The following is a 54,189-nucleotide window of genomic DNA, read 5'->3' on the forward strand; positions in this document are numbered from 1 at the left end:
CAATTTACCTTGGTTTTTCTTCGACTTTTTCTCTCCTCTCTCTAATTGTACACCAACGTTCCACCACCCATTCTCTACTCTCTTATACCATTAGTTTCAAGATTCATAAGAAGAATCAAAATAAGAGTAAACTAAATGTATAGACTAAATTTTGTAAACAAAATGACATAGAAGTTGATGATTAGATTATTACTTGGGTGTTGATTAACGTGTTTATTTCTTATTAGAGATATATCATTCAGTTTGCACATTTAGTCTACAAATTTAGGCCATCCCTTATGACCAATTTGAAGTCTCCCTTCCAATTCGTCAAATTATGGATCACAAAGTTGTAGAGGCTGTAGAAGATGCGATCACAGAGTCAATGCTCGCTCAAGAACAGAATCTGAAGCACGCCATTTGAATTTGATCCACTGCTCGATTTCGTTCTCGAGTTCTTTCCATGGCGTCTTCTAAACCTCTTCTAGGCCTTGTAACATTCAGTTTACTATGCATTAACATTTTATTTTGGGAAATACCCAAAAATATGACATTTTCTTAATCTTGGGACATAAATAGGACAAATCGGTCATGCACAAGTCATGCACACCATGCACGAAACTAAAATTACTAAAATACTCATATATAAATACTAAAAATCATCAGCCCATTGCATCACTTTTCTCATTTGGAAAAGATGGATGTGGAGAGAGCTCTATGAGCTCTAGGTTTCTAGGTTGAGCTTAGATTTCGAAGAGATGGAAGTCCAAAGAGAGGTGAGAATAGTGGTTGGGTTTTGGGTTGACCTCATACCTTTGATTTCGAACGAAGGGATGCAAGAGAGAGAGAGAGAGAGAGAGAGAGATGAGATGAGTGAACTGGGTTTTGTACCATATTTTTTGTTTTGGCCGAAAAATTCCATTTTTTTTCGACGATTGAAGCTTTGGTAGGTATAGTAAGGTAGGGTGTTTAGTTCCAAATTTCTACATCCATGATTTATGGAATAAATGGGTTGTTTGTAAGATGAATTAATACTTAGAAGTTAAATTAGGGTTTGTATTTCACGTTGGGGCCTATGAGTTGTGGAATAAACTTTACTTTTTGACGTGCCACAAAACTAGGATGGAACAATTTTTGGTTCAAGTGTACAATTACAGAAATTTGTGAAATTTTTCCCGTAATGTGCATGGGGTGTGCAACTATTCATGCTACAACTTAATATGAGAAGCGTGAATGTCCATTATGTATAATGCACGTATATTAGGCCTTGGAATTTAGGGAGTATGACCACAACCTAGTTGGCCTTGGCAAAAAACAAAATTAAGACAAAGCTTAGAGGACGTTAAGGGTCATATGTGTCCATGAAATAACAACAACGAGTATCATATTTTCCACGTGCATGTTTAAGCAGTGGTTGATAAACATAACAAGACTTTTCAAATTGTTGTTGTAACCTTATATACGTACCAATTATGTTTTAATTGTATCCAATGTACCATTAGATTGCCTTTAAAGTTTCTTATTAATGCGAAAAAGCAGCTCGTTGCTCGATCTCCAGTTATGTACATATCATGTGTATGTACTGTACATGTGATGTGCATGTGGTGTGCATATAGTGTATATGGTGGTGACGTCATTTTTCTGTTTTCAAAGAGAGAGCTATGAGCTCTGAGTTTTTGGGTTGGCTCATATTTGTGAGCATATCATGTGAATGTCATCATGTGCATGTCGTGTGCATGTCACTGGAAATAGATGATTTTTAATGGGATTTCCAGAATCTAAGTTTAGCTCAAAGATTTGTAAACTACAGACCTTTAAGGAATTTCCAAAATCTAGGCCCCGTATATCCCCTAACGTTGTCAATTGCATGATGCACGTCCACAACAAAATCGAAGTCGTTGCACGTATTGTTACAGATAACAAATTTGAAATTTTCTTTGAACTTAGAGGGAGAAAGCATTCATCGGCGGATGAGAGAGAGAGAGAGAGAGAGAGAGAGAGAGAGAGATTGCAGCAAAAAATGGTGTCTTTACTTTTTCATAATGGATTTTCTTCGACATCTAAAAATTTTTTGGACTGCAGATTGTTTTGACTCATATGGGTTTTGAATGGGATTTAAAATTTGGGGAAGAAGATGATGATTTGAGGAAAAAATCCCCAACCTGCAATTGCAAGCACATAAATGTGTTCATTTCCCAAAAGGGTAAATCAACAAACACAAACAATCTCCAAATAAATCAAATCTTCCAACTGGGTTTTCGAATTTGGCGAAAAAGATGATGATTTGAGGAAAAAATCTCCAATCTGCAACTGGAAACATAGAAATGTGTTCATTTCCTAAAAGGGCCAATCAGCAAACACAAACAATCTCCAAATAAATCAAATCTTCCAACTTGGTTTTTCATTATCTTTCACTAATCTAAGAACGTCCAATAAATATCAATTTTAGAGAGAGGGTGGGAGGGAAGGAGAGAGTAGAGAGAGAGAAATAAGAAAATGGGAGGAAATAACTCATTTATATACGAGGGCAATTTGGTCATTTCAAGGTGTAAGAAAAATCTTGGTGTGCATGCCGTGTGCATATTCAAAAAATTCTATTTCTGTTCCAAGATTACGAAATGTCTTATTTTCGGGTATTTCCTTTTTATTTTTGGTAGCAAGGTTCGCAACTTCATTAAACCAACCAAACAAATTTACACGAAAGAGGTCCAAAAACAACAAACATAAAATATAGATATGGACCACAATATACAACCCAACAGAAAGTTGTGAGCCCAAAGAAAAAGAAAAAAGCAAAGAAACATGAACGACTTGCATCCACCGCCGCCTTCTTTGGAAAGATCCCATCCAACCAACGTAAACCAGCCACTAGAAATTAAGCCATCCAACGCTTCAGAAGCGGAGAAAAAGAAAATTTCAACATCTTCTAAGGAGCACCCTGCAGATCTGCACCACAAACCGAAGGAAGCTTGTAGGGAAAAAAACTACAAGCAACAGTGCCAATGCGGGGCAACTGAGGAACAGAGGTGGTGAAAGCACACGAGAAACTCCGAAGCTCTACACACCTTCCCGTGAATTGCAGTCAGTTATTGATAAAACTAGTAATCATAAGCTAACGAGGCTCTTGAGATAGAGGTTTCGGGGACTGCCTTTAGTGGTCAGAAGATTAGAGGTCAGTTTAATCATAAATGGGTCGGGGTGGAAAGAATACATTCGAGCAATGCTCTATTTTGAGTTTGGTATTATGCTTGGGTTGCGGATTTGTATATTCATGATAAGTTATAGGATTGATTAGTTTAAGTTGTTAATTTGTTCAGTTTATATATATTTTGTTTATTGGTCTGTATATTCTTTTAGGTGATTGCTTATGACCACCTTCTTACGCTTTCAACTGAAGTTTTTGTGTAGAATCTCGATCACCCCATCAATGGGAATTCCTTGGGTCTAAGAGCCTTTTTCAAATTTCCACCAAAAACCTCAGTTGTAAGCGTGCTCATAAGCAAACACCTAAAAGAACAAATAAATAAAACAATCAACAGACAGATATATAAATTAAACAAATTAACAACTTAAACCAACTAATAATATAACTTACCCATGAGATGAATTCAGTAAAAATGGGCCACTCCTCAAGCATAACTACCAATCTCTGAAATTTTTATCGAAATGGACAAGTTTGATTTCTAGGTAGGATAGTATGCTTAAATTGGAACACCTCATAACCACACCTTGCCTCAATAAAATCCTCTAACACACTGCACTGCACCTCAAATATACAGTAGAATATCCATAATTTAGTACTCGGTAAATTAATAACCTTTGTTAAATAATATTTTTGGCCGGTTCCGATTTGTGTATAACGTGCAAAACTAATAATTCGCTAAATTTATCAATAATGCATTATAAAAAATTCATATAGATCCCACGTAATATGTAAATTAATAATTTCTTGTCACTATGGCTTTTGTTTATTTAAATTGGGTTTTTGTTTGCTAAAATGTTCATAAAATAGAATAATGTAGTACATTGAACACTGTACAATATATTTTTAGGAAAAATAAGTATATTCATGAAATTTTACTTGATTAAACAAATACATAAAATTATTAGTTCGTAAAAGAAAAAACTAAATACAATGTATTGTATTTAAGAAAATAAGGAATACTTCGATATTTAATATTACTAATTTACAGGGCCAGCCCAAAGAATTTGGGACCCTAGGCGAGCCTTTGAAATGGGCTCTAAAGTTCTCTGATCCCCTGTTCTTTGTACATTGATATATATATATATATATATATATATATAAGAATTTGCTGAATACATAAAAAATTCTATTTCTATATCAAATATCATTAAAAATTAATATTAAAAGAAGATAGATATCCAAACATTACTTAATATTACACGTCTCACATTTTTAGATGCAAATGTACTAAATGTTTGCAGTCAATAGTCTAAAATCGAGAGTGAAGAACAATAAAACTTGATTGACGAGTATAATAAATTCAACAATGACCAATTGATTTCTCTTGTGTTTTTTCTAAAATCAACAGCACACTAACGAATTGAATATTAAAATTATCCATTGAATAATAAATTATTGAAAAGAAAAATATAAATTCAAAGTTTTGATTACCTTAAAGTACAATGTGACATCCCGTCCCGAAAATATCGGAAATGTGCTTAGGAAATGACCTTTTTACCCCTAGTTGGTTTTCGTATTATTGTTTTTGGTTACTTTGTGTGGTGTTGGCAAGCTTTGGGCCACACACACACACCTGCACATACACTGTCTCTCTTCACCCTCTCTCTGTCTCTGTCCCGTGTCTCTCTCTCTCTCCCTTTCTTCTTCTTCTTCTTCCAAAAACGTACGGACCAACACACATACCCTTCAAACTGTGGTGGATCGAGGAAACCAAGGACACATTTGAGCTCGTGAGGTCGAGGGGAACACAACCGTAGCATTTTCAGGTGAGAAACACATAGTTTTCACGTCGATTCGACGATGTCCGTTTTGAGTACTGTTCATGCAAAAGTTATACATTAAGTTTTTGGGTTTTCTGAGCTCGTAGTTGTGTTTGTGAGGTTCCCAGGAGCCTCGGAGTACTTCGTTGGACGAATTTGGACGTCGGGATCGTCCTGCTCGAAGTTGGCCGGTTTTGGAGAATTTGCACAGGTATAATCTCTTAGTTTTAGCCCTTAAAACTTGTTGGGACATGTTCTACTAGTCTAGGGCTTTCATTTGGTCCAAGAATCACGAAAAACGGTCGAGAAACGAGCGAGAAAACCCTAGTTGCAGGTTTTCCCAGTTTCCGGCGCCGGCGACGTCGCCGGCGTTCGAATGAAGAAGGCGACGGAATATTCCGTCAATTCTGACGGAATATTCCTAACGCCGTTAACGGATCCGGTTAGTTTTAACGGAATATTCCGTCAGTTTAACGGAATATTCCTGACGGCGTCTGTTGACACCGTCAGTGTGCCTGGCACGTGGCCGCGCGTGGGGGGCGCGTAGGTCCGTGCCTGTGCTAGCGCGTGGGGGCGCGTGCGGGGTCCAAAAATTTTTCTAAAAATATGGTTGTGATCCTGAGGTTGTGTAGAGCACGTGGGTATATTCATTTGTCCATTTTGAGCAATGTATGAGAAGTTATTACGAGAAACGGGTTATGTGCTTTAAAGTTAACGTTTTTATAGTTGTTTCGCATTTAGGTGACACGTACCCAGAGGACGAGCGTGCACACGTGAGACAGGGGGGCTACAACCCTTCTACATACCAGTGAGTGGGCTTTTGTTTTCCGTATATACCTATATACATCTATATTCCCAGAAATTGAATTAAAAAGGGTTATTTGCCTTATGCCATGCATGTTATTGTTATCGTTTATGCATCATTGCACGCATTAGTAGTGGCATACATATATATGCATATTGGGTGCTGTGGACGCACAGGTAAGTGCCAGGTAAGTGGTAAGCATATTTACTTTCAGCAGTAGTTTGAGAGACTTAGAGAGCTCATAACCTGCACCCCCGGTGTTAGTGCTCCCGCCCAGAGTAGGGCACAGTCCTTCACGTGATGTTCACCTCCCGCACCACACGCTCAGCTTGGATCCAAGTTAGGTGCATAGGCCTGTCGTACAGACCACATTAGGTGGTTCCGACTTGTAGGTGACCCGCGATTATTCGCACAGCCTTCACGTGATCGTAGCACTAGAGCGTATATATGTATTACACCCAGGCCTGTCGTACAGACCACCTAGAGTGGTTCCGACTCGTGGGCAGGTTCAGTTGTTGAGTTTGAGATTGAGCTCTATATGCAGCCGTACAGGTCACGTTAGGTGACTCCGGCTGCCAGATGTTATGTTATTGATATGATTCATACCTGAGCACATACATTTCATTACGAGGTTTTGACATGGCATATCTTGAGCATGATTGGCATACCCTTGAGCATGTTGGGCATATCTATACATACGTACATATGTTTATTTCCTGGGAAGTATACAGGTTTTACGGTGAGGGGTTAGAATGTATTTTATGAAATGGTTTTCAAAGAGCTTTGTTTTTGCCCACTCACGCTTTTGTTTTGCGCCCCTCCAGGTTCTAGTTGCTTAGCCGTTGCGGTGGTTTCCCTTGAGAGCTTTTCGGCTTTCTGACAGACACTCCACATTGTAGGGTCGCCTTCGGGCGTACTACTGTTGTCGTTTTATTTGGACTGCTATAGACCTGCTCTGAATTTGTATCGCACTAACTAGCACTTGTATGCTAGTTTTTAATTATTCGTACCTTTATATTACTACTTACTAGCTTCCGCACGTGCACATGGCTACGTCACCTTTGAGTGACGGCCAACACGCTCCGATCTCGGTCGGGGTGTGTCATACAATCTTCAAGACCATGTGATAGTTGATTTAAAATTCGATAGAAATGGAGAGATTGAAAAGTTGAAAGAAAAATAAAGATTGCAAATGGACTTGAGTTTTATAACTTTATATGCATTTGGACAAATCGATTGAGAGTAATTTTTTAAAAACAAGAAAAAACTAGTGACTAAAGAGGCAACTCCATGTTTCGAACTCAACATCCAAAAATAAAAAAGAAGTTGAACATTTCCATTGCACCAAAAAATGAAATTTAATATATATATTTTTTACTTTTTATGTATTTATATGTAATTTACAGATTATATAAAATTTTTGATGACCCCTCTAAAGTGAGGCCCCTAAGCGGGTGCCTACATGAACTGCCCTTAGGGCCGGTCCTACTAATTAATTGATAATTTAATAAATTATTAATTCATTGATTATTTTATATTTGCTAAATTAATAGATTTTCTTTGGTCTGAAGGCTATTAATTTATAGATATTTAACTGTATATTACATGCTACTAGCTCATGCATGAAACAATATACGAGGTTATTTAGTAGCCAACCTCGTAGTTAATTTTTGACCGACCTCTCTAATCCACTAAATCAGCAAGTTACAATCATAATAAACTGATCATAGTTAACTTTCTTGGTTGTTTTCTTAATCATGCTTTACCTGTTTCGTGGAATACTCAGTGTAAGTTACTGCAACTAAGATAAGTATTCTGAGGATTTTGATGAAAATCTGTCAAGAAATTCTCAGGGCTGGGATGATTGTTCAAATTACTGGATTTCTTCTGGCTAGTTACCTTGGGATGTAATGGATGATTTGACGAAGAGATGTTAGGTGAAGAATGGGAAGACGATAACAGTATGAAGGACGTAGAAATGAGGTTCCAATTCCATGATGGTTTTTATCTCGATAATGGTGGGTTCGATTGGCTCCGATCTCCTTGAATTTTCTCGATGGAGTTCCGGAGGAGGTTAGAGATTCAACCACCTGTAACCTGGTGTAAGAAGTGTTCTTTTTCCTACTAATTATCTGCCATTAATAATCGGCATTAAACTTCCATGTGTGAGATGTTTGTGCATCAATGCAAGTGGAACCTGCCTAACCAAGAAACTAAAAACAAAATAGTTATCAAGGTTTGAACCCACGGCTAGTCATGGAGGAACTAGGACGTAGGGGCCAAACTTCATGAAATGATCAGGTTTTGAAGCGTCAGTTAGAAACCGATGGCATTACATGAGACCAAGTTGATCCGGGAAACCAGAAACATGTACCTTGTGACACGAAATCGGATTGATTTCGCAATTGACAATTACAGAACACGAGCGAGGAGAAATTACATTCCTACCTTATTGCGACAATTGTACGCTCAAGTGGTTGCAATTCTGTATTACAATTATTCTTTCTTTGTTGTTTATCCTTTACCACCCAGCACTGCGTACGTCCAACAAGCCTAAGAATCTTTTCTCTTGGCTGAAAACCTCATACCCCCGGGGACAAAGCTGCATTGATAATCGCCTGAGAGGAATACAGATCCACGTATTTGGCTTGTGACCAACAACGTTGGAATAACAGTTACATGAGAATTTGTAGCTCCAAAATCTTTGGTAGTCTGCGTTGCTTCCATCAACAGACTATATTTGGTGGGCTTCCTTCTGTTTTAAATCCTCCTCACTTGAATTAGGTACTATAGTGGTACTTTGTTCCTGGTCGCGAACCTGTCTACTTTCCCGTAGCTTCCCAGAAGTCGCAATTGCAAGAATTAGCTCAAGTTGTTTTTCCTGCTGCTCCTGCATATGACAATCAGCGAAACATATTATATTCAAAATAATGACGCCAAAAGTTGGATCTCGCAATTAATAATTTTTTGTTAACCTAGAGAATCCATGACAGAGATTCGAAAAGCAGATGAGAGTGCAATCACAAACAGATAGAAACACTGAAAGTCCATTAACCTTGGCATTCTAGCTTGTAGAAGGGAATATAACCACACTAATCAACGATATTTTCTACCAGCTGAATCACTAATGGAAGAACCCCATAGAAGTTAATATTATTCCCAAAATCATTGAAAATATTTGATCCTCGAGTCTACATGCTGAGGAAACCTGACAACTCTAAATCCTGTTTAGCCACCAGCTGGGAGTGGAGAACACTGACCTGCATTGCCAGCAAAACTTTTTGAATTTCTCCAAGCTCCTTTTCCAAAATGTCTTCTTGTGCTGCTAATGCTCGCGTAGCCTCAGAATTCTTTTGGGCCAAAGCTGCAGTCTTCAGAAACAACAAACTAGTTAGATGAAGTGCCAGATAAATTGCAATATTATCTGATACAAGTTTATTGATACTCTAAGCAAACAAGATTACATTATTTCTGCACTTCAACATATTGAATTAATCCATTTTTCAGGGTTAGCAGTAAATATCCTAAGGTCCTAAACATCTCAGCATGGCATAGGCTCATAGCCAAAGAACCTTGAGTTTTTGTTGTACCAACTTTACCCATGTTGATTACCACTCATACTATTACCCACACTATCTTGCATCTACCGCTAAGGGTCTAAACTTGTTTAAACCTGTCCCAATCATCTGCAAAATGGTCCCCAGTTCAACAAAATCATTTCAGGAGCTACCAGAGATTCGACAGAACCATTTTCCAAGATCATTGGGTTCTGACGTTGAGTGTCTTTGTTCTCATGGCTATGACCTTTGACATTTCACAATGATTAATGATCATGCAGGGAAAGGAGAACGATGCGTCCTTACTTTTTTTGGCTGTGGGGAGAGAATGGTTGAAAAGCCTGATTTCGTCACCAGGCAAAGGTAATGATAACTATTATATAAGTCACCTTTTTTGCATGTACAGCTCACCACAGAAGTAGAGGATTCTGAATAGCTGCTATGATTTTTAGATCTCTTTTGCCAGTCTTCTTGAAAAGAATCCTAGCGTATTCAGCATTCGAGCCAAGCACATGACCATATGGCCTAGACGACACACTTCTATTGTATATAATCGTTACTCGTACTTGATTGAGAACATGGTAAGCATCCACTAGAATCCAGTAGCCATACAGATCTTACTTCTACAGTCATCATCCTTAAAAATTCTCATGTACCAAAATTGAGTTATTAACATATATAGATGCTCCATTGTGTAGAGACTCTAAGAGGTGCTTCATGAGATAGTTTCACATGTTTACGAGTAAGCACATAAAGTCCTCACCTTTTTCAGCGCTCTACATGATATACTAATTTCACTACTCAAATCTTACAGCATTAGCTTTCACTCAGTATCTGTTTCACAAGTACTTAAAAGCTATATACTGTACAAGAAATAGATTATACAGCATGCAACTGAAATCATAGGCACGTATATCCCAATATTATCACTCCATAGACACTTATTGCAGTGTGCCAATACTAGCCTGATGCAAGATAGAATCATAGACTTCACATTTATTTTTTGAGGTTAATGATGACAGAAACCAAGGTGTTACACTAACAGGAGGATGAATGGGTTTCCACAAGCAACTTCAAATTTTGACGTAAGTCTTAACCAGTAATCAATGAAAGTGGTGGTGATTATGGGACAAAATCAAATCTCCAAGGGTGTGGTTATTGTAATAATCTAGACACCATTTGAAGAACAATCAATCCTACCGAGCTATAGCAAATAGATTCTAACTGTGTGGCCTTTGAATAATAAAAATGAACCAATCTCAAAATTCTTAAGACTCCACATTTGTGGACAGTGTATTTGAACATTTTTGGATGTGGAAAAACTCAATTCAATTGGGCACAGATAGATGACATATCCAAATGTCAAGATATACTGCAATTTCCACAATTTGACAAATAACAAAATGAGTTATTCAGAAACCACCAGCACAAAGGTACCAATCAAATCGTCACTAACTTAACCATATAGTGTGTAATACATGGTTTCATATTCCCTCAGAGGTCACTCTATAGGATGGAGCTTAAAAAGTAACAGATATACTCAATTGATACTTACAACTATTATGGGTGCAAACCATGTAATCAAGTTATACTGCATCCTATTCGAGTTATGCCATTTTAGGTTCGTATCAAGTACTAGTCAAGACTAACTCAATACGTTTAATTAATAATGTAAGATCACTGGACACTAACCAATCTGTATACTATTCGTGTCATGTGGAGTTGATACATGTTACTTATGAACAGAAACCCAAACAAAACTATAACTTCATATCATTTTTGTCTTTGTACTAAACTATAATCGAACTTAACCCACTAAACTATAATCAAACACTTCATTAATTTCTAAAGCTATTTAGTTTTACTCTGATACTACATTTCCAAGACCTTATCACAATTTATAATCCAACTAGAAAGGCCAATGCTTGCAAAAATAGTTCAAGTATTTCCTTTTCTCTGTCAAACAGTAATTCTCCGAAAATTCATCTACATTACTATAAATAGAAGACTTTACCAAACTTATCAGTCATCCAAAAGTTTCCATTACCTCAGCCATGGGCTCTTTCAAAGCCTTACGGGTAACCCGAAATCGTATCCCCAATTTCTCGAGCTGCCTTGACAAAACCCGAATGATTGTAGTCGAGCTCCGCAAATCCTCCTCCAATTTCTCAATTCTCCCAAACAAATTCAACTCCATCCCACCCTTCACCGACTCCCTGCACATTCGCCTCCACTGCCGCCGCCGAATCCACGCCCCAATCCCTACGGCCATTACCAACGCCACAGCCCCAGACGCCAAAACCCAGTTCCCCATTGGCACTAAAGACGTCTTCTTTAAGCTCAAAACCGCGCAATTCACCGCGAAACCAATCGAAACAACCGCCGACGACGCAATGCACAAAAACTCCGCAATCGACAAGAAATAGTCCAAATTGAAGGCACCACTGACGGCGTCATTTGGTTGCAGAGCTGCATCGGAGTTGTACACTCCAAGACGAGATTGATGGGAGCTGAAATTTTGGGGATTTACAGGACTGTTGTTTGAGATTGGGAAATGCCGGCGACTGATGATTGGGAGAGAGAGAATGGCTGGGGTTTTGGGGAAAGATGCGGCGGCGATGTAGAGGGCGAGTCGAGGTCGCGGAGGTGAATTTACTAATAGCTGGAGGCAAGTGAATGACATTGTTTTGGGGCTGTGGATCTCTGTGATTGTGCGGTTGGGTTCAGTTAGGGTTTTGGATTTTGGTCCATTTGATGTTGCACAGAGAGAGAGAGAGAGGGACAAATAGTGGGCGATGGGTTCGATAATTGGCGCGTGGAGAGTGTGATTAACAAAAACCAAGGCAAAACATGAAATCGGCCTCCATCTCGTTTTGAACTCATCGTTCTTTTTTTTCTTTTTTTCTTTTTTTTTAATAGAAAAATGACCTAGATTAACAAAGTTCATAACTTACTGTATCATCTAAACTACATATTAATAGAATTTTCTTTGTGGTGAAAATATTATTTAGTCTTTTATCACAACAAAAAAATTAAGTATACTAATGTAATTTCACAAAATAAAATTTTGTTGCTCTTTGTTTAAGCTTTACCTACAAATGATTTTAATATCTTTAATTTTAAAAAATTAAAAAATAAATACAAAATAAATCTTTCTCCCTCTCTCCACACTCCCTGTTCCACAATCTCTCTCACTCTCTCACTCTCTTCTTCTCTCTCCACTTCCATGTTCCTCCACTAGAATGGGAGTGTTGGAATGCATTGCGCACATCCGCGGAAGATGGCATTAGTTGATCAAAATCACCCATGAACAACAGCAAGAGATGGATGAGGTTGATTGACGGGTGATAAATTCATGTCGGATTGCTTACATTTGTCTAGGGAGGGAAAATCAAATCATATGTGTAGTTCTAAGAATGATGATGTCTCCCTGACGAAAAAGCCTATGGCGAGGTTCCTATGAGAGATGAATCTCCATGATTAAATCTACGTGTGGACTAAGGCATGTGTAGAGTATGTGTGACTCCTCAGTGAGAGAATGTGTAGTGTCACTATTAGATCCTTGGTGATCTTGAGAGTCATTTTAAGAAGAGTAATCCTTATTAAATCAAGAGAGTATTTAAGAGGAAATCTATAATAAGATATCCAATCCTAGAATTATGATTACATTGTTTAATCTCTAAGATATCTTAATTAAATATGAATTAGGATCTCCTTAATTGGGAGACAAGTCATCTTTGTAACGAGGTTAGGCCTAATAGACCCACATCGGATTACCTAAATCTTAATCAATCTAACTCGGGGTACTAGGCACGGCCATGATCACCCGACGAGGGCTTCGTTTGTTTGACCATATTGTGCCACATGTGGGCCCAGAAAATCATAGTCTCGCAGGGAGGGTGTTTGACAACGCAGCTCCAATGCCTAAGTCAAAAGTGTGAAAGTCAGGGAGTTTTGAATTGTAATTTTATCATAGGGATTTGATAGGGACACGTGTTTTTTTCTTTCTCATGAAGGTTTATGGGTATAAGGAGACTAAGGCCTAGTTTTTGTTAGCCCAGATGTATCAAGATGGAAAACGATTCGGTACGGATCTCTCTCATCAAAGATCTAAGATCAAGTAATATGGATCGTTGAAATTTGATCAAATGGTTACAAACAGGAGATTCTTTTGAAAGTTATAATAATTATAACTGTTGAATCAAATTTCAACAATCCGAATCACTTAATTATGAGTCTTTAATGGAAGAGATCCAGACCAGATCCTCTTCCATCTTGATATATCTGGGCTAACAGAAACTAGGCCTTAGTCTCCTTATACCATAAACCTTCATGAGAAAGAAAAAAACACGTGTCCCTATCAAATCCCATCAAAGTCCTGGAGCTTTATCTATCACTCCTTGCTAATTATCCAATACCTTACGCGCACTGCATGCATGAGATGCAAATACAGCTTAACCAACTTCCAAAATGTTAACCAAAGTCAATCCTTAGTCTCTTTATTTGATGGTTGAAGTATTTGACGACTCATGCGGAGCCAAGTTCATGGCTCTCCTAGGCTATAGCATAGGAAGAGTTTTGGTTCCTTAAACTTAAAAATATTAATCTTTTGGTTATTTTATAACTTTTAATTGTCACATGGGAAATTTTATTTAAACACATGTAACCTCTTTCTAGATCTAACTTAGTCTCTACATCCATATTATTTGCAATTAAAGAATTAATATTTCTTTAAACCCAAATTTATTACCTAAACTACCCTTCCAAACCCAACTCAAAGTGTATCTTTACACTCATTTATAAAATAAAATCTCAAATTAAATTGGATCTAACAGAAGGAAAAGGAAAAAAAAAAAAAAAAAAAAAATCCCCTTATAGCTAACTTGCTTGAATTTGGGTACATATGAAAATGCTCTATATATTATTGGCCTATTGAATGTTAATAATTTGAAAAACTGATCAGTTTTTCAGTTGAACTGTTCCAAAATTTCCTTGAAAGTTCCCTTCTCCACAATTCGAAGCTTAAGAGGCCGGATCGAATTGCTTCTCCTCGAGACCACATAGCCATGATCCAAAAATGTTGCATCCATTTCTCTACAACGTTCACTAAGAACTCTCTCTTCAACTTATCCTTTGATCTCCCAATATATTATGTAGTGGCCTGGTTTTGGGACATCAAATTTGCATGGCTTGTGAAATCGATCAGGTCGGCTTTCGACTTGCTCAATAGTTCAGATACTTTATGGACCACCATTTGAAGGTTCTTTTTTCAGTGTTTTTGTCTATGTTTACTGTCAGTATTGAAAGTATTTTGTAAAAATGGTGATTTGGTAAGGTAGGGTTTGATTATTAGGGGTGGCTTTATTGATAAATTTTAGTTTTTATGTTAATTTCATCTTGTACTTGATGGTAATTATGCAAAAGGGTAAAAAAGATAATTTTCATTTACAGTTTAAGTTGCGTATAGAGAGAGGTTATGTGGGTTCAAATAAAATTTCACTTTTCATATTCTACTTGGGAAATGAAAATTTTGAATCTTAAGATTAATTGCTTTTGAAGAAAATAAGAGCTAATATGACACACCCCGACCCAGAAAGTCCACTTGGACCTTGAATCGAGCTGTGCTGGCCGACACCTGGAAGGTGACGAAGCCATAAAATGTGATAGTGTACAAAAAGTGAATAAATTTGAATCTAAAAGTGTCTAAGTACCAGAGTGCGCTACGAGTGGGAGCGAACCCATTTCACACGCGATGTCAGAGCATAAGTAAGGTACAGTAGTATGGGTAAGAATCATACCCTCAAAAATAACCATTAATACTAAGATTCACCACAGATTGTTGTCAATACGAACTCAGCAGCTAAAACCTGGAGGGCACCAAACAGAAGGTGTGAGTAAGCAATAAAACAAGCTTCCCAAAGTTATTTCCTCTCTAAAAGTAATGCCCTAATGTAAAACCCGTATCGTTTTCCATAAGAAAGTACAACATATATACATATATCCAAACCATACTCAGAAATGACCAAAACCACGGTTTGCCATTAACTCCACCATACATTAATAAGTAGGCCAAATGAACTAAATCAATACAAAGTGATATATCAGTCAGAGTCATCTAAAATGACATGTACAACTTATCCGTATCTCATTAATCATGGCTAGCATATAAGTCGGAGTCACCTCTAGTGACTTGTACGACTTATCCATATCATATCAATCCTGACTAGCATATAAGTCGGAGTCACCTCTAGTGACCTGTACGACTTATCCATATCTCATCAATCCTGGCTAGCATGTAAGTCGGAGTCACCTCTAGTGACCTGTACGACTTATCCATATCTCATCAATCCTGGCTAGCATATAAGTCGGAGTCACCTCTAGTGACCTGTACGACTTATCCATATCTCATCAATCCTGGCTAGCATGTAAGTCGGAGTCACCTCTAGTGACCTGTACGACTTATCCATATCTCATCAATCCTGGCTAGCATATAAGTCGGAGTCACCTATAGTGACCTGTACGACTTATATAAGTCAGAGTCACCTCTAGTGACCTGTACGACTTATCCATATCTCATCAATCCTGGCTAGCATATAAGTCGGAGTCACCTATAGTGACCTGTACGACTTATCCATATCTCATCAATCCTGGCTAGCATATAAGTCGGAGTCACCTCTAGTGACCTGTACGACTTATCCATATCTCATCAATCCTGGCTAGCATATAAGTCGGAGTCACCTATAGTGACCTGTACGACTTATCCATATCTCATCAATCCTGGCTAGCATATAAGTCGGAGTCACCTCTAGTGACCTGTACGACTTATCCATATCTCATCAATCCTGGCTAGCATATAGCTCAATAAGTATACCTGCACACGAGTCGGAACCACCTAAAGTGGTCTGTACGACAGGACTGGGTGTAAATAAATAAGCTCAAGTGCTACGATCACGTGAAGACTGGGCGAATAATCGCGGGTCACCTACGAGTCGGAACCACCTAAAGTGGTCTGTACGACATGACTGTGCACCTACCTTGAGTCCAAGGTGAGCATAAGGTGCGGGAGGTGAACATCACGTGAAAGACTGTGCCCTGGCCACGGGCGGGAGCACTAACACCGGGGTGCAGGTTTATGAGCTCTCAATGCATCTCAATATAACATGTGCAACTCATGGCAACCAGTACGACAGTATCAAAGTTGCCTAACACATAACTGTAGTCGTGCTATAACGCAATCGATTCAACTAGTACCATAAACTCACCTGAACTTACCTGGGTGTCCTGAGTTCACCTTTGCACTTGAAAGCATTCCCAATAATTATATGCAAGTAATATACATATTGATATACTATGATGCAATCTAATACTCAACCATGTCGTAGAATATTCAATTATAAACAATACAGTGAGAAGTGTACAATCAATAATGCATTACTCCCAAACTACTTATTTTCAGGGATAATTATCCATGACGACCCAATTAACACTAATTTAGCTAACTAATTCATAAAACTAAAACTTGCCTTTACCAATTTCCTTCGCCTTACTCAATTTCCCAAGTAAGGCTTTGGTCTCAAATATTTTATGGCTGCATCTAACGTCTCGTTAGACTGCCTACGTACCCTAAATAGGGATCAAGCCATTCGTAGTTCATATCGTACTTCAAGCATTCACAATAATTATATATGAAAGTAATATACCTAATCAATTTAAAAGTGTCGATAGAACTCTCAATAATATGTACGATAAAAAGGAAAATATCCACTTACTTGGAGTCCACGCTATGATTCTATAGCGCACACATCGAGGCGTCCTGAATGATTGGTCCTTGTGACCAATTATCAAATCACATCTCAGAACTCTTATCTGAAGAGTACGTAATTCACATAAAACACAACTTCAACGACATTCTAAAATAGTTTGATACCCATTGACCACAAGTCAACCGTCGATCAAAGATCGACGGTAGGGTTTACAACCCTGTATAACTTGACCCGGAAGATCCGCATATCTGATTTCCAATCCGCAACTCCCAACAATCCACAATATGTTTCAAGAATAACATACTAAAATTTCATTACGATCCAACGGTCAGATCTCCGCCAATTGCCTAAAACAAGTGGCCATGAACATTTATTTTACTAACTTACAAATCCAATTCAGGAAGATCCGTAAGTCGGATTCCCGATCTGTAAATTCCTATAATCTTTAAATATTACGTATTATAATATATCCCATTTTGGTGACGATCCAACGGTCGGATCATCGATTCACATTTTTATCAAGTAACGTATCGTAACGAATTTAGGTTCCAACTATCAACCTACGTCATTCAAATGACAAAACTGAATTCAAGACATTTGACATAGCCTAAAAATAGCATTGGCGGCCCACTGGCCACGCGCCGCCGCACGCGCCGCCGCGGGTGGCGGTCGGCCGCCCCGACTCGCCGGAAAATCCAACTATTTCCAAAAATTCTCAAACTTCACAGAAATGAAGATCTCAGTGAGTGGAGCAACTTTCATACCTGCCACGAAGTCCAAAAATGGACGAAAGATGGTCAATTTTGCCCACGAAGCCGGCGGATGCCTAAAACTTCCCGACGTCGATTCGTCGTCTACGGTGGTCCAACGGGGTCAAGGTTGGTTGAGTTTTGCTCCTGGGATGATGGGCTACAAAGCCCAAGTGGTGGAATCGGCCATTGCTTTGCCGATTTGCCGGAAAATCGAAAAGGGTGGCCGGAGCACCATTGATTTTCGTCAACTTTCGTGGCCTCAAACCGCCTCATACCATGGTCAATCAAGGTGGTTCTTGGGTGGGTTTTGTAGAGGGGAATGAGAGCTTCAAGATGGTGGTGGTGGCATCGAAAAACTCCACCGGAGTTGGCCGGAATCGGCCTTGGAAGATGGTCTCGTGGCGCGCGGGTATGGGTGCACGGGAAGCTCTCTTTTTTTTTTTTTTTTTTTTTTTTTTTTTCCTCCTCCCTCCGTTTCTGATTTTGGGCTTCCCCCACAAAGTGGGGGTTTAGTTTAAATACACACTAAACCTTGAATAACCAATTTCGAACGTCCGTAACTATACTGTTATAATCCGGACGCGCAAACGGCTTTCGCCTATACGTTCGTACCAAAGAGTACTACGAGGATATGCTTAAAGAATAAGTCCCACATCTCTCAAGTCGATGGTCAACGGAAGTCAAAGTCCTTGCCTCTAGGGCAATTTAGTAAATTCACGCTTTTAAAATAAAATAAAAACGTAAAATTTGGAACGGGTTGTCACATAATAAATGTTAAATAAATTCAGCACTTTAACAAATATTATAATTTAAAAGTAATAAGTTAAAACTTTCATACTACAAATGATTCCTTATTTTATTCACTTAAAAATTTTGAGGCTAGAAGCTTATAAAATATAGTATAAATTTCTTGCTTCAATTGTTACTTTCAGGTTTACTATTATATAACTTTATATACGCAACAAAAGATTGAAAAATTGATTTCATAATAATAATTTTAGCTTAGCCCACCCACCAAATAAATCCTAACTACGTTATTGGAAGGAACACTTTTAAACCAAACACAAGAATGATTATAAAGATGTCCTAAATTTGTTAACCCATCAGCGATCATATTTATCTCCCATGCGTAGGTGATTAGTTGAAAAATGAGGAATCCGATGAATATGATGCCACATGTCTTCTAAAATAGCCTTTGATTCTCCAAGGTATTCGAATATGATTATGAATTGGTTCTTCTTGTTATTCCAAGTTCAGGTAAGAAATGACACACCCCGATCCAGAAAGTCCACTTGGACCCTGAATCGAGCTGTGCTGGCCGACACCTGGAAGGTGACGAAGCCATAAAATGTGATAGTGTATAAAAAGTGAATGAATTTGAATCTAAAAGTGTCTAAATACCAGAGTGCGCTACGAGTGGGAGCGAACTCATTTCACACGCGATGTCAGAGCATAAGTAAGGTACAGTAGTGTGGGTAAGAATCATACCCTCAAAAATATCCATTAATACTAAGATTCGCCACAGATTCTTGTCGATACAAACTCAGCAGTTAAAACCTGGAGGGCACCAAACAGAAGGTGTGAGTAAGCAATAAAACCAAGCTTCCCAAAGTTACTACCTCTCAAAAATTAATGCCCCTAAATGTAAAACTCGTATCGTTTTCCATAAGACAGTACAACATATATACATATATCCAAACCATACTCAGAAATGACCAAAATCACGGTTTGCCATCAACTTCACCATACATTAATAAGTAGGCCAAATGAACTAAATCAATACAAAGTGATATATCAGTCAGAGTCATCTAAAATGACTTGTACATCTTATCCATATCTCATCAATCACGGCTAGCATATAAGTCGAAGTCACCTATAGTGACCTGCACGACTTATCCATATCTCATCAATCCTGGCTAGCATATAAGTCGGAGTCACCTATAGTGACCTGTACGACTTATCCATATCTCATCAATCATGGCTAGCATATAAGTTGGAGTCACCTATAGTGACCTGTACGACTTATCCATATCTCATCAATCCTGGCTAGCCAATAGCTCAATAAGTATACCTGCACACGAGTCGGAACCACCTAAAGTGGTCTGTACGACAGGACTGGGTGTAAATAAATTCAGGAAGATCCGTAAATCGGATTCCCGATCCGTAAATTCATATAATCTTTAAATATTACGTAATATAATGTATCCAATTTTGGTGCCGATCCAACGGTCGGATCATTGATTCACATTTTATCAAGTAACGTATCGTAACGAATTTAGGTTCCAACTATCAACTTACGTCATTCAAATGAAAAAACTGAATTCAAGACATTTGACATAGCCTAAAAATAGCATTGGCGGCCCACTGGCCACGCGCCGCCGCACGCGCCGCCGCGGGTGGTGGTCGGCCGCCCCGACTCGCCGGAAAATTCAACTATTTCCAAAAATTCTCAAACTTCACAGAAATGAAGATCTCAGTGAGTGGAGAAACTTTCATACCTGCCACGAAGTCCAAAAGTGGACGGAAGATGGTCAATTTTGCCCACGAAGCCGGCAGGTGCCTAAAACTTCCCGACGTCGATTCGTCGTCTACGGTGGTCCAACGGGGTCAAGGTTGGTTGGGTTTTGCTCCTGGGATGATGGGCTACAAAGCCCAAGTGGTGGCATCGGCCATTGCTTTGCCGATTTGCCGGAAAATCGAGAAGGGTGGCCGGAGCCCCATTGATTTTCGTCAACTTTCGTGGCCTCAAACCTCCACATCCCATGGTTAATCAAGGTGGTTCTTAAGTGGGTTTTGTAGAGGGGAATGAGAGCTTCAAGATGGTGGTGGCGGCATCGAAAAACTCCACCGGAGTTGGCCGGAATCGGCCTTGGAAAATGGGCACCCGCGGTGGGTGCGGGTGGACGAAAACCCACTTCCCTTTTTTTTTTCTTTTCTTTCTTCCAATTCTGATTGGGCTTTTCCCCACAAGGAGGGAATTTAATTTAAATAAACGCTAAACCTTGAATAACCAATTTCGAACGTCCGTAACTATACCGTTATAATCCGAACTCGCAAACGGCTTTCGTCTATGCGTTCACATCCACGAGTATTACGAGAATATGTTAAAAGAATAAGTCATACATCTCTCTAGACGATGGTCAACAGAAGTCAAAGTCCTTGCCTCTAGGGCAATTTCGTAAATTCACGCTTTTTAAATAAAATAAAAACGTAAAATTTGGAACGGGTTGTCACAAGAGAGGCTGAGCGGGGGCTAGACGGGCGCATGTGGAGAAGCCCGTTACGCCGGAATATGAAAATGTTTTTGTTGCAGAGGCAGCGTGCGAGTTTGAAGGTGACGTCGTTTTTCAATACAACGCATCCCTTGTTTCTCTTTAAGATGGTCCTCACCACCTTTTGTTTCCCTCACCTTTATATTCTTTTATTTATTTATTTTCTTAACCAATCTTCTGACTTTTTGTTTTTATTCATTTCTAACTTTTTTTTTTCTTTTTAAGACCACATCATTTTTGTTCTTCTATCCAGCTTGGTAACAAATTATTGTAACTAATTTATTGTATAATTCTAGTTATATTTTGAGACTGCTTTTAAAATGATTAAAACTCTTGAACATTAGATTGAAAATATTTAATGTCATTAGATTTTCTTTGGTACCAGAGTTTTCTGGGGTTTTGTATCTTCTGGTGTGCTTCATAGTGGATAGATAGGTTTTATACTATTTAGTTTCTACTAAGTGTAATATTGCGCACCAAATTTTGTGTCAAACAATGTGAATGTTGCGCTATAAAATTTTGAACCTTCAGAACGTTTGGGTTACTCTTTCTAAATTTAATATCGATCAAACCAAACTACCTATTTTGAATGACAATAAAGCTGAAATTTTTGCCCTTCGTGAAGAAAAATTCTAGCTTCTCTACTAGTCAAATATACAAAAAGTTAAATTCAAATAACCTAGGATGATTATGGGCTTGTTTGGATGTGCTTTTAAAATGGTTAAAAGCGCTTTTATAAAAAATATTTTTAGATTCTGAAAGCATTTTAGTGCTTACTGCAGCAAATACTAGTTATGTGCTTCTTACAGGAAACACTTTAATTGATTTTTCATGATTTATTTGTATTTTTACTAAGGATTGATTCCAAAAATATTTTCACTAAAAGCGTTTTCAGTAATTTTAAAAGTACATTCAAACGAGCTATACTTCACGAAAATAATACCTCTGAATAGGAATTAACAGAAGGTTATTTTAAGCATATATTTACTTACAACAAATGAATTTGCAAACGAATCAATTATTATTTGTTTGGTCAAATGAAAAAAAGAAGGTGAATTTCCATCTATTTTTTATATGACAAACCTGAAAAATGAAATTTTAGATATGAAATAACTCATGAAAATTATACCCTAATTTATTTCATACTTCCTTCTTATCCTCGTTTATTTTCACATACATATTTTCTCATCCCTTACAAATATGGGCAATTAGGTTGGATGGTCACTTTTTGACATTCAGTTGCAGAAATGTTCATTTTTTAATAATGACAACATAGTAAATATACAACAATAACACAACTATGATACAATGACACATGATCATTTCTGTCAAATAGTAATCTTTCTTGCTAATCGCCTTAGAAATAATTAAATATGCCAAAAAGTGAGGAGTATCATCGCAAGGTTGGCACAACAAGACTAAGAAGAAAACTTGGGTCAGTTAAGATTTGAGGCAACTCACTTTAGAAAGGCATGTGTCATGTGGCATGTATTGCTTAAGTTCATTTCCCAGAAAGAAAAACCGAAGAAAAGCGTGCGACGGGTCACATAAATTGTGTTAAGATCGAGAATATTCCTCAATCATTCAAATACCCTTTATGTATTTATTTATTTATTTATTTTGAGTTCATCTTTTATTTAACATCCGTTTAATCGATTCCATGTTTTAAATATGCTCTAATAAATAATAATAATAATAATAATATGCTACTACAAATTAGTAATATGATTTAGTAGTATTCTTATTCGTTTGTAAACAAGAGGTTTTAGATTCGTTTATCGCTAAAGGCGAATTTGAACCACATTATTATGACTAGCTCATTGTGAAGCTTAGCATCCACTCTCTTACCCTTTTAGTGCAACTAATACCATTTGCTTAACAAAAATAATAATATTATTATTACATTGTCCGACCTTGACTTGCACCTAGCATAGGACTTTCTCTCTCAAATTAACTTGGGATCCAGGTTCTCTCCTTTCCATTTTCTTGCCTCTCCAATTCACGTCAACATTTTATGTTGACTTCATTAAGAGAGAAAGATAAAATGAAAAGTATGAGGGGAGATAAATGGATTTTGAGGAGAAAGAATCATACTCTATTATTGTCACATCCCGACCTGGGGGGGACCACTTCCCGGACCCACTTCACCACCGTAACACGATATTGTCCTCTTTGAGCCCCAACCACGCCCTAACGATTTTGTTTTTAGGAACTCATACGAGAACTTCCCAATGGATCACCCATCCTGGGAGTGCTCTCGTGCGCTACTCGCTTAACTTCGAAGTTCCTATGGAACCCGAAACCAGTGAGCTCACAAAAAGCCTCGTGCTAGGTAGGGATGAGAGTAAACATATAAGGATCACTCCCTTGAGCGATGTGGGATGTCACAATCCACCCCCTTAGGGGCCCGACGTCCTCGTCGGCACACCACTACCAGGGTTAGGCTCTGATACCAAATTGTCACATCCCCCCAGGGGGGACCACTTCCCAAGCCCGCTCCACCATTGTAGCACGATATTGTCCGCTTTGGGCCTCGACCATGCCCTCACGGTTTTGTTTCCGGGAACTCACACAAGAACTTCCCGATGGATCACCCATCTTGGGAATGCTCTCGCGCACTACTCGCTTAACTTCGGAGTTCCAATGGAACCCGAAGTCAATGAGCTCCCAAAAGGCCTCGTGCTAGGTAGGGATGTCAGTAAACATATAAGAATCACTTCCCTAGACGATATGAGATGTCACAATTATCTTGACCAATGTTTGCAGTTATTTTGTAGAGAGAGAAAGATAAAGAGAAAAGTGAGAGGGGAGGAAAAAAGGAGGGGAGGTGACTGAAATGAATTTTGGAGAAGAAAGAATCATACACAATTAACTTGACCAATATTTACAGTTATTTTATTATTTTATTGTGTTGAGATGAAATTTTAGTGCCGTCCGATTGAATTATTATATGAATTCGAAGAGAGATGTTGGCCAAAATAACATGTGACTGGTCTGCCAAAAAAAAATCTGACATGTGACTTGGGTCACATCAATCTATAACAAGTCTAGCGACCCAACACAACGGTTGAGTTTTCAAATCTTACTTCATATCTTTTCTTTTTCCTTTTAAATTTGGGAGTTTTAACAAAAAAAAAAAAAAAAACTCGTGGGAGTGTTCACTTTAACGAAAAATCATATTTTTACACTAAAAAGTCAGACATGGTACTATTCACTTTACCCTTTATTTTGTCCTTATTGTTAAAACTAAAAGTTTTGAAGTTTTTTTCATTAGTTTTCCTTTTAAATTTTCAATGATCTAATTATGAAGTACAGTGAAAATACCATTTTTGACAGTAAAAGACTTGTTTGCTATATGTTTCCTTAGAATAAAAAATTCGACTTTGTTTTAAATACAAAGTTATATTTACAGTAAGGGGTGATAGAATAAATTAGTATCAAATACTCGAACTTATAATTTATGAGATTCGGTTCCAACCTAAAACTTTGTAATTATAAGTTATGAGTAAAGAGAAATATCATTAGAACTTAACACTAAACGAAATAATAAAAATTCGAACTTAAAACATCTTATGAGGTTGTCTCGTGATTTAAATTTTTTTATAATACATTGTCTGGTGGTAGATGTACTTGATTGACGACATGAGATCATTAGTTGTTCTTGATCCTAATAACTCCAAAAATCCCATGTATAATTGTTTGTATATTGTATTTGACACCCATAAACAAGTAAGGCAAACTAAATTACAACCTCATTTTTCTGCTTCTATTTTCTTTTATTATATTTGTCTTCATTTCCTCTTTTCTTGAATGAAGTACTTTAGTTGAAAACTCTTGGTAATCTTCAACATTACTCCACAATATCTTACATCCACCCTCGACAAGCCTCTATAAATAATAGTACTTGTCGACATATGTTGGCATAAACTTTCGGCGTATGTTGACAGGAATTGACAGGTGCCTACTAGATGTTCGATGAAATGACCCAAAGAAGCTTTATGCTTGATCTTATGACCACATTATTTAAAAATCTTGGCTATGCCATTGATTGAAGGGTAGTAACTGGATGAAAAAAAAAGGGAAATAATTGGGGCAATTATGAGATTGACACTCATTAGCTAATAAGACCATATAATAATATAATTGATAGCTAAATTGAATGAATGAAATAATTAAAGAGAAATGTTAAGGAGATTTTATTAAAAGGTAATGCTAAGAGATTAAATTTGTAGATAAATTTATAAAATAAATTATTTGTCATCAATAAGAATGAGCACGTTTATTAATGCTTAACTAGTAACTTAATCATTAATTTTCATGTTTTTAGTTTATAAAATTTTGTCTACAAATTTAGTTTTTTTAGCATTATCTCTTTTTTTTATATTTTATTTTAAAATGGGACTTTTTAAGAACTTATTGTCACCTCACAATTTAACCTTAATTCCTATTATGATGTTATAAAATATTGTGTTAAAAAAATTAAGGTGACATAATCTCATTTTTAAAAGAGTTCCGTAACACTTATCATAAATAAAATAATAAACATTATAACGGCAAGCATCCGACCGCGGTTGGTGAGATTGCACCTTCACTTACCCTACCAAAAAGACTCTAATGCCCCTATGCCCCACTTAATTTCGTTTCATAATACCCATGTGATATGTGACCCACTGACCCTATAATTCACTTAGTTCCCAAAATACCCCTTCTTCCCTCCTTCCCCAACTACCCACCTGTTTGTTGAAAGTCCTCCCCTCCAAAATTGTTATATAAACCCCTTCAAACCAAACCCCTCCTCCTCACAGCCTCCTCACCAAACACCTTCTTTCTCTGTCTAGAAATTCCAGTTTTCTCTTCAGACAGTAAGAGAGAGAAGAAGGAAGAGGAGGAGAGAGAGACAACAGCAATGGCTCTCACAAACCCATCAACCCTGTCCTCCAAATCAATCTGCAAAACTCACTCTCTCTCCCCTCCCACCCCTCAGTCTCACCAACCCATTTTCTCCCCATTTCCTTCCAAGAAAAAGAACCTCCACCCCATCTCCGCCTCCGCCGACTCCGGCAAGTCCCCCGTCGTCGCCGAGAAGCCTCCAAAGGCCGCTGCGGCGCCCGCGAAGTCGGTTTCCGGAAAATGGAGCTTGGACAGCTGGAAATCCAAGAAGGCCCTGCAGCTTCCGGAGTACCCGGATGTGAACGAGCTGGAGACGGTGCTAAAGACCATCGAGTCATTTCCTCCGATTGTGTTCGCCGGAGAGGCCAGGCACTTGGAGGAGAAGCTCGCCGAGGCGGCCCTGGGCAATGCTTTTCTCTTGCAGGGCGGCGACTGCGCTGAGAGCTTCAAGGAGTTCAGCGCCAACAACATTAGGGACACCTTCAGAATCATGCTTCAGATGGGTGTTGTTCTGATGTTTGGAGGACAAGTGCCTGTTATCAAGGTAGTGCTTTTGACGATCTCGTCTGGTTTTTTGACAAATTTTTTATTTTTGTTTTAGTGTTTTAGGATACCGTTTGATTACCATTTCAGTTTTCAGTTGTTAGATTTAGTTTTAATTTTCGAAAACTTGTTTGGCAACTACTTTCAGTAACGAAATGATTATCAAACGTCACCTTAGTTTTCGGGTTTATTGTTTTGATTGGTGTGTTGAATGAGGACTGAGAAATTTTTTATAACCATTTCAGTTTTCAATTTTTCAGTGAAACTAGTTACATAACGAGTTTTTAGTTTAAAAAACAAAATGTGAAAAGAAAAACTGTGTAGGACGAGGATTAAGAGTTGCGGGGTTTGTTCATTTAGGTGGGAAGAATGGCGGGTCAGTTCGCGAAGCCAAGATCAGCGGATTTTGAAGAGAAGAATGGGGTGAAGTTGCCGGTTTACAAAGGGGATAACATCAATGGTGACGCTTTTGATGAGAAATCTAGAAATCCAGACCCCCAGAGGTTGATAAGAGCTTATTGCCAATCTGCGGCAACTTTGAACCTTCTTCGGGCCTTTGCCACCGGAGGGTATGCTGCTATGCAGAGGGTTACTCAATGGAATCTTGATTTCGCTCAGCACAGCGAGCAGGGAGATAGGTATGCACTCAACCCACATTTTAAAAATTTAGATTCTTATCCATATTATCCATATTAGTTTACATGATCATAAGGAATGCTAAAACATATACTTGAATGTTCTAGTACAAAATCAGAATTTGGACGCGTAGGAGTTTCGAAGATAATCAAATTTGAATATCTGACTGAAGAGTTTCAATTTGCTCATTTGCGCTGTTACAATGATTCAACAGGTACCAGGAACTGGCTAGCCGGGTCGACGAGGCTTTAGGATTCATGAATGCTGCTGGACTTACAATTGATCATCCTATCATGACAACAACTGATTTCTGGACATCCCATGAATGTCTGCATCTGGCCTATGAGCAATCACTCACAAGATTGGATTCTACTTCCGGTCTGTACTATGATTGCTCCGCCCACATGCTTTGGGTTGGTGAGCGTACCCGGCAACTGGATGGTGCCCATGTAGAGTTCCTAAGAGGACTTGCCAATCCCATCGGCATCAAGGTAGGAGTTTTTAAACTCTCGATTAATCTCATTGTTATTAGTGGCTTTACATGTGTGTACACTGATAGATCAAACTCGTCGTTGTTGAGCGACTAAAAGTGTCAGTAAGTTCAGCTGCGCCGTTCATTTTTTCGGGTAAAGTTGTGTTAAATGGCTTAAAATGATACTTGTGATGCAGGTGAGCAATAAAATGGACCCAAAAGATCTTGTTAACATCATCGAAATCCTGAACCCTAGTAACAAGCCAGGAAGGATCACAATCATTGCTAGAATGGGTGCTGAGAACATGAGAGTCAAGCTTCCTCATTTGATTAGGGCTGTCCGCCAAGCAGGGCAGATTGTGACCTGGGTCTCCGATCCAATGCATGGAAACACTATCCAGGCACCCTGTGGACTCAAAACACGTCCATTTGATTCAATCTTGGTATAATTTCTTTTCTAATCAACATGAAACGGAAAAATCTCCGAGTATTTCCCTTTCTAATAATTTGTTGTAGGTAGTAGCATTGACTGCTTCATCATGTTGCACCACCTATACATATAAATCAACATAGCAATACTGCAACTGCATATCGTTTAAGTCAGCATTATTTTGAACAATCCATGTCATGTAGGTTAGTATTGAAGAAAATGTCCTGTAGACTGAAAAGTGCTCATAATCCTTTGGTGGCAGTTTATCGGTGCTAGCATCTAGTTCGTAAAGAGACTCAAGCAATATGTCGGTTTTCTATTAGACGTACAAGTTATTATATGCAAGATTGTGATGCCCTTGTGTATTCACAATTTGTTACCTATTAATCTATTTACTTATTACCATCATCATTGAATCATCGTCTTCGTGTAACAATGGTTGGTATATTGTATATGTTTGCAGGCTGAGGTACGAGCATTCTTTGATGTGCACGAACAAGAAGGGAGCCACCCAGGAGGAATTCATTTGGAGATGACTGGGCAGAATGTGACAGAGTGCATTGGAGGCTCGCGAACAGTGACTTTTGATGATCTGAGCTCACGTTACCACACCCACTGCGACCCGAGGCTCAATGCTTCTCAGGCTCTTGAGCTATCCTTCATCATTGCAGAACGACTTAGGAAGAGAAGGATGGGAACTCAGCGTTTGCCCTCGTTAAACCTCTAAACAAAACATCAAAGTCGTGCATTATATCAAATGATTGGAAACCGTGGTGTATTCGGTAGAAAATAAAACTGGTATGGATTATCCAGCAAACTGCATATTGCTCCACCTGCAGATTAGCGATAAGAGAGTCGAAACAGTTCAGAGAAACAGGATAAACGATGAGAAAGTTGAGCTCTGGATCGAAAAATGTCGAGTACTATATATATATTCCCCAAGTTATTTTTGGTTGTGCAGATTGGATTGCAGGGTGCTGGCGATCAAAGCTTGTACAATGCCATAATTTAATTTGTTGTATTTCGGATTTGAATTTGTCTTATTTATGGATGCAGCTCTTTTTCCTTGTTTTTTTTTTTGGTCAAAATTTATAGATGTAGGTCTTTTTTCCCTTTTTTCTTTTTTTTTATTTTATTTTATTTTTTTATTTTATTTTTTTATTTTTTATGTCAAAATTTATGGAGGTAGTTTGATAAGGTGGTGCAACTTGTACGAAAATTTTGGAAGAATAATAGCAATAGTCATAACTTATGGCTAATGTTCTAAAAGATGTTAGACGCTAATCAGGTGGGGAGTTGAGACCTAGAACTTAAGCGCCTGAGTGAACTAGGCGAATTTAAGTAAATTTATTACATATCGTATATATAATTGCATGCTCATACTTAATAAATACAAAATTGCATTGGGATACATAAATTGTAAGATAGAATGATATATAGATTATAAAATATTAGAACATAGGAATAAGTATATAATTTGTGTTCATCTAAGTATTCAACAAATCTTTTATAATTTATTGAAAAAATAAAATGCAAAATGAAAGTTATATATTTTATGTCTAGGTGAGAGTTGCGACCTAAACAGGTGCCCAGGTGGGTCTGGGCGGGCTAGGCAAGCGCCTAGGCAGTCTAGGCAGGCGCCTAGACGGTCTAGACGGGCACCTATGCAGGTGTAGACACACTTTCTTAATTTTCAAACGTCTCGAGATTAATTGAAACGATGACCAGCTACTTAACACCTAGACGCTGAATGAAAATTTCTAAAATAATGCTTATAGTACATATAATTTTGCGTTCATCTCTCCCATCAGATGACTAGTGATTTATGAGAAAGTTCTCATTTTGGCGGTGCCGTGATTAGGATGATTAACGCACACGGCCGTATCTATACAACTGGTGTATACAAACGCCTCTTAGTCTCACATTCGACGCTCTGCATGTCATTCTTGTAATTTTGTGATAGGAATGTTGTGTCCCGAAGTTTGTTCCTCATACAATCGATGTAGAATGCATACAACTCCCCACGTTATTCACGCGACATACTTGTCTTATTGTTCTTTATATTTTATTTTTCATATTTTGGTGTATGGTGAATGATTTTGTTGAGTCGGTAGGCAAGTAGCAATCTTTCTAGATCTAGATATTAATAAGGAAGAAGATTCTCTTCGGATCCACTTGGTGGAATCCGAGGAATTCCCATCTTTTAACAATTTATTATATATCGTATGATTAGTTTTCATCAGGTATTATTTGTATTTAATTTTAAATAAAAAATTAAATAATTTATAATCATCCGATACACAATAAATAATTAAAATATGAAAATCCCTAAAATCTTCATAATTTAGATTCTGATGAGATCCAAATCGTTAATGTACGGCCTAAACGAAGGCCTCGCATGTGTATAATAAATATTGAAAATCATCATTGGACCATTTTAAAATTTTAATATAAAAAAATACAAGTTCAGAATATAGTCCAAAAGGTCAACAAGCAATTAAATTATAAATTAGACAGCTGCACTGCACACGTACCCTTGTGAAGTGCGTGTGGTGCCACGCATAACATATGCAGACACGTGTTCTCTTTCTGTTGGGGCAACGTTGCACTTTTATGTTCCTTTTATCACTTAATTATATCATTATTTATATCATCTTTCTAATAAAGATGAACCTACGTACATAAGCGGATGTATGTTAGATTTCTTGGTCAATAACAGATGTAACCCATAATTGTCAGATTTGTTCAAATCTTTATTTTAATGATCCAAATTATTTTCCTTAGTCAAAATTTATTGTTGCAAGAAATCATTCAAGAAAACTAATTAAAACAATGGAACAGTTCAAATTATTAAAATACAATGCTGAGTTGGTTGTACAAAAATATTCATCGATGAAAGTCGCGCTTTATAATTGGGTACATGTTAAATTTCTTGGTCGGTGAGAGATGTAACCTTAAACTGTTAGGAGTCAAGAGATCTAGCACCAGTAACTTAGTTGTGGCCACCAGGGGAAGAGGTAGATGAAACCCTAACTAGCTGGTTCAACTTGAAACCCCCATATGCGTATAACTATAACTCACGTGCCCATCTAACTATAACTATAACTCACGTGCCCATCTAACTTTATATTCTGCTTGGTTTGTTCGTCTTATTGTAGATAGATGCAGGTAGAGCACCGGTAGCTCAACTTTTGTTTCGTTATTTAAGGATTTCTTTGTTTTGTTTTGGCTACCTAGCATTCATCCATAGTTAAATTATTAAATAAGCTAAACCCTAAATAACAAATGCTAAACTTCACTTTTGGTCATGTTTATTCCATGTTTTGTTTTAGTCTATGTTTATTTTTTTTTCCTTAAAAAGAGATCAACTAGTGATGAAGCCACGATAATTTACTTTTTCAAGGATCAGAAAGACTTAAGGAGGCATTTTAACCTCTTCTGGCCACCATCGTATAATTCATCAATTTCAAAAATCGAACCTAAGACGAGCCGTGTGAAATATGACAACGTAAAAACAACATATTAGGAAAGAACAAATCCATCTTCATTGGTATACAATCTAAGCAAAATTGTATTAATTTATACAGGCTGGTTGTAGCCTACTCCAATGAACTAAGCAAAGCAAATAATATTTATTATTGCCTACTTGGGGAGAACAGACAATATTTGCCTACAGAGAATTGCTTATAACGTTGGCTCATCATCCATCACACCTTCCTTTTTTTGTTGACAAAACTCCATCAATCTTAACGTTTAGGCAGGGTCCTGCATCTAACGAAGGAAAAGGAAAGTTGGAGTGAAGGATACGATGAGCATATATGATTTGGATGTACAAAGCCACGAATAACACACATACACCACACACACCACTCGACACAAACGCACTACTAGGATCACAACTAAATGCTCTCACTGGAATCCCGATGAGTGCTAGGTTCAGTCGCACACATGCGTGTGAACGAATGAGACTTACAAATGTATAGCTGGGCCATTCTGCATCAACAGCTCAGCTACCGACCCATGCGCCTGTGAACGACTGAGCCAAGCCTAGTCTATCTCTAGTAATGCCACCCCTTAAAACACCATTTTTTGAGGCGTACCAAAGATGTTGCCAACATGGATGGAAGAAATTATAGACTATGCATTGCATTATTGGCCAATAAGAAACTTTTATTAGCTCATATGGCACACGTGCATAACCCTCAACCGCAACATAGGCGTTCTAGTCATATGGTTCAAAGTGCACTTTAGCAATAAGGGCACATCGATAGAGCTACCAGGGCAAAACTAAAACTCAGCAATAATATAAAACGACAGGCCTTGTATTAGACGACAAATCCTTTCAGCCAGACGCATACGCTAGTCCACGATGCAACCAATCTTCTAGTAATACGGCATGTATCGAGCTGGCCTTCTGAACCTCGGAACCTTCCTGCAGATGGAAGAAAGGGAAAAGAAAGCAAGATACATCAGGCACCTCATTTTGATAATAAATAGAATAAGAGACTGGAAGGAACATACCCATATCCATAGGGCGAGAAGTAAGGAGGTACATATGGCCTCCTGAAGCGGTAACCCATGTAAGGATTGAAGCGTCTCGGCCGGTATTGCTTCATACCAGGAACATTCGTCCTTTTAGGCAAAACCTATAGACATATATATTAACAAGAAAATGAATAAATGCGATAACAAAAATAATGGATAAGAACATCCATGCCCAGCTTTCCGATGAGTTACCTTCAATTGCCGGCCGTGCAACTCAGACTCGTTTAGGCCCAGAGCCTCTTGAACAGCTTCGGTTTCCACAAATTCCACATAAGCGAAACCCTTTGGTTGGCCAAACTTATCTGTCAGTATAGTCACTCTATTGACCGTACCACATGATTGGAAATGCTGCTGCACTTCTTCAGGTGTGCATGTATAATCAACCTACAAAACATGATTTATCCAGTTTTTGAAGACAAAGCTGAGTCAGCCAAAGACACAACACGCACGACAACACATGGAAGTGCCTTCAAGACCAAAAAAGAAACAATAAAGCTCAGCTGATACTTTGGCCTTGAGAACAACTGAGTGTGTTTGAAAGTTTTTTTAAAAAGCGTCAGGGCATTCTAAATACCAAAAGCACTTTCTGCCGTGCTTAGCTGAATAAACAAAGTACTTTTTTAGGCAACGAAGAATTCCATGTCAAATTTTATTATACATAGCACATAAAAACATAATCCCCATCCAACATGCCAATGAATGTTTAGTCCCTGTAAGCCTGCTAACTTGAGAAGACGGAGCTTCTGCATCCTACAGTCTCGGTATTATTCCAATTACTACTTCCAACAAAATTTTGCATGAGATGAAGAAAAGTCCTGGATAAGTCTTATCAATGTAACACAGAAAGCTGCTATCCTGTAACACTCTCCACTAAAATTATAACATAGGACCATGGGTGAGGCACACAAGCAAGGGAAAAAAATTTCTAAGGTGAACATAATTTATAAAAATATTACGAGAAGAAGAAAGTCACACTCAATGGATATAGTCTTCTTTTTTAAAATTTGGGTGAACGTAGTCGACAGATAAGAAAATCTATCAATCAATATAGAGAAGCAGAATCATGTACCCCTCACCACATAAGTACATGGGCACATATTCCTGAGCCACCAACCAACACCATTCCAGCAGCAGAGAAGCTCTACAACTAGAATTGAATACACGACTTTCCTTTGCTCTTCAAAACAGAGTTGCTGGCCTCTTGTGTACTGAAGATCCAGCATCTAAATTCACATCCTACCACGTGCCCCAGCCTTCACTTGGAATATCTTCAGCAAATTTCACCCCTTCTTTCCTCCTCAACACATCATATCCCCCTACAACTAACTGTTGTAATTTTCCAAATGCACTTTTCTTTTTTCTAATTCTTTCTTCTTTTTCTTTTCATGCTTTTTTCTTCACCTTTTCCAAATTTTTCTTTATTTCTTTTTTTATTTGATATTTTCTTCCTCCCATTTTCAACTTTTGTAATTCTTTTTTCTTCTTTTTTTTTTTTTTTTTTTTTTTTTTAATTCAACTTGTCCCTGAAATGACAGTCTATTTATACATCAGAATACTCTGAGCCACCCTCAAACTACAGTGTAACATGTCCAGCTCATACACAGAACTTGATGAAAAACAATGACCCTGCGATCATATTACGACATAAGGTCAATCCATGACTCTGAAGTTGGGCATCATCCACATCCACATAAAAGTAAAATAGAAAGATAACTTCAGTGAGTAGTACAATTGAGGTGGTTAACCCCTTGCTTTCTCTTTTATGTTCCTCCAAGTCCAAAGTAAAAATTAAAGAAGACGACAAAGGGAGAAGAAAAACACAATAGACGATAACAAAAAAACAAAAAAAAATGAAAAGACCAGCAAAATTCAGAGTACTGTCATGATATATGATTACGGGTTGAAATATAAAATAACAAAGACATAGCAATATCTGATGCTTTGAAGTGAAGTCTTATAGATCGCAGAAGTGGTAAAGTCTACAAAACTAACAAATTAGAACTACTTAAGAAATGAAACATTGTGGAAGTGAAGCTATATCAGGTACCACCATAAATTATTGAGCTATTACAGTATTTTGTTATCCTTGTTATTTCAGGTTTTCCAACTACCGATTGCCTATATATGGGTCGTCTTGTAGTACGTTATTGGTCCATTGGTTTGATAACGAAGAATTGAATTGAATTGAGTTCACCCTACTTGCCCCTCTTTCTCCTTCTGTCTTTCTTCTCTTTTACAATTCCATCATCCTTAAAATATCTCTTCCCATCCTTCATACATTGGTGCAAAGCTTTTTCCTTTTTAAAACCATATATCTTGTGAAAAATTATGCATGCTTTCATTGAAGACTAGGTAAATGTAAATATAAAGAAGCGCATAAATAATGTTAAGCCATGGCATGTTGATCAACAAATGCATAAACCACAAGTTCATAGACTGTTAGGTTGTGGGTTTTGTTATTTCTTGGGTTTATCAAATATAGATTGGGCAGCGCGTAAGCACACATTGATATGTAGATTCTTGAATTACAGATCCAGAGTGTTTTGAAAAATCTTCTGACCTAATATATTCATATGACATTACAGCTAAAGAAATTCCAAATTCTAGATAGACTGTAATGTGAGGGTACCTTTAGATTGTATAGTGATGCATGAGTCCCAACACAAAACATTCTCATATCCTGATTGATATAAAAGTTATTTTATACTAAAAAACAAGCATTATTTAAGTAACTATTTCCTTTAAATCCTTTCATATCCAGAGGTGATAATAAAATTAAGGGAATCCCCATTAGCACTCCAAAATAGCCATCCTGCACTCCCCCATTCTTTATATTTTACTTGACAGAGCAGTGCATGATGACTTTTTGGAGTTCAATTAGCAGCTCCCTAATTTAATTCCATGAGTGCATTTTAATAAATATCAACACTACTACCATACAAAGGTTAAACAAAAATGCAGATATCAATGGCTTATCAACATTACTAACACTAGATAGAGATACCAAAAATCTGGTCAAATCATAAAGAATATCCTCTTCATTTTGATACTGAAAAACTAAATTGATATATAAAATCTAGTAGTGGACTTGCCAAAACCACATGTTTACTCGCACTAAGCAACTTCACACAAAGATAACATGACAAACTGGAGGATTTCTCTATAAACAGCTGAGTGTCAGAAGTATGAGTGGGCTGTCGACATAGATCAAAAAATGCCGAACGCAGGGCAACATGGCCATTAGGACTAGACAAGTAGACAGGTCTAAGCTTTAATGCACAGAATGCAAATGCTTCAGAAAGAGTAAGAGATTTCAACATTCTGGTACTTACATTGCCAACAAAAACCGATCGTGCGTCCACCTCTTCCCTGTTTGCTTGAGAAGCAGCGGCAATTGCAGGATCTATGTGGAAACAATAACGACACATAGGTAAATGAGCATGTTACTCAAAAGAAGTTAAACCAAAATTCCTTGCAAGTCACACGAAAAAACAAACATAAAAATGTTAAACTCCACAGGACAATAAGAGTGTAATTATCAAAACGCTGATAACATAACACACTTCAAAAAACACTTAGCGCGGCGCATAACTAAACCCTTGTGCTCTATTTTTCAAATTTCATGATATGCACTACAGATTTTCTACAAACATTCAATAGAACATGGTCAAATACAGCATTTTACAAACCATATATTCCAAAAACCTCCCTCTTTCAGTTTCAGTAACCACAGGATTCAAGAGCCAAAAAATTAATTACTTTTTTCAGGAGAGAGAGAGAGAGGGGAACCTTGAACAGCGCCCATTTCCTTCTCAACCTTGGCCTGCATCTCGCGAAGAGCAGCAGCTTCCTCCTCCATCTCCTTCAACCGCTTCTTCATCTCGTCCAGCTCCTACAATACAAAATCAAATCCACCGAATTAATTTGACAATTGTGTTTTACGATTTGGTTGCTGAAACAAATTGAATTCTAGGGTTTTAATGAGTACCTTTACGGCGGCGGCGTCCGCGGTGGACATGTCAACGTCGGCGTGATGAGCGTCCATGTCGCCGTCCAAATCTCCTTCGTCTGGGATCTCTGCTCCGTACACCTCGTGCTCCTCTTCCTCCATTGCTCTTTGACCTCTGAATTCTTTTCTACGAAGGTATGCTCGTCCGTCTCTTGTATTTGCCATTGGATTATGTTTGGAGGCTACACTAGTTATACGGGGTCGTTTTGCCAAATCTATTTTGCTTTTTTTGGAATTTTCTATGGGAAACCCAAAATTGAAACATCGTCATCCTTCAATAATCATTTCGTTTTTAATTTTTAGTTTTAAGCAATTACCATGGTTACTAATTAGTCTTATGATGATATTGCTTGGGTTCTTGCATGAACTAGCTGAGAGTGTTTACTGTGTACAAAATTTCTAGCTAGTAATTGTAAGATAGATCAATTTCCCTTGCATCCTTAAGAGCATCACTTCTTGTTGTTGTTAATACCAAATCAGGTTCCATAGGTACTTTGGCGGGTTTTGCTTCAAGTACATTGGCTTCCTCCAATATATCGAGTGTATATTTGCATTGACAAATAAAAATTCCCACTTTAGAACGGGCAACTTCTACGCCAAGAAAGTATTTTCAATGGTTTGAGATCTTTAATTCGGAAACAACCTTTGAGAAACTTTTTGAGATTACTACTTGCATCTTCATCATTCCTTGTAATGATCATGTCATCAACCTAAAGTAACACCAAGTAATAGAATTTTCACAAACCTAAGTAAACAACGAGTAATCAGCACGTGACTATCGAAAACTAATTTCTTGAATGGCATATGAGAATCGCTAGAACTAGCTGCGAGAGGCGGTAACATATATACTACTTCATGCAATGTACCATGGAAAAATGCATTTTGCACATCCATCTGGACAAATACCAATTCCGAACAGCAGCAACAATCAAGAGACAACGAACAATCATTCATCCAAAGGATGACACGCCTTGGTCAATAAGATGCCGCCATGCGTAGGTTTACTTCCTAACACTACGGTCGGCCACCTCCTCCTATAAATACCTCCATTTCTACTAAATTTTGGTATTTAGAGAGAAAACCAACTTGGGCATCAAAGATCCATTGACCAACCCCTCTCCCCCTACCTCGTGAGCACGTGAGGCTTTGGTCTTTGATCAAGGGTATTGATTGTTTTGTAGGTACAAATTCAACAAGATTGAATACAACATATTTTTTTTGCCACAAACCATATTACTATGTGGCTACCCTTCAAGGTTCTTTGATTAGTGTAGAGATTATAAGGCGCTTTCATGTATGATGTAGGATTCTCTCCCTTCCAATTTCTCTCTTCTCCAGTTTCCTCCTATTTGAACGGTTGTTGGAAATATTGGAGATGTGGATGCTACTTCTCCTACAACAAATTACATTAGATAAATATTAGTATATGATCATTCTCATTGCCACAATTATTTACATAAAAATGAACAAAATAAGATAAAATACTTATCTTTAGTAGGTAGAGAATGTTCTTCGTCGATATTTGATTAGTACAATATTTTAGGTTAAGGCATGTAAGTTCACTATCCTTAAGAGCAGATTTCGCTCCTCTAAGACAATGTCTTGGTGTAGCAGGTTATGACGCCCTACTCTTTAGGATACAACAACCTTTGATCCTTGTAAGTGTACACTTGTTATACTTAGATTGGGCGAACAACTCAATTTTTCCATTGGTACAAAACAATTGAATGATATAGCCACGCTTGGAAGAATGAGGGATTCGATTATGGAATAGAGATGATGATCTTATTTCTCTCTCTCCAAAAAAGGCTCACAATTGCCAATATATATAGTCGAGGCTGAGCCCCAAAAACCCGTGATCAATCATGGCAACGAAAACGAATTAAAATCAAATAATTGCAACATTATGCATTCAAATGTGATTGTTAACCAATACGTTAAAACCAGACTCATGTAACTGAAGGATTTTGTTCTCATCTAACTTGAAAATAACAATAAGTAAGAACCAATTCTAATGCCATATCCAAACGGTCCAATGAAATAAGATTGGAATCAAAACAATCATATAAAAGATTTGATGTCTAATGCATTGAATATGTAGTATAAATATTCAATGGAAAGTTATTTCTAAAGGTACGGTCAACAAAGATTATAAATGAATTTATACCAAAAGAAAATTAAATTAAATAAAAGAATCAAATCTAATTTTGAATTAAAACAATTATAAACAACAAATGTACTTTAAGATGAGAATTTGGGTTTTGAAATACCACTTAAAATTCCATCAATCCCCCACATATTTCAAAATACAAATCGAATCACCAGAAAGGGATTTGAGAAATAGAAAGATAACGAGGGCGAGGATGTACCAAAGGAAAGTACGAATCCAATGCATCATAATTGGTGTCTTTTGGATTATGAACCAACCTTAGGACGAGCTAGCCGTAACTCACATGAATTTGGTGAAAATTAATTTTTCTATGAACCAAAATTTCTTTTCGTGAATCATAGGACTAACCATCCACATTGAATCCTTTGAATCGAGCTTGTCCTAGCAGGTTGACACGAATAGGCCATGCGCCCACTTGGATATTCACGAGTGCTCTAGAGAACTAGCTTAACCTCTCATAGGAAGCGGCACCACTCCCACACTCGTATAGGTGAATCCATCAAATGTGCACTACAATCAAGCTCACCACCCATATATAGGCTATGGTATTCATTCAAAACATAAGTTCAACCTCACACGCTGCAGTAAGAGCACTATCTACATCATAGGGATATACTCTCGACAATAATAACATTCGATATAAACCATAGTGCACGCCTAATCAACAAGTGACTTATTCTTACCCATATGAACCTACTTCTTGGGATCTCCATTCACATAGGTTGTGTTACCATCACTCTTGATCCATGTTATAGGCATAAGTCTCATCCCCCTCAATGTAATAATCATCACAAGCATCTAGCTTAGTGGATTTGTCAGAGGATTAGCTAGATCCATTTCTGACCTCAAAACAATTATATCAAATACATATGTCATTTAGCTTAATGCCCTCATAGCTATGATGTCACACAATGAACCAACTAGTCTCTTCTACAAATAGTGGGATATCACAATAATATACTCAAACAAAGTTGGTCTCCTCCATATAAAATGGGATATAACAAATAGATGTTAAGCCTCAAATAAATATCTTTTCCAATGAGTGTCAACTCATGTTCCAATCCAAAGTGAACCTGCATATCTATTTAAGATATTTCTGCCAAGCATAACATCTCAACATAATATGGCATTTGCACGTATAACATTACCATAAGTTGTCTAATAAAAATTACTACTCATTCATATTAATATATACTATATATTATCTCAAAATATGCCTTTGCAATGGTCCATTGAACTTTTTGGTACACCTGTTCAAATCCCTTACATCTCATCAGCTGAGTGTTAATATCATAATGGTTACATATAATTTTCATACCATAATTGGTGAGAACAAAACTGATTTCAGAATGTGTCTCGAAATATTGTATCAGATGCATATATGCTAGATAAATTTAAATTTAGCTCAAGCTCTCATAGCTAGGCTATCGCCATATATAAATACAGATAAGCGAATGTCTTCCACATAAAAGGATTAAAAACATTTGCCGTCCAATGTTAAGTCTTCTTTAAGACTACCAACTATATTTCATATTGGGCCTGCAAGTCTAATTAGGATAGCTGCAGACATCGCTTCTCAACATATCAAAGTAAGTATCATAGTTGAAATAATATTATTATCATACATGAAGATAAAACTCACCATACATTATCTATCAGTAAATAGTACCTCTCATATATTTGCACGGGAAATATATGGCTTTCTCAGACTTTTGAATGTACTCTAATTAAGTGTTTCATCACATATGAATTCACAACTACATATTGTGGTTGTCTTGGTATCTTCTTAGCTTTACCCCCACATTTCCATGTATGTCAATGCATGCAAAAAGACTTTTCCGTACAAGGGCTTTCCCACCCCCACAATTTAAATGGTATTCTGAAACTTGTTAGAATATTATCAATCTCACCCAGCTTCGCATCCAACTACTGACAAGATGGAATATTAATTAGTCTCAAGACTAATTCAAGATAATAGCTCTGATTATAGTATCACTACAGCTCAACCACAAAATCATTAGATCTAGACGAATTTGAGGTAAAAATTAGTTTCAAGCATCATATAATACTACATGATGTAGCTATAGTTTGAAAGAAAGGACAGTAACTCCATGATTAAAGTTAAAGACTGGAAAACGGTTGTATAAATAGACTATTAACAATAATATCACTTAAAAAGTTGAAAGGCTCAACAACGAGAAACTAAAAACTCCATTAATGGACTAAAGCTTTTTCCCGAAATTCATAAGTCCATTAACTCTATTGACAAACGTTAAATAATTATCATCATCCTAATCAATGAGAAAAACTCCATCAATAAAAAATAACATGTAACCCCCTTATTTAAGAGATAATCAAGATATTTATAGCATGCCATATCTTAATAATTATCCATGGGCATATAAGTAACCAATAAATGCTTGTAAATTTTTTAATCTAAGGGCGATCACTACGTCCAGCACCTTGATTTTGAACGTGACAAAACCACTTAAAAATCAATATTTACATGCCTTTCCCATTGGCTATAACTATAAGGAATCATGCTCACAATAAATCATTATAATTTTAAATTATAAAATAAATAAATAACTAATTAATAGCTAAGATAATGTGTGTCATTTATCTGTAAATTTCATATATAATGAAACGAACTTCAAACTCATCTCATCTGAATCCTCCGAGTAAGAGTTATCTTGTAGGCTCTCATTGACAATGAAAATTCTTGGATGACAATTAATCAAGCGATACACCTGCATACTTTTCCTACCACAAGTTCAATCATACCCAATATTAATAAAGGACATAAAACACTGAAACTGATCTCATACTGCAATATTCTCAATAACAACCGCATAGATCAGTTGAACCTTATAGTTTCCTACGACATCAAATTCTGAACATTTATATATAGAAGAATGCACCGCAGCGTAGAGTCTCATGCAATCAATCTCACTTAGACATGTATGGGTCGTGCCAATTAGATCATGAGTAATACAAGAGCTTAGATAGAAAACATTGGTCAAAATTAAATGGAATGAAAATGAACTAACAACACTAAGAAAATATAATGCAACAAATTGTAAGAATAATATTAAGGCTTCCCCTTGAGAAGGTATTGTACTTCAGCTAGCTCTAATATGTATATGGAAATGGTGACCTCCATTCGTGCTGCAATATTCTGCGGTGAATGTATATATGGGATTGAGGAATCGTTGTAGAAGTATTTTAAGTAGCAATCGAAATCTACTCTTAAGATTGTTGGAAATATTGGTGATGTGGATGCTACTTCTACTACAACAAATCACATTAGAAAAACATTAGTATATGATAATTCTCATTGCCACAATTATGTACATAAAAATGAACAAAATAAGATAAAATACTTATCTTTGGTAGGTAGAGAGCGTTCTTCGTCGATCATTGATTAGAACAATATTTTAGGTTGAGGCGTGTAAGTTCAATGTCCTTACAAGTAGATTTCGCTCCTCTAAGACAATGTCTTGGTGTAGCAGGTTATGGCGCCCTACTCTCCAGGATACAACAATCTTTGATCCTCGTAAGCGTACACTTGCAATACTTAGTGAACATCTCGATTTTTTCATTGGTACAAAACAATTGAATGATACAGCCACACTTGGGAAGAATGAGGGATTCGATTACGGAATAGAGATGATGATCTTATTTCTATCTCTCCAAAAAAGACTCACGACTGCCAATATATATAGTAGAGGCTGAGCCCCAAAAACCCGTGTACAATCATGGCAACGAAAACAAATTAAAATCAAATAATCGTTATGCATTCAAATGTGATTGTCAACCAATACGTTAAAACCAGACTCATGTAACTAAAGGATTTTGTTCTCTGTAGACATGTAAATTTCGTTGCATGTAAATGATGCATCACGTCCATGTGGCATTTGACTTATCACAAATGGACAAGTCATCAATCACATATGGCACAAATCAAGCAAATGAAGCTCAAAACCTCCCCAAAATTCGCCCAAAAGGAAGAAATATCCTTAAAATCGGCAAGGGACCCAAATTGCTCCCAAAATCGGAAAGAAAGCTAAAGCATCTGCACAAAACAAGCAAGAATTGAAGATTGCTCGCAAAATAGGCAAGAAAGCCCTATAGATTTTGGTCAAGCAAGGGAAAGTGGCTGAAATTAAGACACAAAACATGCCTAAATTCTCCCATGGACGAATCAAGACACAAATCAAAGCTAAATCCATCCAAAGGCAAGCTTTGAGAAGTCTATAAATACAAGGTCCTCAAACAAGCATAAAGGTCGACAATTTCTACATTGAAGGGCCGAAATTCTCACAAAAGGAGAACCTCTGCCAAATCTTTAAAGACTAATATGTTGCCAAAGCTCTCTTTGAAGAACGTATAACCAAAGCTGAAGCTTTCTTTCGACCACAGCCGAAGCATTCCCTTGAAGAATCAACAAGCACTTGTGTAGATTCCTTCAAGACTTTGTTGCAAGCTTAAAATTTGTAACGACGTTCGATTCAAGATCAAGTCTCAAAGACCCTTAAATCAACAAATCCCACATTAACATCACCTTTGCCGTAGGTCATAAATAAACCTAGAGGTGAATACTATCCACGCATTGTTTTAAGCTCAAAACTTGAAGCAATTGTTCAATCATTCGTCCGAGATCAATTCTGGCGACCCTTGGATCAACAACCTACACATTTACATCAAATTTGAAGACTGAATTAGAGGAAAATTGTAAACAGAGATTGTAACCCTACAAATTCATCAATACAAATATACTTTGTACACGTGTTCTCATTGCATTCGTTATAGAATTTTCGTGTCTACAAATTTAGCACACCCAGTGGGACTTCTCTGCCTCTCATCTCTGTCTTCAAATTCACAAGAAACACATATGGCATCAAGAAATCTCTTTGCCGAAGGAGTAAGAACACCCGAGGCATGAGCTAGTGATCACCCTGGCCTCGCTAAAGGTGCCAAGGGAAGAAAGCCCGAAAACGTACTTTGGGTCGTTGACTTCCGATGCTGACTCAAGCAGCAGCTCGTATCCCGTAGCCATGTAAGTCATGACTACTGGTGCGACTTCAATTGAAGAGCAGCTGGCACAAATGAGTGAAGTAATCATAAGGCTAATAAAGACTGTGGAAGAAAAGGATTTGCAGATTGCTACACTTGTCAACCGTCTGGAAGCGTAGCACGACGAGAAAGCTGGTCCGAAGGTTGATCCACCAAATAAGGAAAATGATGAAAAAGATGAGCCTTTGATGGACAAAGCTGAGGAGAAACTAGAGGTGGACTGAGCTAAGACACTCACAGGATATCTCTTTATCCAACAGTTACAAGAGATGATCATAAGCACAATCAAGTGCAATATGAAGGAAGCTCGCATGATTCCATGTTGTACTCAAAGCCATACTCTAAAAGGATTGATGCCTTGAAGATGCCAAAGGGTTATCAGCCACCCAAATTAATGTAATTCGATGGAAAGGGTAATCTTAAACAACATATTGCCCATTTCATTGAAACTTGCAACAATGTTGGGACGGAGAGATGCTACCTCATCAAGTAGTTCGTGCGCTTGCTAAAAGGTAATGCCTTTGACTAGTACACTGACCTTGAGCCTGAGTCTATTAACAACCGGGACCAGCTTGAAAGGGAATTCCTCAACCGCTTTTACAGCACTCGTCGCACCGTAAGCATGTTGGAGCTGACGAGTACGAAACAGTGGAATGATGAACCTGTTGTCGACTACATCAATATGTGGCGTTCATTAAGTCTGGATTGCAAAGATCAACTTTATGAAACCTTCGCTGTTGAGACGTGTGTTCAAGGCATGCATTAGGGGTTACATTACATCCTCCAAGGCATAAAACCAAGAACATTTGAAGAATTGGCAACTCGATCCCATGATATGGAGTTGAGTATTGCCATTCATGGGAAGAAGGAGCCGATCACCGACTTAAAAGAGGATAAGGTGTTCACCCCAAAGGTAGACAAGACTAGGAAAAAGCTCGCCAATGAAGCTTTTGCCGTCCATATTACCCCTATCAAGATCTCATCCAAAAGCAAAATAAAGGAAATGAAAGGTGAGCCTTCTTACACCAAAGATAGGTACAAAAACACCTTGAGGGAACTGGAGCAAAAGACGTACCATTTTCCTGACTCTGACGTGGCTGCAATGCTAGACGACTTGCTGGAAAAGAAGGTAATTGAGTTACTTGAATGTAAGCATCCCGAAGAGGTGAATCATATTAACGATCCTAGGTACTGCAAGCATCATCGTATCGTGAGTCATCCTGTTGGCAAGTGCTTCGTCCTCAAGGAGCACATCATGAAGCTAGCACAAGGAGGAAAAATTGAACTCAACCTTAAAGACACGGCTGCAACACACACTAATACGATTGTCACTACTACAAAGGGCCTTATTGTGTCGATGGGTGGTGTCGCTTTTATACAACATAGTGGCGGATAAGACATTCCGACACCCACTTAATATGGTGTCGGAGTTATTGTCGGTTATAACCGACAAAAATTGTTAACGTCGCTTATAACCGACATTGATTTTAATTTAATACTGGCGTCACATTAAAAAAAAAATTGTGTCGCTTTTAATCAATATAACGTTAACGTTGGTTAAAAGACAATAGGTGTCGCTTTTGGCCGACACTAATGATAGTTTTAAAATATTTTCAAAGACAGTGTTAGTTTTAGCCGACATAGGTTTTAATTTTTATTAAAAATTTTGAAATTCGGTGTCGGTTGTAACCGACATAATTTTAGTGTAGGTTAAGAGAAATATTTTCAAAGTTGGTGTCGGTTGTAGTCGATACAGGTTTTAATTTTTTAAAATATTTTGAAAACAATGTCAGTTATAAGTGACGATTGGTAGCCTTTATATACCCTTCCCGTGTTTTCTCTTCCTTATTGGAGGCATCTGTTGATTAGACACAATCTTGATGTTATGCATATCGAGAAAAATTCATGTGACAATGTGGTGGGAACATTGCTAGATATAGAAAAGTCTAAAGATGGATTGGCTGCAAGTCCAGATCTTGAAGTCTTGAACATAAGATGTAGTCAACACCCACGCAGAGAAGGAAATAGAACATTTCGACCTCCAGCATTGTTCATGTTGAAAAGAGAAGAAAAAACTGCCTTTTGCAAAGTGTTGTCTACTATTCAGGTCCCCGATGGATATTCATCAAATTTGTCGCGATGAGTGCACGTGAATGAATGAAAAATATATGGGTTGAAAAGTCACGATTGCCATGTTTTAATGCAGCAGTTACTCCCGCTTGCAATACGTCCGGTTTTGCCTAAAGCTGTTACTATGGTATTATTAGAGTTGAGTTCAATTTTCAGACAGTTGTGTATTAAGAAGGAGTCTGAGGAAGGATTCAAGCAATTGAATTCAAGATTGCATTGACAATATGTCAACTTGAAAAAATATTCCTTCCTGCATTTTTTGATATAATGGTGCAGCTCCCAGTTCACTTGGCAGATGAAGCAACTCTTGCAGGACTTGTTCAATATAGATGGATATATCCAATTGAACGGTAATTAAAAAAAAAATTTATATTTTTTTTTTACAATTGTAGTCATAACTTTAATTAATAATTATAATAATTTGTGTTTCATTTTATAATTGTAGGCATTAGCAAACACTAAAGCGCTTTGTTCGTAATAAGGGTCATCCTGAAGGTTCTATTGCCAAAGCATATTTGGTGGATCAGTGCATGTCCTTCTGTTCGATGTATCTTAGAGATGTTGAGTCTCGTCGCACCCGTAGAGGCCAAAATGAAGATGGTATTGGACATGGAGTATCTGATGGGTTATCAATTTTTTACTCCAAAGGATGTTATACAGGGTCAGGAGAAAATATGGCGCTCAATCTAAATGTTCTTGATCAGTGTCATAGATACATTCTAAATAATTGTGATGAAGTTAACCCATTTAGAAGGTAAGAACGTTTAATCATACGTCTTAATGTTTTATTGGTTTTCTTAACTTCGAAAAATTAATTATCTAAATTTGGACATAATTGCCTAGGCAACATGAGGAATTCTTGAAAGCTAAACATCGTCAAGAAAGGTTAACTATGTGACAAATCAAGGAGCGAAGCAAGAAAGAATTTACATCATGGTTCAAGCAACTTGTGAGTTGATATAACAATCACATTATTTATTTATATTTTAACATTTTAATTATAACATGTTTATAGTTATCATGTCAACTTTTATCTTCATTCTTGTTACAAATGAATTCAAGATGTCATCCTAATGACACGTTGATATCTCAAGACCTGCATTGGCTAGCTAATTATCCTAGTAGGGTTGTGAGTAGATATAAAAGTCACATAGTTCATGGGTTCAGATTTCGCATAAAATCTATGGATGATAAGCATAAGAATCAAAATTATGGTGTCTTTGTACCTACAAATCTTCCTGGTGCAATTGGGCAAGTGAATTGTTATGGCAGAGTTGTAGATATGTTCGAGGTTAAATATTGTGGTCATACTGAGGCAAGAGGTAGGGGTCGAGCTGTGATGTTATTTAAGTGTGAATGGGTTAATAATGAAAGTCAACGAGGAATAAAGACCGATCAATATGGATTTACTATGGTGAACTTCAATCGATTGGGATTTAAAGAAGATCCTTTCATAGTAGCATCACAAGCATTACAAGTATTTTACGTCGAGGACACAATTGAAAAAGATTGGCACTTAGTTGTTCGAACGCAACCGAGGGATTTGTTTGACGTATTAGAGGATAGTGATGCAATTGATGATTATGCCATACTTAATTTGGATGATCAGATACTTGACAATGAAAATTTCCTTACAAGGGTTGTGAAAGAGACTCATTTTCATGAATCATTACCGTTGCCTATTGAGTTCGTTAATTATGCCAATACCGACGACGACCTAATAGATAATGACTCGGAATAAATATATTAATTATTTTATGTATTTTAAGTATTAGTTAGACTATGTTTCAATTTAGTATATGATGATATTTTATAATAAAATTATATTTATGTTTTTTATTACGTATTTTACTCAAGTTAAATTTTATATATTAAAATCTTAAAATGTTATATGAGATAACACAAAAACAGAAATAGCTGGTTATTTTTTTTCTTTGGGTTAAACATTTTTTTTTTTAAACTAGTTCGCTGTCACTTTTAGCTGACCGCATTGGTCGGATAATTTGAAATATTAGGCGGGAAACTTCTTGCTTTTTTGGCATGAGAAAATGGATGGAAAATACGTAAGTGTCAGACTTAGTGTCGGTTTTAACCGACGCTATCATCTTTTAATTCGACGTGAGTTTCATTAAATCGACCCTACGTGAATTTCAAAAAGTGTGTCAAAAGTTGGTGTCGGTTAAGACCAACACCAACATTAATTTAAATCGACGCCGTGATTTTCAATAAAGTGTGTCAAAAAGTTGACAGGTTCATTTAACTCGATGTGAATATCAGTAAAGTGTGTCAAGTTGGCATCGGTTATGTACATTTAATTCGACACCAGTGGCATTTAATTCGACGTTAGTCAATCGATGTTGGTTTAACCGACGCCAACTAAGTACCCATATTTAAACCCCCTATCTTTCCCATTTCATCTGTGCTTTCATTTCTCCCCCAATTTCAGTCTTTTTTCTTCTCCTTCCCCATTTCATGTGTGCGTCCCTTTCTTCCTCCTTTTTAGTTTTTCCTCTTCTCTTTCCCCATTTTCTATGGATCACCATTTTGAAGGTAAACAATCTAAGGAACTCCAATTCGAAGAGGAAGATGTCACATCCCGCCCTGGAGCGGATCACTTCCCGGGCCTGCTCCACCACTGTAGCACGATATTGTCTGCTTTGGGCTTACCATTCCCTCACGATTTTGTTTTTGGGAACTCACGAGCAACTTCCTAGTGGGTCACCCATCATGGGATTGCTCTAGCCCCCTTCTCGCTTAACTTAGGAGTTCCGATGGAACCCGAAGCCAGTGAGCTCCCAAAAGGCCTCGTGCTAGGTAGGGATGAGAATATACATATAAGGATCACTCCCCTGGGCGATGTGGGATGTTACAATCCACCCCCCTTAGGGGGCCGACGTCCTCGTTGGCACACACGCGGCCAGGGTTAGGCTCTGATACCAATTGTCACATCCCAGCCTGGGGCGGATCATTTCTCGGGCCTGCTCCACCACCGTAGCACGATATTGTCTGCTTTGGGCTTACCATTCCCTCACGGTTTTGTTTTTGGGAACTCATGAGCAACTTCCCAGTGGGTCACCCATCATGAGATTGCTTTAGCCCCCTTCTCGCTTAATTTCGGAGTTCCGATGGAACCCGAAGCCAGTGAGCTCCCAAAAGGCCTCGTGCTAGGTAGGGATGAGAATATACATATAAGGATCACTCCCCTGGGCGATGTGGGATGTTACAAAGAGCTCGAAGGTTGTTCATTTTTAAATTATTATGATTATTAATTTTAGTTTATGTTTTGTATTCTAACTAGTTTTATGCTTAAATTGAAAATTTATTTTTGTTTCTTGGTTTTCAATTATTTTTCTGTATTTATAAGGATCAATTCAATGGAGACAGGGACCCTTAATTCCGAATGGAAATAACAGCTTTGTTCATTTGATTTGTCTGGAAAATGCATTAGTGATAATTCTAGTGCGTTTTCGAAGCATGTAGCAGTAGAGGCTAGAGATTACAGAAATATTCCAATAGTGGCATACTAGAATAAAGAAAAAACAAAGGTAAATGTTTCATGATTTATTTTATTATACCTTGAAATTTGTCTAATAAATTCTTTTATTTTTCAAGAGATTGCCAAAAAAAATAAGCATAATCAGTAGTTGAAAACTATGAACCACACAACCGGTTCAAAACCTTTTGCAAGAGTTCGGGTAGAATTTGTATGGGTTGTACATTTTTAAGAATTGTAGATAATTTTAAATTTAATATATAGTTGGTAGAAATTTTATTTTTAATATGAAGTTTGCTTAAAATTGTTTGTTTTTTCATTGACATATGGTGGGAATTATTTTTTTATAATTTTTATAATTATTATTAATTAAAAACTGACATAGATTTGTTTTATTATTAATATATTTGGTGTCACTTATGGACGACAGCATAATAATTATTTTATGTATCGAGATATTATGTAATGTTGGTTAAGATTGAGAGTAGTTTGAGTATTTTATTTGTTTAACTGTTACATGATGTCGGTTAGGACCAACAATAGGTTTGATATTTTAATTCTTTAATTGTTGCTTGATGTCGGTTAGGACCGCCATCATGTTAGAATTCAACATCGCTTCTAACCGACGTAAGTTTAGGTGTCACTTCTAACGAATATTGTTGTTCTTTTTTATTTTATTTTACTTTTCTTCTTGGCGGCGGATTAAGGGGACTAACCGACGTCAATACCTTTTTCGTGATGCTAGCAACGGTGTCGGTTCTCCTATTCGACATTGCACGATTTGATGTCAGATTTTTACCAAAAATCCAACAATGATTGTTGTTTCTTGTCGGTTTTTCCACTGCCAGTGATAGCCTATTTTGTAGTGGTGTGTGTTTAGATCCTTCGATCTCATGCCTTTCCAAGTGATGCCTGACCGCTCAAGCTACACAGCACCTTCCGTACAACCATCACTAGGGGCAAGCCACTAAAATAGGCCTACCGATGATGAAGAAGAATGGACATTGGTGGCCTACAAAAGAACAAGGAAGCCAAGACCATAAGCCATAAGGCCAAAGGTGGAACAAGGGAAAAAGAACCGCCACCATAATAATAGAAAACCCAAAAAGAGCGTAAGAGCTGCTAAGCCAACATACGTAGGGGAACCTATGGAGCAAGAGTCGCGCATTCCTGTCTCATTGCATGAATACTTCCCAAATGACTTCTTCCAATAGTGCACTACTGCGGCCTATCACGAGGTTGAAGTGAAGATAGAAGAGCCCTCAAAGGGAAAAGTTATCGCCATTGAGAAAGAGAAGAGCTTCACAACCAAAGAAAGCATGTCGACACATTTTAGCATCGAGCAAACAGTACATTGCCTAAGGAGATGCGAAAAGCACTAGTAACGGTCTTGGCGAGTCCTAACGACCACAAGGTGCAAGTAAGACTTCAGCCACATAAGTATGCCATGTGTTGTGCCGCCCATGACGGAATTAACTTTACTGACGAAGACTTGTTGCTGGGATCAAAGCTTCACAACCGTCATTTCTTCGTCTTTGGGTACGTAAGGGAGCACAAAGTTAACCGCATGTTTATGGATGGTGGATTGACCATAAACATCATGCTAAAGTCAAAAATGACCCAATTGGCATCAAAGTGGATGAACTTTTTGGAACCTGCCTCCTAATCCAAGGTTTTAACCAAAGAGGACAAAAAGCGATGGGCATGATCCGAGTTGAAATGACCATTGGCGAACTCAAATCAAGCACGTTATTCCACGTGATTGGTACAAGAACTTCCTACGGCTTGCTTTTAGGAAGGTTTTGGATCCACAAGAATGGAGTAGTGTCGTCCACCCTTCATCAATGCTTAAAGTTTTATCGAGAAAGAGTAAAGGTGATATAAAGCCATACCAAGCCCTTCACCGAAGTCTACATGGATGAAGACATGATGCCTGAAGCTCTTCTAAAAGAAATCAAATCCATAAGCAAAGCTGCACCTAAGAAACAAGAGTGGCAAGCCGTGCCTAAGAAACAAGAAGGGGAAGCCGTGCCATCTTCAAGCAAAAACGACAATAAGCCTGATAAGCCCGCAACAATCAAAGGGAGTGTGACGCCCTCAAAATGATCAAACACACCCGTTTTCTAATACATCCCTGTGTCGAGAAGAAAGAATGGACAATCCCCGTTCGAAACTGGAACAAGCAAAGTCAACACACAGCTGCACAAGGACGATGAAAAGATACTCGCAAATGCAGTTTTACCTCTGACACAGCTATGCAATACTAAAATTTCAAAGGCTAGGTATGATTTCGCCTTCTCTTCAAATCTTGGAAAGAAGAATGCAAACACCGTCAACGACAAATAACGTGACCTCACAGAGACTCAAAAGAAGTTGAAAGAGCATGGTTACAGAGTTGACAACAACAAAGCTGGACTTGGCTTCACACCAAATATACCCGTGAAGATTTCAAGCAAAACGAAAAACGTTAGTGCTCAACATATCAGTGTGAGCATTGAAAAAAATCAAGAGGATCCTAAACCCGCCCCTCGAACATTAGTCTTTGATAGGTTGAATCATTCAAAACCCATTCAAAACCCAGAATTTTGACACTTGATCGCATTGGTGGTCAAGATTGAATTTCCGTATTTAAGCGGCTTAACACGCCAACACCACAAAACTCTATTTTTGAAAGGTCGTTAAAAACCTAAGAAACAAAGCAACACGGCTAGCTCTTCTCCACGACGGTCGGCCTTGGAAAGACTTGAAGAAACCAAGAAGCTTCTAGAAAGAGGAAGACACTGAAGAGGACGACGCTGAAGATGACAAATGAAGGTAAAGAAGCACACCATCATCCACATTAGCCAATCTTCACACCAACAAGCCTAAGAGGACGACACTGAAGAGGAGGTCCAAGAAATCTTCCACATCACAATCCAAGAAGACAAAGAAGATGAAATCCCCAAGGAAGATGTCACTGCTGTGCCACCATAACTCAAGGAGCTCAACTTAAGGAATCGAAGCCTATCTTCGTAAGTGCAATACTAAGTGCGGATAAGATCGATGAGTACTACCAACTGCTAATGGAGTACAAAGACGTCTTTGCTTGGACCTACAAAGAAATGCCCGACCTTGACCCTACCATAGTCGTGCATCATCTTGTAGGCAAGCCTGGAATGCGACCAATAAAGCAAATTCAAAGATGCTATTGATATGAGCTCATCCCACAAATTGAGGCCGAGATTGACAAGTTAATCGAAACAGGCTTCATTCGAGAAGTGCAATACCTTAAATGGATCTCCAACATCGTCATTGTCCTTAAGAAATCTAGACAAATACGCGTTTGTGTAGACTTCTGTAACCTTAACGATGCTTGCCTGAATGATGACTTTCCCTTGCCAATCATCGAAACCATGGCGGGTGCAACCACTGGCCACAAGGCACTATTATTCATGGATGGCTCCTCTAGATACAATCAAATCTGCATAGCTCCCGAAGACGAGGAACTAACAGCCTTCCGCACTCCAAAAGGTATCTACTGCTACAACGTAATGCCTTTTGGCTTGAATGCTGGAGCTACATATCAACGCTCAATGCAGAAGATCTTCAACAACATGCTACACAAAAACGTAGAATGTTACGTGGATGACGTAGTTGTCAAGACCAAAAAAAGATCCGATCACTTGGAGGATTTACGAATGGTGTTCAACAAACTACAACACTACAACCTCCAAATAAACCCGTTGAAGTGTGCATTTGACATCACTTCTGGGGAGTTCCTCGACTTTATTGTCAAGCACTGTGGCATTTAAGTAGATCAATCGAAGATCAAGGTCATCCAAAACATGCCCGAACCAAGGAACTTACACGAGCTGAAAAGTCTACAAGGGTGGCTAGCCTTTATCAGAGGCTTCATCTCCAACCTCGCTGGACCCTATCAACCCTTCAGTCGACTCATGAAGAAGGACGTTCTGTTCATATGAAATGACGCATGTCGCAATGCCTTTGAGAGCATAAAATGGTACCTGGCAAGCCCATATGTCTGAAGAGCTATCGTGCTTGGAAAGTCATTCATCCTATACATTACTACACAAGAGGGTTCCATTGGAGCACTCTTGGCACAAGAAAATGAAGACCAAAAGAAAAGAGCACTCTGCTACCTAAGTAGAACTTTCACTGGTGCTGAGCTTAACCATTCACCAATCAAGAATATGTGCCTTGCCCTAGTCTTTGATGTCCAAAAGCTAAGACACTACATGCACTTGGTTGCTAAAGCCGACCCAGTCAAGTATGTTATATCCAAACCCGTTTTGACAAGGCGACTAACTAAATGGGCGTTGCTTCTTAATCAATACAAGATCATCTACGTCCCAGCAAAAGCCATCAAGGGATAAACATTAGCAGACTTTCTTGCCGATCATCCAATCCCAGCAGATTGGAAAATCTCAGATAACTTACCTAATGAGGATGTGTTGTACATCGACATCTTCCCGACATGGACAAAGTTCTTTGATGGATCCGCACAAACGAACGGAGTGGGGGCATGAATAGTATTCCTGTCGCCAAAAAGACAAGTACTACCCTATTCATTTCGACTAAGCGAGCTATGCTCTAACAACATCGCTAAGTACCAAGCGCTGATCATTGGACTCCAAATGGTGATCGACATGGAAATCACAACACTAGAAGTGTATAGCAACTCCAAGCTCATAATCAATCAACT

General features: G+C 37.8%; 3 protein-coding genes and 2 long non-coding RNA genes across 5 annotated transcripts; 2 read left to right on the forward strand and 3 right to left on the reverse strand.

Moving 5' to 3' along the window:
• The first annotated feature begins 5,028 nt into the window (after positions 1-5,028).
• On the forward strand, positions 5,029-6,634 carry LOC148690617 (uncharacterized). Its single transcript, XR_015956315.1, has 3 exons — positions 5,029-5,155; positions 5,686-5,752; positions 6,574-6,634. It is a non-coding gene; the product is annotated as an uncharacterized LOC148690617 (long non-coding RNA).
• Positions 6,635-8,051: 1,417 nt separating this feature from the next.
• Positions 8,052-12,153, reverse strand: LOC137740028 (uncharacterized). The gene is made up of 3 exons (XM_068479818.2): positions 11,354-12,153; positions 9,010-9,120; positions 8,052-8,639 (listed from the first exon to the last, which is right to left on the reverse strand). The coding sequence occupies exons 1-3, from the start codon at positions 11,987-11,989 to the stop codon at positions 8,484-8,486; spliced, it is 903 nt and encodes a 300-aa protein (XP_068335919.2). The 5' UTR covers positions 11,990-12,153; the 3' UTR covers positions 8,052-8,483.
• A 7,027-nt stretch (positions 12,154-19,180) lies between these two features.
• On the reverse strand, positions 19,181-20,759 carry LOC148690618 (uncharacterized). Its single transcript, XR_015956082.1, has 2 exons — positions 20,320-20,759; positions 19,181-19,378 (listed from the first exon to the last, which is right to left on the reverse strand). It is a non-coding gene; the product is annotated as an uncharacterized LOC148690618 (long non-coding RNA).
• A 5,061-nt stretch (positions 20,760-25,820) lies between these two features.
• On the forward strand, positions 25,821-29,132 carry LOC137735841 (phospho-2-dehydro-3-deoxyheptonate aldolase 2, chloroplastic). Its single transcript, XM_068475219.2, has 5 exons — positions 25,821-26,527; positions 26,887-27,164; positions 27,377-27,653; positions 27,832-28,077; positions 28,528-29,132. Exons 1-5 carry the CDS (start codon positions 26,000-26,002, stop codon positions 28,789-28,791), a joined length of 1,593 nt encoding a protein of 530 aa, XP_068331320.2. The 5' UTR covers positions 25,821-25,999; the 3' UTR covers positions 28,792-29,132.
• Positions 29,133-32,213: 3,081 nt separating this feature from the next.
• Positions 32,214-36,787, reverse strand: LOC137735857 (polyadenylate-binding protein 2). The gene is made up of 6 exons (XM_068475220.2): positions 36,598-36,787; positions 36,399-36,501; positions 35,942-36,012; positions 32,802-32,993; positions 32,586-32,710; positions 32,214-32,496 (listed from the first exon to the last, which is right to left on the reverse strand). Exons 1-6 carry the CDS (start codon positions 36,781-36,783, stop codon positions 32,448-32,450), a joined length of 726 nt encoding a protein of 241 aa, XP_068331321.2. The 5' UTR covers positions 36,784-36,787; the 3' UTR covers positions 32,214-32,447.
• Between the last annotated feature and the right edge of the window lie 17,402 nt (positions 36,788-54,189).

This window comes from Pyrus communis, chromosome 15, assembly GCF_041283825.1.
Source record: "Pyrus communis isolate YQ-2024b chromosome 15, ASM4128382v1, whole genome shotgun sequence".
Lineage (NCBI taxonomy): Eukaryota > Viridiplantae > Streptophyta > Magnoliopsida > Rosales > Rosaceae > Pyrus > Pyrus communis.

Excerpts from the sequence above, each read along its gene's own strand:
- LOC137740028 (XM_068479818.2), bottom strand. The coding sequence starts at position 11,989 with ATGTCATTCACTTGCCTCCAGCTATTAGTAAATTCACCTCCGCGACCT. Across the intron at positions 9,121-11,353 it reads TGAAAGAGCCCATGGCTGAG|ACTGCAGCTTTGGCCCAAAA; the intron begins GTAATGGAAACT and ends TTGTTTCTGAAG. Across the intron at positions 8,640-9,009 it reads AAGTTTTGCTGGCAATGCAG|GAGCAGCAGGAAAAACAACT; the intron begins GTCAGTGTTCTC and ends TGTCATATGCAG.
- LOC137735841 (XM_068475219.2), top strand. The coding sequence starts at position 26,000 with ATGGCTCTCACAAACCCATCAACCCTGTCCTCCAAATCAATCTGCAAA. Across the intron at positions 26,528-26,886 it reads GACAAGTGCCTGTTATCAAG|GTGGGAAGAATGGCGGGTCA; the intron begins GTAGTGCTTTTG and ends TTGTTCATTTAG. Across the intron at positions 28,078-28,527 it reads GTCCATTTGATTCAATCTTG|GCTGAGGTACGAGCATTCTT; the intron begins GTATAATTTCTT and ends ATATGTTTGCAG.
- LOC137735857 (XM_068475220.2), bottom strand. The coding sequence starts at position 36,783 with ATGGCAAATACAAGAGACGGACGAGCATACCTTCGTAGAAAAGAATTC. Across the intron at positions 36,013-36,398 it reads GGAAATGGGCGCTGTTCAAG|ATCCTGCAATTGCCGCTGCT; the intron begins GTTCCCCTCTCT and ends GTTTCCACATAG. Across the intron at positions 32,497-32,585 it reads TTCTCGCCCTATGGATATGG|GAAGGTTCCGAGGTTCAGAA; the intron begins GTATGTTCCTTC and ends TTCCATCTGCAG.